At 41.6% G+C, this 72,089-nt stretch overlaps 1 protein-coding gene across 3 annotated transcripts; it reads right to left on the reverse strand.

Moving 5' to 3' along the window:
- Positions 1 to 929: 929 nt before the first annotated feature.
- Positions 930 to 49,557, reverse strand: CLIC6 (chloride intracellular channel 6). 3 transcript variants are annotated; one of them, XM_074970247.1, is made up of 7 exons: positions 48,282 to 49,557; positions 14,277 to 14,386; positions 13,609 to 13,734; positions 11,616 to 11,722; positions 5,651 to 5,832; positions 3,496 to 3,655; positions 2,772 to 2,910 (listed from the first exon to the last, which is right to left on the reverse strand). In XM_074970247.1, the coding sequence occupies exons 1-6, from the start codon at positions 49,398 to 49,400 to the stop codon at positions 3,524 to 3,526; spliced, it is 1,776 nt and encodes a 591-aa protein (XP_074826348.1). In that variant the 5' UTR covers positions 49,401 to 49,557; the 3' UTR covers positions 2,772 to 2,910; positions 3,496 to 3,523. The 3 variants fall into 3 exon arrangements, with proteins under 3 accessions (XP_074826340.1, XP_074826348.1, XP_074826359.1); XM_074970258.1 differs by having other exon boundaries at positions 2,824 to 2,910; positions 3,516 to 3,655; XM_074970239.1 differs by lacking the exon at positions 3,496 to 3,655 and having other exon boundaries at positions 930 to 2,910.
- Between the last annotated feature and the right edge of the window lie 22,532 nt (positions 49,558 to 72,089).

Below are 72,089 nucleotides of genomic sequence, written 5' to 3' on the forward strand. Positions count from 1 at the left end.
GCAATCCTAATGGGACAGACAGCTAATTAGAGCTGGTCAAGAACTTTCCATTGTTTGACAATTAGGTGAAATTATTTTTGCATTTTTTGTGAAAAGTTGTTATTTTTGACCATCATTATATAATATAAACCTTTTAAAAAATTTTAGTGAATTTTTTTCAGTTTCCTCCACTTTTTGACCATCCCTGCTTATACTATCATCTAACTATATTTCCTGAAATCTTTAAATCCCAGTTGTATTCTGTTGCTTCAATAGCACTATATATGAGGCTGAGGTTGGCCCCAATCCTGCAATTTACTGCACCAAGAGAAATTAATTGTAGGATTGGGGCCATAAAACGCCTCCTCCAGGTGGATGGAGCATGGGAATAACAAAAAACAGATTTCAGTCTTATCCAGGGCCAAAGCCCCTCCATCTCAGCAAAATATACTTCAAAATGATGTACGATTTTAAATATACATTACTTTCTACATATCCAGGGTACGCCCCCTTTGGCTGAAAGGATTGAGACTGCAGGCTCAGGACAGCACAGGGCACAAACTTGAAGGTGGTTTGTGTCTAAATGAGGGCCTCAAGTGACCTCAAGGCAAAAAAAAAAAAAAAAGAAGTAAAGCACGTACAATATTGCTGTACAACAGGCCATATTACATAGTAATGTTGAATTTCATACTGATTAAAGGTGGATAACAGCTGATAGCTACATTTTTTAAGTCAATAAAGACTAACACAGTAAACCACTGTCAGTTGAATCATGGCTGGGTAGCGTAGTTAAAGTCAGTAACAGCAATATGACACACTTCTGAGCAGAATGACTGGGGATTGAGTCCTGAAATTGGGTCTGTGTGTGCACATCCTTGCACCTGGGTGGGTCTGATTGCAGGACAGGGCCTAAAATGTTCTTCCAGTTCTTAAAGACAAATCAAGGTTTTGTTAAATTTCATCTTTCTCTCTCAAAATCCAGGCTAATGATAGACTGCACATAGTCAGGACACTGGCACTGAAATAAACACAGGATATCATTCAATTTACTTATCAATTTGTGTATTTTCTGTTCAAATTTGTAAGGCATGTGAAAAGATTATATAGAATATATATATATGTATGTTGGAAAATATAAAGCAGCAGTTAGTAACATTTGGTGAGTGACTGCTCAGCTATCAACCCCAATATTTAAGCTCTGTACTGCAAAACAGGTTAAGTGTCTGTTTTTTCGAAAGAAAACAAAATAAAATTTCAATATTTAACACTTTAAAAATAACTGTGATACAAGATGTGCATCAGAACTGAGTATTTTTATAATTAAACAGTGCAGACAAAGTATACCTGAAATATACAATCAAGTACAAAGTGTAAGAAAAGTAGATGTCTGCTTGATAGGGAATAGGTTGTCTATTCTAAAATAGAGGGGGGGTTCTTACATAGCTATTATATTAGACACTTAGATATGAAATAGATCAATCTAGTATGCATAGATCTACTGCATCTTTAGATACACATAACCCTATCAAAAATATATTGTGCAAAAGCATCAGAGACTGACTCCCTGGTGACCGTAGGGATAACACAGCTTTGGTAGCTGGGCTGGAGCTCTTGCTCCCAGGCAAGTGCAGGGGCTGTGGTTTGCACAAGTTGTGCTTCTGAGGGCTGTACCAGCAGAAAGCAGCCTCTGGGGCTGTAGCCCATTCATGTTCCATTGACCTCCGATGGTACGTTCCCTGTTCAAAGGGAATGGGGTATTCTCACTGGTTCTGGTTGTACAGCACATTCTGCAGTTCAGTCAGGAACAAGGAAAGGGCTACCTCCTAAATAGCCCTCCTGCCCCCATATTCATTGCTTTCCAATACCAAGTAGAAGTCGAGGAGGGGGCCTCAGTTCAGTAATCAGGGGCAGAGAGGTTTTCCATTTCCTCTCCCAGTGCAGGGGGCAGGACCCCTCTCTTTTCACTTATACCAAGTAACTTTATTGCATAGTCCACAGGTCAGCTGCAATATTTGTTCCTCTCCTCTAGGGCTGGAGGAAGTCCCATGGGTTGTGCAGATCTTAGAGAGACGAGGGCTAGACATATACAGAATAGGGACTTGTGCAGTGTGAAGCAGGGCTTTTGTTGAGCTGATCCACAGCTCCCGGGAATATAGAGTTGTTGCTTTTGAAAGAGGGAGTTGGTTCCACATCAAACCTGATCTTTCTCCTGGATAAACCAGCCTGCTGTGCAGCCAACAGCAATTGTGCGGTCTTCCCAGATTTATGCAGCCCAGAAGGTCACAGATACTTTTGGTTAGCTATATCTTGAGAGAAAAATGTTCCTCTGCCTCTCAGACAGATCTCTAAGTCAACTGTCAGTTTTGACAGGAGTGCTGAAATAAACTGAGAAATTAGGGGCAGTAATAATCACACTAAATGTGTAAGAAGCAGGGAATTTTAGTATCAAAATTCAACATTTTTACCAAGAGTAACCAGCCAAATTGTAATAATTGTGTGCCAATCCCATTACCGTAATTTCAACGAATGTTTGAATTTTGATCTGAAACCTTTAACACAGAATGTGTAATACGTGTGTGTGTGACACACACATAAGCAGACATACATACATATAATTTAAGGGTGAGCTTAATATAACGCAAGAAAAGAAAGAAGAATTGGCCAGTCACAGAACTTAAAATTATGCTGCATAATGTACTCTGTATTTATCTTGGTTTGTTCCCACCCAGCTCTCCGAAGAAATGTAGACTAGAGATATCTTTTAATCCATCACTTCATTCTTTTTGCAACATCCAAATATGCAAACTCAATTTCTCGATCAGCAGGACAAGTATTTGTGAATTCATCTCTCGCATAAGCACTGTTCAAATATCTCCAGATCCCAGTCATTTCAGGTGGAAACTCAAAATTCCTATATTTTTTTGCCACAACCTTAAAAAAATAAAAAATAAAAGAGACTGCTAGAGGCATGAGCTGTGTAAACAAAGTGCACACAATGCTTGTAATCAATAGGTTTCTTCCATTCTTCTGTCTTAGCAATCCATTTTTGACGTTTTAAATTTTAAAAAAAGACAAAGAGGAGAAAGATATCAGATGTGGGGGAGGAGGGTTGGTTAGTTAGAGAGGGACTGTCAAGTAGTTTAAGCTCAAAATGTAGGTTTTGGGATGAAAAGATTTTACAAAACCAAATAACTGAGAGTTTCAATGCTACTTAAGGACTTCAGTTGCCCATTTCCCATACATTTCTACCTACATACCCAAATTCCATAGGTGGATTTGAAAAGCCCACCGAATATGAAGAGAAATCTTTTAATAGATGTTTGGTTGATATTTTAAAGCAAACATCTTATTTGGAACACACACAACTTGTGACACATTCCAGTTTTATACTTACTTACTTACTTCACATACTGAAACTTGAGATAAAAGATATTAGGGGAATATACCCTACCAGAGGTGATCTAAAAACCAAGATGGAAACCAAATTTTGAATAAAACATGCACTTGCATACTCACAAATGATGTGTCAACTGTACCTTCTCCCTCACTGAAAAACTTTGCCTGGTGAGGTAAAAGCGCAACTCCTGCACCTCTGGGTCCTGCTAACTGACATTGCAGTCAACCTGCATGGTCTTAGGCACTGACAGGAAAGGGCACTACAGAGAGAGTTCATTGCCTGTGAGAAGTACCGAAAAACTCACACGTCAAATTTCAGCCCCAAATTTATGAGGGAATAATGAAGGCGTGAAAAACGTTCTGAATCAGTCCATATATGGCAATTGGGTGGGTACAGTCCCCCTCAGGGAAGCGGGCTGACTTAGGAAGGCATGTAAGGCTAAAATGTCATCATGTGTGTGAGAGTTTGGGGAATCTGTCTGTTTTATGGATTTCATTTTGTTTTATGAAGGGGTGTGTAAGCTATTGGGGAGATTTGAGGGATCAGCAATGGTTTTGGACCTAGGGCCATTGGACCTCAGGGTTCCACAGCCCAAGAAGAGGTACTAGGCACATACTCTGTACCCTAGGAGAGGCTGGATGCTGCTCCGACCCAGTAGACTAGGAAGCAGTTGGGATCCAGCAGTGGAGTCCAATAAAGCAGCCTGGGCCTGAATGCACAAAAGGCATTAGTCAGGAGTGAGGGCAAAGGAGGACCTCCCTCGTAACTTTTAGCCCAATGGTTAGGATACTCACTTGGGATAAGGGAGACCCCTGCCTCACCTCAGGGGGAAAAGTGATTTGAACAGGGATCTGCTACCTCTCAGGAGAGTGCTCTAACCATCGGGCTATGAAATATTGTGATGTAGGGTGTCCCTCAATCTCACCTACTGAAGCTGTTGCACAGTGGATAAATAATAAAACTCTCCTTGGACCAGGGGGTGCAGATCCTAGGTCTCCCACATCCTCAGTAAGACTGCTAACCACCAGGCTATAGAGTCATGCTCATGCTTGTACTCTCTGGTCCAAAAGCCTCTTAGAGTGAGAGCGAGTGAGCAAGAGAGCACATGTACCTTTTCAGGCCCCAGAGGTGAGTTAAACAACCAAACACATGTCCTCCCCTGGTTTATGAATCACTCTGGGGCTTAGGCAGAAGCTAGGCATCCAGATGCCCACAGGGAGGCAACAGCGTGCATGCTTAGAGACAGAAACATAGACTTATAGATTTATAGATATTAAGGTCAGAAGGGACCATTATGGTCATCTAGTCTGACCTCCTGCACAATGCAGGCCACAGAATCTCACCCACCCACTCCTGCAATAAACCTCTCACCTATGTCAGAGCTACTGAAGTCCTCAAATTATGGTTTAAAAACTTCAAGGTGCAGAGAATCCTCCAGCAAGTGACCTGTGCCCCACGCTACAGAGGAAGGCGAAAAACCCCTAGGGCCTCTTCCAATCTGCCCTGGAGGAAAATTCCTTCCTGACCCCAAATATGGCGATCAGCTGAACCCTGAGCATGTGGGCAAGATTCACCAACCAGATACCCAGGAAAGAATTCTCTGTAGTAACTCAGCTCTCACCCCATCTAACATCCCATCACAGGCCATTGGGCCTATTTACCATGAAACATAGGTGCCTAAGAAACTTTTACCGCAAAAACCTAGCGTCAAGCAAGTTTAGGCACTTACAGGGTTTCAGCGTGAGTTTTATGATCACACAGTGGTCCCGAAACTGGAACTAAGACACACAAAATAAGGACTTAGGCTCCTAACTCCTTTTGTGCATCCAGGCCCTTGTGCCCAACCACAAGGAGAATCTCAGCGATGGTCATAACAATGTGACTGTAGCCAAGGCAGTAATGCTATCTTGGAATCCATAAGCCTCCACAGCTGCCTAATGTGAGAGGCTGCAGAGCGTCTATCTGCTAGCAGCAGTACTCTTAGCTAAATTATTTATTTTTAGCTAGGCCATCTAACAAGTGTGGAATCCAGACATTAGGAATTACATTGTCAGATAGAAAATGGAACTAGGTCATTATGCTGTTGTTTGGGTACCCCCAAAGGATGTTAGACATGCTAGGCTAAATTTTACTCTGACTCCATTCTCACCCTGGGTTGAGATAGCATTTGTGTGTCTGTTTCAGTAAAGATGTGTCAATTTTTATGTCATTTTTAAATGCACTTGTGCATCAGTGTTGCCAGTCTTTGCACATCATGAAAGAGAAAATCCAAACCTTAATGATGTGGAGCTTGGGTAAGAGGTTGCAGTCTGCTAAGGTGAGTTCATCTCCATCCAGGAATTTTCTGCTGGAAACAGTGATGTCTTCAGTGCTATAGGCATCAATTTCATCAGGCAAGGGGGTATTTAAATAGTTATCCAGCCTCCTTAGAGCCTTAAGTAAGGATTTTTCCAAATCTACATTCAGAAAAATAGACATTAGAGAAAAGTGAACTGAGTTCTCTCTAAAAGTAGAAGAAACCCAGGAGATCAGATATTTCCAAACACTAAGCCCACTCACACTGAGGTTCTCCCATGCCAACCCCAGTGCATAGGAAAAACTCTGTCATATTCCAAAAGCTGCCCCTTGTCCTAATTCAAATCCCTCCTGAGAACTACCTGTGCTATGATGGTTTATAAAACATTTCCATCTGACATCAGTTAGTTAAGCAACAGGTGAGCTGTGATTTCTGTTCTTTTTCTAATCTGTTCAGTTTATTACCACCCCATTCTCTGAAACCATCCATACTGTTTATCTGTTTCCGCCATTAATTGAATCCTATCTGAAATGTAGGCCTAGTCTAGACCATAAAAGGTTTGCCAGTATAGCTATACTGGTATAGTCAATAGTCACACTGACAAACCATCCTACTGTAGATGCAGCTCCTGTTGGCATGACAGAAGAGTGCTTTTGCTGGTATAGTTCACACTGGTTCCTCAAGCAAAATAAGCTGCATCAGTAAAAGCACTTTTATGCTGGTTTAACTGTATCTACACTAGGGATTTAAAAATCACCTCCCCCATAACCAGTAATACTCTAGAGGCAAATGTTTTAAGTGTGTACCTGTCCATAGAGCTCTCTAGGATATAATGTTTGTTAAGTATAGCTGCCGTATCTATACGATCTCTGTCACTGTGGGGCTCTGATCCTTTACTGGGCTTGCTAAATGCTAATGTAATAAGGGAATAACAAAAGTGCTAGTGAGGTCAATTGGTACAGAATTGCCAAAATCAGGTTTGGTGTAGCTAAACTTAATGGATTTACATTAAAGATGAATTTGGTTCTGTGATTCCTGCTGATGTTTATTTACCTTTACCCCCATTTAAAAAGGTGTATTTATAAAAAAAACAAAAAACAAACAAACAACCCCAACACACCCTTCAAACCCCCTGAAACATACTTTAACATAAAAGTACATCACTTCAAAGGATTAGATTAGTGCAATTTAAAAAACAAAGTTTGCCCTTTTCTTTCTTAGAGTGGTGGATGGGGGTGGAGAATGTCTGTCTGCAAATCAAAGAAAAACTGTTCTCTTTTTTCTTTCTTTAGAAGAATGGTAAAACCAATTGAGTTGAAATGGTTTACAAAATATCCTTTTTGACACATTTATGCCAAATTTCAGCATTAAGGGTAGGGCTGATTGAGAATATTCAATCAAAACAGTTTTTGACAGAAAATTGGGTTTGCAACTAACAATTTTTTTTTGTGAAAAGTGTTTTCTTTCTGTGAAAAGGTTTGATTTTTCATCGAAAAACCGAACACCTGAAAATCTAAATATGTCAGCCAAAACCAAAGATTTTGATTTGGAAATTCTGCCATGGTGCCTCATGAAAGCTGTAATTTAGGGTATGTCTACACTGCAATTAAAAACCCATGGCTGACCCATGCCAGCTGACTCAGGTTTGTGGGACTGGGGCAAATGGGCTGTTTAATTGCTGTGTGCATGTTTGGGCTTGGGCTGCAGCTCTCAGACCCTTCAGCTCGGGCTCCAACTGGAGCCCAAATGTCTACATCACAATTAAACAGCTCCTTCGCCTGAGCCCCACGAGCCCAAATCAGCTGGCATGGACCAGTCATGGCATGGGTTTTTAATTGCAGTGCCGACATACCTTTAGTTGACTCATGTTTCCATTCTCCTCTATGAGCCGGGCTACCCAGACAGACTACATCTCCAATAACAGAATATGGGCAAGAGTTCCCCTTAATTCCCTTCTCTCTCCCAGGGGAAGACCACAGCGCATCAAGGGAAATGTAGTTTGACCAGGGAGCCCAGCCTCTAGAGGAGCAAGGGGCCATGAAGCACCTGAAATACAAATCTTATGAAGCACTAGGGCAGCATTTCCAAAAACTGTACTCTTTCAGTTTTTGGCCCAATTATTTTGGTATTTGAATTTTTGCTAAAGATCACAATTTTCCCGTCGGGGGGAAAAAAATACTTTTCAACCAGCTCTAAAGAAGGGTGAAAATTCCCTAAGTGCAGACAGACAGGTACAAGTACGAAGCATTCCACACCACTCAAGCCCCCATGTCAGCATACCGGGACATTAAGGATAGAGATGGTTATACTGGAAGGTGTTAATGGCTGACATCAAGTGGATCTTTGACCCACAGACAATCACAGGCCTAGATAAAGCTAAAGGGGTATGCTAAGCACCTTTATTTCAGGCAGAGCAACTAAGCCCCTTTATGCAGTTATACAGCTGAAAACAACAGAAGCCACAATCCAAGGCAATGGGACACATGGTAAGGCCTGACCAGAAGCTAAGACTTGTGCTTTTAGGGGTTCTATGATTTCAAATGCAGGGTCTTGGGGATTGGTTGTAGCTCTGTGTATGTCAGAGGCAGAAATGCCTGGAGAAAGCTAGGGGACAGTGAGAAAAGCAGTTGTGAGCATGGCCCTGAAAAGGAGCAAAAACAGAACCCTTTGGGGCGTACAACTGACTATAGAGACAGACTTGGAAACTGTGAGCAAGGAAACTGCCTGATGTTGGTTGTTTCTATTGTGTTCAAGGAAACAGGACTCTGTACATTCTTTGTAAATAAACAGAATTGCACCAAAGAAATGCCTGCTTTGTATCACCCATTTTTCCTCCTAACAGAAACAATCCAGCAAGGCCCTGAATATTGGAGAACAGCTCAGAGCAACAGAGAGATGGTAGCAGGCACTTTCACACTGTGTGTGCCCCGGATGATGGGTGGTGGGCTCCTCACCACCTGGCAGAAGAAGGGAGGTGTTGAGGGAAGGTTCAGACATTGGACCCTTGCTTATACGAATGCAGTGGCTGGATAAACAGGAGGTATGAATTATGGATGTGGCAGTGTAGCCCCTCAGCAATGCTGGTAGGTTGAGAAAGGTGAATTCCAACCCTTGCATGGTTTCCTACTTAAAGCTTATTGATTTCAGTTTTGTGAAGGGAGAGGGGAGGGGATTTCACCCACAGTGAATGTAGATGGCTGGTCCAGAGAGTGAGGAATTTCTGTCAAATTCTCATCTACCTCTAGGCCAGGAAACATGATGACCATTTGTAGAATTATGGTAATAATCTTGGAAAAAAATTTAATTATTTGATTTAAAAAACTGCACTGGAATGAAAATTCCCACATTTTGGAGCTAGTCAAATTGTTTCAGAGAAATCCTAGAAAAGTCATTACTACACAAAAAGTACTATTCCAAATTAATTCTCTTAGCTATTTCAATTTCACTGTCAAAAAAATTAGACTATATTATACTTATATATAACAAGGAGTCTGGTGGCACCTTAAAGACTAACAGATTTATTTGAGCATAAGCTTTCGTGGGTAAAAACCCCACTTCTTCAGATGCATGGAGTGAAAATTACAGATGTAGACATAAATATACTGGTACACGAAGAGAAGAGCACTCTTACAGCAGGATTATCTAGCTATTTGGACTCTCTCCTCAGACCCTCTGCTTCGAGACACCACCGACTTTCTGAGGAAACTACAATGCATTGGTGATCTTCCTGAAAACACCATCCTGGCCACCATGGATGTAGAAGCTCTTTATACCAATATTCCACATGAGGATGGACTACAAGCTGTCAGGAACAGTACCCCTGATGAGGCCATGGCACACCTGGTGGATGAGCTTTGTGACTTTGTCCTCACCCACAACCATTTCAGATTTGGGGATGACTTATACCTTCAAGTCAGTGGCACTGCTATGGGTACCCGCATGGCTCCACAGTATGCCAACATTTTTATGGCTGACTTAGAACAACGCTTCCTCAGCTCTCATTCCCTAGCGCTCCTCCTCTATTTGCGCTACATTGATGACATTTTCATCATATGGACCCACGGGAAGGAGGCCCTTGAAGAATTCCATCTGGATTTCAACAGTTTTCACCTCACCATCCACCTCAGCCTGGACCAGTCCACACAAGAGATCCACTTCCTGGACACTACAGTGCAAATAAGTGATGGTCACATAAACACCACCCTATACCGGAAACCTACTGACCGCTATACTTACCTACATGCCTCCAGCTTCCATCCAGGACACATCACACGATCCATTGTCTACAGCCAAGCCCTAAGATACAACCGATTTGCTCCAATCCCTCAGCCAGAGACAAACACCTACAAGATCTTTATCAAGCATTCTTAAAACTACAATGCCCACCTGGGGAAGTGAGGAAACAGATTGATAGAGCAAGACGGTTACCCAGAAATCGCCTACTACAGGACAGGCCTAACAAGGAAAATAACAGAACACCACTGGCCATCACGTACAGCCCCCAGCTAAAACCTCTGCAGCACATTATCCACGATCTACAACCTATCCTGGAAAACAATCCCTCACTCTCCCAGATCTTGGGAGACAGGCCAGTCCTTGCTTACAGACAGGCCCCGAATCTGAAGCAAATACTCAGCAGCAACTACACACCACACCACAGAAACACTAACCCAGGAACCAATCCCTGTAGCAAACCTCGTTTCCTACTCAATCCCCATATCTACTCTGGCGACACCATCAGAGGACCAAACCACATCAGCCACACCATCAGAGGCTCATTCACCTGGAAGTCTACTAATGTTATATATGCCATCATGTGGCAGCAATGCCCCTCTGCCATGTACATTGGCCAAACCGGATAGTCCCTACGTAAAAGAATAAATGGACACAAATCGGACATCAGGAATGGTAACATACAAAAGCCAGTAGGAGAACACTTCAATCTTTCTGGACATTCTATAACAGATTTGAAAGTAGCCATACTTGAACAAAAACACTTCAGAAACAGACTTCAAAGAGAAACAGCAGAACTAAAATTCATTTGCAAATTTAACACCATGAACTTGGCCTTGAATAGGGACTGGGAGTGGCTGGCTCATTACAAAAGCAGCTTTGCCTCTCCTGGAATTGACACTTCCTCATCTATTATTGAGAGTGGACTATATCCACCCTGATCGAATTGGCCCTGTCAACACTTGCTCTCCACTTGTGAGGTAACTCCCTTCTCTTCATGTGCCAGTATATTTATGTCTGCATCTGTAACTTTCACTCCATGCATCTGAAGAAGTGGGGTTTTTACCCACAAAAGCTTATGCTCAAATAAATCTGTTAGTCTTTAAGGTGCCACTGGACTCCTTGTTGTTTTTGTGGATACAAACGAACACGGCTACCCCCTGATACTTGATACTTATATATACTTACTTAGTATGTTCATTTCATTAAATTTATACCACTTCTTTTAAAGTTGAAGAAAAAAGCATTTGCTTTTTTGTATTCCATTCATAGGTCTGATCCTGCAAATTCTTAGGCACATGCCTAGCTTTCTGAACATGTGTAGTTTTATTTAAGTCAGTGGAACTACTCACCTTCAGCAAGTTAAGCATTTGCACGATCAGGGCCTTAAATACTATTCAGCCAAGCCACTGCGGTATGGTGAAGTTTGTTGACAAAAACAACAAGCTACTAATTCTTCCTTTCACCATAGTGCATATGTGTTGGCCTTTCTCTTGAACAGATTACCCTCCTCAGGATCTGCAGCTTTCCAAAGCTTTCATGTCCTGGAAAGCCATAGACAGCTTTTGCTTAGAATGAGTCCTTAGTGCAAATACAGATAGGTTTTGTTACTCTAGATTGAAAGTTTGTGCAAAACTTTATGCTGTAATTATGTAACTTCAACTCATTCCAGTTATCAACAATAATGATGTAGAGACTGCCGGTTCTTACTTTCATTAGCATCTTTTCTTGTGTTCTTTATGAAAGCAGAGAATTTTGCAAACACATCATTTCCTGCAGAATTAGATTCGGGGTGCTTTGGCCCAAGTTTGGGGTACCTGAGGAATTAAAAATACAAGGATGTCATATAACTAGCAGGTTCTTTTCTGACATTCAGCTACTCCTGTATTATATGAACAGCAGTTTATTCCACCCCATTGCGAACAAAGTATGGCTAAGTATTTTTCATAGGAAACATTCCTAAAATGGAAACCACTTAGACCATACAAAATAAATACTGTGTCAAATGTTTTTCAATTACTCCTAGTATCCAGAAGTTTAATTCTACTTCTTGCCATAATTACTCATCAACTTTCATCGTTTTACAATTTGAAGAAAATGAGGGAAATCTCAAAGCACAAATATAGAGAAATAGTAGGTTACTATAATGGTATGGAGGTCCTTGCATGAGCCCTCTGCACTAGAGTGAATTTCACTCTTTGAGAATTACTGTAGTGACATCATCAGTATTCCCAACTTCAAGAGATCAAAAATGGTGAGTCAGACCCTCAAAAATCATGAGATTTTTATTTTTTTTTAAGGATAATATTGTGGTGGTTTAGGTCAGAATCTTGATTTTTTGAACTCCCCCTTGCTCTTTGCAAGGGTATGTGCATGTGACAATTAGCGTTGCCCACTCTCCCACATGTACTGGAGACGGTGATTTTGGCCCCTGCTGCAGAAGCTCTCACCTCCATATCTGTCCATCTCCTGCCCAACAATTAATCCTGTCACCCAATCTCCCATCAGTTCTGTCCCCACCCAACCCCCCTCAATTCAGCTCCCCTCAGTTCAGTCCCCCAAACCCCATCATCAGCCCATCAGTTCAGTCCTCATTGACCACCACTACACTCAGTTCGCTCTCCCAGCATTTACCGCATCTGCTCAGAACCTACCATCAATATACCCACACATACAATCAGCTTCCCCCTACACACACACTTCAACCCCCCTGCAGGCCATATTTCAGCCCTACCAGCCTTACCTCTGCTCCTCTTAAGGTTCTTCTCCTTCCCCATGCCTAAGGTGGGCTGCAGTGGGGTCCCCTCTCCTATTTCCCAATCCGGCAGCAGGAGCCAGGCTTAATTTTACTTGGAAATTGCATCTCTCACTATCAATTCGCGAGAGTTGGCATGTCTGCATCATAACAAACTTGCGGGATATAATCAGTTGATTAGTGCCATAAAGGACAGCTCCTATTGACTTAAATCAGCACTGGAGTCTTTTAATTGATTTCAGTAGGTGTTGGCTCAGACCCTTTATTAACTCTAGGGAGTTGCTATTTTTGCCATCTCTTTGAAAAGGAAATTTTGATACTGAAATTGCAGACAGTTATTGCATGTTACACAAAGCAAATTAGTAGTTAATCTCCATTGCATGGATGGTAAAACTTAATAATTTCTGATGACTTGCCCTTAACTAACAGCACATGCAGAGAGCCAGATCCTTGGCTGGTGTAAACCAGCATAGCTCCATTGAAATCAATGGACCTGTGCTAATTAACACCAGCTGAGGATTTGGCCCAGAGGAAATACTGCTGGAAGAGCAAATTTAAATAGAGATTTTTTTAACACTGAAAATGTTTCTTTAATTTACAATAATTGTATCAAAACCTGTGAGGTGCTGAACACTGTCAATTTCCATTTATTTCAGTCATTGGGAGTCTAGCAATCAGCATCTAACACTCACGAGCTCACAGGAACAACGCCATTATGCTAGGTCTCACTACTGCTTCCATTGGAGTCAACCGCAACGCTCATTGAGTTCAATCGGAGCAGAATCAGTATTTCTAAATCTAATACATTTCATACATATTTTTTAAGGCAAGAAAGTAACCAAGGACCTGATCCTGCTGTCACTGAAACCAGTGGGAATTTTGTCAGGGAGTGCAGTGAAGGCAGTTTGAAGGACTAAAAGCAAAACATGACACGCAAGAGCACAGTACCTTGGTGGTGTTAATTTTTCTTCTAGGAACTCCTCGATCTTATTGACATCAGTTTTCACTTCACCATCAAAAGTCATAAAGGGAGGGTTTGTCCCTGGGGCTAGATTCTGTAAGTCTGCAGGTTTTCTAAAAGGGTACAAACACCTTGGGTAAGTAGCTATGTGAGAGACATGTAGTAGAAGTAGTAATCTGTTCCACTTTTGCAGTAGTATACTGGTATTATTTAAAGCAAATAAAATAGTTTAAATTATCCTTGCAATTACTGGGTAGCCTTGGACAAATGACTTCCCCTTTTCTATCTCAGCTTACCTCTCTGTAAAGGTAAGACATAATCTTCTGCCTCATAGAGATGTTGTGAGCATTCATTAGTATTAATTAATTAATATCTGTTCCATGCATTGACCATATAGAACCTGAGTCTCCTCTCACTTACACCTATTTTACACCATGTTAACCCCATCAATTTCAGTGGAATTATTACTGTTTTACATCAGTTTAAATCAGATAATAATCAGGCCTATAAAGAGTTATGAAAATACCAATTAGCTGTATAAATAATGTCTATCAGTCTGCATGTGTATTTCAAAGTTACCACAAGCAATACATTCTTTAAAAGAATCATTTTGGTAATTTTCTTCTGAAAATGAAAATATATACTGTAATCTTACCTTTTCAAGTCTACAGTTGTTACATTAAATATCACACCTTTTAGCCACAGAATCATAAAGAGACGCTGAGAAAATGGGCAATTTCCAATGCTTTCCCCATCACTACCAGCCTACAATGAAAAACAATAAAATATGCTTTTAGCAAAACTATTTTTATAATGGCAAAGTCAGTCAGCTGTCTGCTGTTTAAAGGATATGGACAAAATTGAGATCTGGTGAAAGCAGGTGCAACTCACTGTAATAATTCATAATGAAATAGTTTTATACAATGTTTCTTTATATACTCCTCCAAACACTTGTAATGTCTCCTTAGAAATGGATGTTCTAAAATGGTTTGTTTAGTGTATAACTAATGTTTTTATAAACTAGTGAACAAAATTCAAATCATAGCATTACTTTAAAAGAAAGATTCCATATTAACATAAATCTCTCTAAATAATTATATGTATTCTTAACATGTTTATACCAGTTATGACTTCTGGAAACACCAGTACGAAAAGATGTAGCAAAATATATTACATCATAAATTGAGATGTGGTGCCAAGAGCAGTTAGGAGACTAAATCAAATAAATCTCTTGTGCGTCCTGTGCTTGCAATGCTCATCACAATTGTCAGAGTAGTGCAGGCGCCATGCTTCTGTCAGAGATGGTGGACAGCGAGAAGGGTCGTGCAGGTTCGTGGGATTTTTCTTTTTTTAAAACGGCATGAAAATTGTGGGATAGAAATGACAGTATGGGAGGGAGAAAGTTGCATGCTGCGAAGTTGACCATTTGCTCCCAGTCAGCTCTGTGTGATTTGTTTCTGCCTCACCGTGCATTGCAAAAACTTCCCAAAGATAGAGTACTGGATGGTGGCGAGTTGCACCTACTCATGGTCCACTGCACTGTGAATCAACACAAGTGCTCCTGGTGAGTATGAGCAGTGCCGATGAAAGAAGCAAAGTATGTAGGTGCACAAGCAATATACTAACTGTGGTGGCTTTATTCCAATGTAATTTGTGGTGGCAAAAGTTTGTAGTGTAGCTATGCCCTCTGTCTTTCCTTATACCAGTGTACCCCTTTCAGGAGTCTGATTTGTCTTGTGTGTCCTCAAGTTTCACTTCACTTAAAAACTACTTGCTTTCAAAAATCAGACATAAAAATACAAAAGTGTCACAGCCCACTATTATTGAAAACCTGTTTACTTTCTCATTTTACCATATACTGTACTTATAAAATAAATCAATTGGAATATAAATATTGTACTCACATTTCAGAGTATATAAACAAGCTATTGTCTGTATGAAATTTTAGTTTGTACAGACTTTGCTAGTGCTTTTTATGTAACCTGTTGTAAAACTAGGCAAATATCTAGATGAGCTGATGTACCCCCTAGAAGACCTCTCCGTACCCCCAGGGTTACATGTACCCCTGGTTAAGAACCACTGCTTTATACAGCTTTGGCCTTTGATCTTCAGATTCCGGAAACAAATAATCTTCAGGGCAGAGCTTCAAAAGGCTAGTTTTTTGCATAACTAGAGCAGGTTACATTTGTATTTCCCTCCCGCTAGAGATTCCCTCTTAACTCCGTCATTCTTGTCTGGCCCATTGTTCAGTATAGTTCTTTGAAGCTTATAACACTTTCCAAGGTTTACACTGGCCACATCTCCTCCCTAGAAAAGTTACGTACAATCTCACAATAATACATAAACTTTGCATTTTTAATACAATAGACTCCATGCCTGTCACATGAGGGTTTTACAAAAACAAGATAGGAGTTACTGGCACACCTAACTTCTTGACTTCATTATGCTCCATTGCTAGGATGCATCAACAGTAATAAAGGCTATGATTATCAAGCTGATAAACACCACCATAATATCACAGAGAATTTTGTTTGGAAGCATTAGTTAAATCAGATATAAATATTGTAGTACAAAGTTATACATCAGCCTAAGCTCTTGTTTTCAAGTTCTGGCTGAAGAAGGGTGCTATTGTATAACAGAGCTGGGGACGCCTATCTGCCCACCCAGGCTGCTTTTAATTTCACCAGCTTAAGTGAGCAGTCTGCCACGACTTACCAAAGTAAGGACAAAACACAGGCGCCAGCTTCCTCATTTCCGCAGGGGTGCTTGACCCTTCTCTGAACCCTAGGCCCTACCTCCACTCCACCCCTTCCCCGAAGGCCCCACCTTGCCTCGCCTGTTCCCACCCCCACTCTGCCTCTTCCCACCCCATTCCATCCCCTCCCCTGAGTGCCCTGCCCTCACTCCTTCCCCTCCCCACCTCACCTCCTGCATGCCACTGAACAGCTGATCCGTCGTGGGCAGGAGGTGCTGGGAGGGAGAGGGAGGAGCTGTTTGGCAGGGCTACCGGTGGGTGGAGCACCCACGGAGTCAGCGCCTAAGGGACAAAACACTATTTCCTATAAAAAACTGATGGGACTGGCTCTGAAAACAGGGATATGCCTGTCTTTAGGGACACATGTTTACCCTATTTATTTATAAAAAAAAGATAGTACAGAGGGAGGTGTGAGAATGGTGAACAAGTCAGTTAATTTTTATTTTATTTTGGGATGGTGGACACCACACCCGTCCCTGCTACTAAATAATGATCAGTGATGGCATTTCAAAATGAAATGAAAATGAATGTGGAATTCTAGAGTTTTACGAATAGTGCGGAAAAGTAAGGTACAAAGGCATTTAAACTCATCAAAAGCAGCTGTATATTTATGACAAGGGAATTTGATTTATACAGAATAAAAAATAATTAAAAATAATCTCAAATGATAGTAAATTGTTGCACCTTGAGGAAACAAGGGGCATCTCCCCTGAAAAGCAAAACATATATCCATTCTTTCCAAATAAACTGACATTCACACTGTATTCACTAGGGCTTTGATAGCAAAAGAAATCCCCTTGTCAGGCTTACTGTTGCATTCAGAGAACTTTACAGATCGTTAAGTGATCAACAGTCACAATAGAATGAACTTCTTTTCATGATCCTGTACCAATTTCCCTTGACATAAAAGTTAGAAGCTTGGGTCCCTCTAACTTTTGCTACTGAAGCTGAGGGAACATAGACAGCCAGGCTGTCAATTTGTTTTGTCTCCCATCACCTTGGTAACAGTAAATTTCAGGGACTCAGAAGAGCAGCTTCCATCCTGTTCTTCTGTGTAACTTTCCATAAGGTGGAGTCAGGGATCCAGATGAAGACAGACACGTTACCATGACAAATGCAGAAGCGAAGTAGACAATGAGTCCATCAATTTGTTATTAAACTGGAATGACAAATAGTCTACCAACAACCTAGTTATCTGTTTGCTTAGGAATCGGCAGCTTTTGGAACTGCTACAGAAGCACCAGGATGGCTTATTTATAAGTGCAATGTTTTAATGATTGAGAAAGTTTTATGTTCTGGGGGCATCAGCTTGATTTAGGGGAATAATACTGGTTTTCCCATTTGTCCATTTTGCAATAGATTATGAATACAATAACGAATAGCTGACCTCTTTCCTTTTTCTCCTATACATCTATCAAGTTGCTGGTAACCACCAGTGAGAGATGAACTTAAAATAATGGGGAAATGGCTAAAATGAATGACAAAACATTGCCAAAGAATTATACAACAAGCTTGAAATGTCTTGGAAATAATGTAAATATTTTTTTTCAATAATTTTAGGGCCCAGTCCTGTATGCTGTTGGGCTTTTTGTTTCCCACTGAAGTCCAACAGTTTGCAGGTTTTGTCCCTTTCCATATTATGCAAGATGAACACCAGGGTTTATTAGCAGCATGATATTAGTCTATATATTTTCAGTAACCAACTATAAATTTTCTAGTGAATGTAGCTTACTGTGTTTGTCCAGTGGTGCTGCCTCCTGTGGTTACAAAAAAAGCATTTTGATTTAAAACTAAAAATAAATTAAATTGTTTCCCAATGCCTCTCCATTTCCTTCTGGGACACAAGTTTTATAACAAGTTAAAAAGCTCCCAAGCTAAAAAGTTTTGTGGGAGTTCCTTGGCAAAACACTGGCATCACATCAATGCACTCCTCCTGACCCAAAAGCTTGGGCATACAGGCTGTGCAACAGGGGTGTCATTTGCTATGGGGGAGAGGGGGCAGTTGCCTTATGCCCCCAGACTTTGATTTTGCCCCTCCCACTAACTTTTCATAGCTCATTGCCAGCTGGTGATGTGGTATCTCCCTCAGGTCTCTGGGGGCCACTGTGGGGCAGGCTGGGCCAGGGCTCCTTATCAGTGCATTGTCAGCACCACTCTCTCTCCCCACTGGTGGACAGGATGCAGTGGTGGTGCCCTGGGCTTGAGCTCAGCATGGAGCAGGTCAGGCCCCAATCTCTGTCCTGTGCCAGCCATCGGTGACACACACACACCTCAGCCCATCTTCCTCTCAATGTCCGGAATAGGACCAGGATGCCACCTTCGTGTCCCACCCCCCTCCAAGATGGGACCAGCCCATCAATCCCCCAAGAGCAGCCATGAAGTGAGAATGCTGACCAAACTTTCCCCGTCTCTCCTAATTTTTTCTGAAACGATGGCCCTGTAATGTAACATGTCCTGAAGGTCCACAAACTCTGGCTATGCAAGCCCAAGACAGGGAAGTGAGTTCTAGAGCTGAGGGCCCCAAACTGAGAATATTCTGCCAACAGCCATCTCCTGCCTACACCGGGGAGCTACTCACTAGATGTCCCAACTGATCTCATCTACTGCAAGGAGAGAGGCAGTCTCTCATGTAGTCATACCCAAACCATTGTCTCTTCCTATTACTGGGGAGGACTGCCATGTAGACAGCACCAAATTTAAAGGCCTGAAAGACTGGTAGCCGCAGGGAGCCCCAACTTCATGGAACCGGGAGCAGACCAGCTGTCATGGGCCTTCAGGGGCTCTGCATCAGCCACCTCTGATACAATTATGGATGCCAGTAGCTTGCCTCCAATTTTGCAGGGTCAGCCTCTAACAACAGCAAAGTCGGAGGCAGGAGACAGCAAATCTTGAAAGCCATCAGCAGCACAAGAAGCTACTGACCTACAGGTGGAACACAGGAACTGAGGCAGATGGCCCTAGGTTGTCTAAGTTCTTTCCTGTCATTTTAACAGTCTATGAATATGATGCAGACTTAACATCCTTTGAAACCTGAACTTCATTTTTTGTGCTTCAATGTTCTATTTGAGGATGGCAGTAAAGTGTTAATGGAAAACCTTGTGAAGATTCCACTTCCATTTTCCTACTGTAGCAGGGCAGCTACCCCACTCCTAGGGGAAAAGACTGCTTGGGGAGGCAGCCACAGCCGGATAGAAGGGCTAAGGGAGGAGCTGGGTCAGTCTCACTCCAGCCTTGGATTGAGAAGGACCTAGCTGCCTGGGAGCACAGGGTACCTGAAGCACAGCAGTGCTGGGGAAGGGCAAGAGGAGCTGGGGAACTCCATCCTGGCAACTCCCTAGGCGGAGGCCTTGTTAAAGGCCTAAGGAGGTACTGGGGCTGCAAAGGTGCAGCCTGGGGATAGGCAGAGGCAGCTGGTCCAACCCCCTTGCCAATGATGAGTGGCCATTACAGACTGCAGTCTGCCCCAGGGAAAAGGAGCTAGATGATGACTAGCAGTAGCCACTGAGGTAAGATGGGCATAGGGGGAGGGGGTTCCCCTGGGCGGGGAGACCCAGAGCATGGGGGCACTCCTGTGGGGCAGCACCCCAAGGCAAGGGGCACTGGAGTCCAGGAGAGACACAGGGGTGTGAGGCAGGAGAGACACTGGCCAGCAGGAGGCGCTCCGAGGCTGAGGAGCTAATTCCCAAGGCAACCAGCAGGAGGCGCCGTGGCGGTGAGTGCTCAATCTGCTACACCTACATGTATTGGGAAATATTATGCTGTACTCTCACAATAGGTTCCTAGGGAGCTTAGAAAAACCTATGATAGATATCTGAAATCTCCAAGATGCCATAGCAACTGGTGACTTCTTATTATAAGGGTAGGATGGAGATGATCAAGCAGAAACCTTGATTTTGAATCTTTTTTCATCTTTAGTGTAAAGGTGCTGTGTTGGAGTGTCTGCCCCAGACTGGCTTGTAAGGTGTTAATGGAGCCCTAGAGAGGCTACGCAGAAAGCAGCTAATAGGAGAGGGGCTGTGAGGAGGAGTCAATGGGGGTTGGGCAGACCCATATAAGAAGGGCTGCAGGGCAGAGCAGCTTCAGTAGCTGCCTGGAGCTTGAGGAGGGAAAATCAGGCCCCTAGCAGGAGGCAGGAGTGCCAGCACCTGGACAGAGGAGTGCTACAAGCAGGGACGGGGGAAGCTAGAGAGAGCTCTTGCTAAGACTGGCAGGTTGAAGCCCTGAGGTAAGGGCGAAGAATGTGCTGGGGTCGTGGGGAAGTAGCCCAAGGAAATGAATTGAGGCAGTGGCTGGGCTGAGGGACTGTGGAAGTGGGGTGCACAGAGTGCACCACAGCCAGTGGGTTGTGTCCTGAAGAGGACACCATGATCCTTGGAGTGACGTGGGACCTGGAGCAGACATGACTGGGGCAAGACATCAGCAGATGAGGGCGCACTGGCGAGCAGAGCTAATCCCCAGGACAGCCAACAGGAAGCACAGCAGTGGTGAGTGAACCCTGTTACCAGTGCATTTCTATGTTATAAGCAGAAAACTCAACAGAAGATACCATACAAACATATAATTTCTAATAATGATAAAATCATAATCTTCAGATTGTAAATATGAATTTTAAATTCTTTCTCCAGCTAAACTTTGCCAATATACCTTCTAATATATACCAATCTTTAGACACTGGAACAAATTAGTACAAATATCATTACATTCAAAGTGCAACAAAAACATTCACATTTTAGTGAATCAGAGATGCCAGGCAGGCCTGATTCTCCACTGCCTTGCACCTTACATAGTCATACACACCAGTGCAAAGAGCGTGAAAAATGCAACCAAATCAAATATCACTAGCTTTCCCTCAGTGGCCTGAATTTGTTATCTTCAGCATTCCCTGTTCCTATCCACCCTGACATGAGACTCAAGGATATGTCTACACTGGAGGTGTAATTTCCAGTTTAGGAAGACGTACATGTGCTAGCTTTGATTGAGCATATATGCTAAAAATAGAAGTGTAGCCATGGCAACGCAAGCAGCCAGAGGGGCTAGCCACCCCAAACGTGAGCACATCTGAGACCCTAAGTATGTATTCAGGTCGCTAGCCCCTCCTGCCATTAGTGCCTCCGTGGGTCCCCTTTTATTTTTTAGCATGCTAGCTTGATCAGAGTTAGCTTAGTTATGACTGCCTGAGCTGGTAATTACACCCCTAGCCCCAGTGCAGGCATACCCACAGAACCGCAAACACCTGGGGCCCCTGTGTAACAATGCAGAATGCTACCACTAGACATTGTACCCCCGTCTTCAAAGAAGAGTGAGACACAAATGAAGACCCCTGGCATAGGGGAGCTGAGTGGCAATGCAGAGAAATAAAATTCTGGTATAGTGCCCTGCTAAAGATGTTAGTATGGCACACCAGCTCATGTGCCTCACTTTCTCCTCATTTCATTTTCAATCAGCTTAATTCACAGTACCAGTGTCAGACTATAAACCCCTGCCAAGGCTCTGTACAGTCCAGACTCCAACCCTCTGATGATAAAGTTGTTAAAATGGGCCCCTGCCGTCAAATTTCAATCTATGTGCAATACTGGTTCCAGGGCAGCTTGCCCTGAATCTGGTAGCAGGAACTTTTGTACACATGCATCCTCATTCTAGCTTGCCACAGTGCTAGGACAGCCTAACAGCCAGAATCAAAAGCTAGTTTTAATTATTCTAATTAAGGTCAACACACTACCTGATCCTTTTCCTCCCCATCCCCCCGCCAACCCAACATCCACACACACACACACACATACACACACAGCTTCCAGAGCAACCAAAGCACAAAAAGATTACATGTCATCACCCTCACTAAAATGCTAATGCAATGTTGTCTAAGCTGCCCCCAAAGACAAAAATCCCATCATACATAATATCACAGCTAACAGAATTGTACATCTTAGTATACTGTACAGTATCTTATTCTAACATGTTTTTGGTATATCTGCACAGCCTAATAGTGTTTACAAGGTCACTTTCACAAGTTAGAAATAAAATGGGTTAACAAATACCACAGTAAAATAAAACCTCCATCATTCATTTAATCAGTCCATCAGATATTTTGGCTATTAAGGAAATCCTTAATTATGACACTAAGGTTTAGTAAATAGAGGATTAAAATTGTCAGGGGTAAAATAATTATGTGATAATCACAAATTGTATAACTCCTGGAGCTGAGATTTTAAGAAAAGCACCAAATATCAGACCTGTAATAAAATAAAATCAAGAGACCTGCCAACGCATCATGCTCCTCAACTCACCTTGTAAAATGGTATATCCTACATTCACCTCTGTGCAGGTCTACGCAAGGCCCATGTGTCACCTAAGCCCTATTTTGAGGCCCTAAGTGGTATATAGTCATCTGCAGGCCCTCTGCAAAGGACTGAATTCATCCACAGTGCCTGTACACTTCTTATTAACCATGTTTTTTAAAAAATATGTATGTCTCCCTGTGGCTTAAGCAATCCAGCTTTGACTGAACCATGTCATCCTGATGTGAGGAAGGATTTTTCTGTATAGTAAGTGCTGCTTCTTTTGGAGACTAAGGCTCTTTCCCTGTGTCCCACTGCAGGAACCTGATGCAGTGGTAAGAGAATCAAGTATGGCCCACGTGCCTGACTCACTAATGCTGTGAGACACGTAGTGTAGCTATGGAATTTTGCAGCCTGCAAGTAGAAATCCCTGTAATTTTCTCTGCGGTGCTGATCAGTTGTCTACTACTGCAAGCTCTGCTTGGTGTGTGTACAGAACTTCATTTTACTTTCTCACTGTCCTCTAAAGGAGTGAATGGGTTTCCCCATTTTGCTATCACTGTGACTTAGAGCTGATTAGGAAAGGGCGAAAAATTGCAACATTTTCTTTCTTTCTTTCTTTTCTTTTGGTGTGCATAGAAAATAGTTCATAGAAATTTTCCAAGCAGCTATAATTTTAATATCCATGTAAATATAGATAGAATGCCAGGTGGTATTGCAAGTTGCCTTCTACCTGTGAATCACTGTGATTGATGTAACACAAGCCCAATATCTTTGTTTTGTCCATGAGGGTGAGCTAATTCATCAGGCTAAGTCAAAAGCTGTTTTTTGTGTTATTCTGCTACTTAAATAAATGATTCCAGCTACTATCCTGAACAAATGGCATTCACGTTTTAATTATGATGGGTCACGGGGTAAGTATGTCTTTCCTAGTCATGTCAGGGCTTAATGAGTTCATTAATCAAACATTTATGAAGGCTGTGTCTTCAGACAAGGAAAATATTAAAGCCCACATAAAAGTTTTCATTAAGTCCCCTTTTATGCAATGATCTGTATACTGTGACAGTGTCATTTGATTATTGCTATTTGTAATCACAAGCCATTGCTTAATGGCATTATTAATTTATGCTCTACTATTTTCATCAATTTTTTACTGTTCTTCTCTCCCATTGTTTGCTTTGTGTATGGGACCAGCACAAAGGTCCAAAGTGGAGGGAAATGTTCCATGCACCATTCTTTCCTCTTCTATTTAAGCTTACAGGGCTGGGTGTAATCCTGTTTTAAACTTTCAACATGCTAACAAAGGGGCTCCTACTAGGCAGTGTGGCCTACTGAATAGGACACTGGAGGGGGTCTCAGGAAACTTCAGTTCAAGTCCTGGCTCTGACATGGGTTTGCTAGGTGAGCTAGGGCAAGTCATGTCCATCCCAGTGCCTCAGTTTCCCCATCTGTAAAATGGAGATTTTCATAGTGCACTCCTTTGTGAAGGATTTGAGATCTGCAGATGAAAAGTTTTATATAAGAGTTAAGTAGTAGTATTTTTATTGTGTTACATTGTATATATGGTTATGATCTAATAGTTAAAGCTCCACGTATTCTGCAGTTGCATGACCACAGAAATTGCTGCAACTAAAATTCCATAATAGCTGCTATCAGAACCACTCGATGTTCAGTCACTCATAACTTCCTGAAACTTTCACGTATTGAGCTAAAATTTTCCATGCCTCTAGCAAATGCCTGAGGGTGAAATTTTGTATTTCCTGTGTTTTTTGGTTTGAAGTTTGAACTAGGGCTGTCAAACAATTTTTAAAAATCACAATTAATCCCTAAATTAAAAGAAGTCAGGATTAGTCGCAGTTTTAATGGAACTGTTAAACACTAATAGAATACTAATTTAAATTTATTATAAATATTTTGGATGTTCTTCTATATTTTCAAATATATTGATTTCAATTACAACACAGAATACAAAGTGTACAGTGCTCACTTTATATTATTTTTATTACAAATATTTGCACTGTAAAAAGATTTTTAAAAATCTACAAGTTGAAGCATGAAAGAGCATATGAATGTTTGGCATCTCTGGCACGTAAATACCTTGCAACGCCAGCTACAAAAGTGCCATGCAAATGATTGTTCTCGCTGTCAGGTGACATTGTAAATAAGAGGCAGGTAGCATTATCTCCCATTGATATAAACAAATTTGTTTGTCTTAATGATCAGCTGAAGAAGTAGGATTGAGTGGACTTGTACGCTCTAAACTTTTTGACATTGTTTTGTTTTTGAGTGCAGTTATGTGAAAAAAATTCTACACTTGTAGATTGCGTTTTCACAATAAAGAGATTGCCTTACAGTACTTGTATGAGGTGAACTGAAAAATATTATTTCTTTTATCATTTTGCAGTGCAAATATTTGTAATAAAAATAATATAAAGTGAGCCGTGTACATTTTGTATTCTGTGTTGTAATTGAAATCAATATATTGGAAAATGTAAAAAAAAACCCCACAAATATTTATAATTTAAATTGGCATTCTATTGCTTAATCGTGCAATTCAAACTGTGATTAATTGCAACTATTTTTAAAAAATCTAGTTAATCTGTTTTGCTTTAATTGCTTGAGTTAACTGCAATTAATTGACATCCCTAGTTTGACCAAAAATGGTTTGGCTTTTGAGTGTGGGGGAAATACATTTTTCCCCCTATTCTCAAATAGTTCTTAATAGCGTTAAAGTAAGGAGGAACACCAGGCAGCACAACTTCCCTTCCTTCACTGAAGAGCACAGAGGCCCTTCCCCTTCCTCCCTCTGGGATGAGGGAGTTTAGTTCTCTGCCTCCCACTAGCAGTGGCTGATTAAATGAGGCTGCAGGAGGAAGAAGAATCTGAAGTGGGAGCAGGAAGAGCTGGTGCCTGGCTGGGGAGTTCATCCAGGAGGTGGAGCAGAACTGTCACCTGATGGGAGAAAAAGAACTGTCCAAGTTGGGAGTGCCCTAGCTGGATCTGTCCCCCTGCTTCTTAGCTCAGACATTGACTGCAATTTTTCTGGAAGTGCTTTGTTTTAAACTCCAAATGTTAAACAACTTTTTATGTAATCTTCCTTACTGATACCAAAGTGACAATACTCTTTTTCATATAGGGCTTCTATAAATGCTTCCACACTTTCTCCAGTTCTTAGCACCCTTTGGTAAAAGCATGACCATCTATGTGTTACGTTCCCTTTGAAAAGAAATTCTCTTCAAACTTCTTAACAATGATATCCCAGTTATTCTTATCTCCTTATCACCACCAAAGGTAAATGACTAATAGATGATCTTCTGCTTCACTTGTTGCATAAGGGCACATTTTCACTAGCAACATTAAAGCACTGCCATGGCAGTGGCTTGTGTAGTCGCGGCAGAGCGCTGGAAGAGAGCTCTCCCAGTGCTCTAAAAAAACCCACCTCCACAAGGGGAGTAGCTACCAGCATTGGGAGCGCGGCTCCCAGCGCTGGTGCACTGTCTACACTCACACTTTACAGCACTGAAACTTGCAGTGCTCATAGGTGTTTTTTTCACACCCCTAAGCGAGAAAGTTGCAGGTTGTAAAGTGCCAGTGTAGACAAGCCCTAAGTTAACACAATGGCCAATACTTTGCTGCTCTCTGCATTTAATCTTCTTTGTGGTTCTGGTGAAGTGTCCCATTCATTAGGCCTGTCTGTTGGCTTCTCATCATGAGTCTTTTGAAAGGCTGAAAGTATTTTCTGGTCCTTACTTATGCTGGTTCAAACTGAATTGGTTTCTGACAGTGTCACTTTTTCTGTGATTCTTTACTTTTGTAATGTAACTTTGTCCTTATTCTGAGCAAAGACTTTTATTAGAATAAGAAACAGTATTATCCCTAAAGATATGTTGTTTGCTTCACTGTACAGTTTCTGCTTAGAGTCTTTCCCAGCCCGTTCCTGCCTAGCTTAGTACTACAGAGATAAAGAAACACTAATGATAATTATCAGAGAAAGAAAGAAATAATTCAATCACAATCTCTACTATTACACCTGGCACAAAAATTCTCTTTTTGCTCTGGTAAGAGTCCTATATGCACTTGAGTTATATTATGAGCTCCTAGACTGCTGAGAGATTTTACAATAACTGGTAATTTACACTACCATCTGTCTAAATAAATATATATTGTGATGGGGCAAGGCCAAATAGCTATAGAAAAGTAGTGGGACATAGATATATTAGCTCTAGGCTAAACAAATCCCTGGTACCAGGACAAGTTAAATGGCAGCAGCTTCAGGTCAATTAAGACACCTGAGGCCAATTAAGAACTTTCCTGAAGGCAGGGCGAATGCTAGGTTGATTAGGACACCTGAAGCCAATCAGGGGCTGGCTGAAACTAGTTAAAAGCCTCCCAGGAGCTGTGGGAGGAAGTTGTGCTGTTGGAGAGACTGAGCAGTACACACCATATCAGGCACAAGGAAGGAGGCCCTCAGGTAAGGGTGAAGTGGGGGCTGCTGTGGGGAAGTAGCCCAGGGAATTGTACGTGTCCTGTTTCTAAAAGGTCAGCTGCCATAGCTGATACTATTAGGGTCCCTGGGCTGGAGCCCAGAGTAGAGGGTGGGCCTGGGCTCCCCCTTTTGCCCGCTCCCTGATTAATCACTGAGACTGGGAGACAACAGAGACTGTGCAAGGGAGGATAGCTTCTCCTCACCTCCCTTGCTGGCTTATGATGAAAATGGCTCAGTAGACTGTGACCCTTGTCTCTAGAGAGAGAAGGGTTACATGGAGGATCACAGTGAGCCTGTGAGGCTAGTGAAGTCCGCCAGGAAACGCGGGACCCACGGAGACAAGGACAGAGCTTTGTCACTATATATATATATATATATATATATATATATATATATATCAACAATAATTCTAAGTTTAAATTTTTATTTCTATCCAAAATTTTGTTGTTCTCTGGTATAAATTATTGTAACAGACATTGAACAATATGTAAAATATAATTAGCCCTGAGTTTACAAAACCTTATCAATATTTGTAGATGTTTGATACAGTACTATTTATGCAGGTAGTGATAGAATTGTACCATTCCAAAATGCAAAATTTACCATATTCCAATGGTACTAATATATGAAAATATAGCTAGAAATCATTTTGGTTCACTTGACTGTAAATATAATGCATATTAGTAGCATGTAATACATTGTGGTGATCAGAAAGGCATCATATAGGCTTGTTGTTTGTGTAATAACATATTCAGACTAAAGCTTTTGTGAGGCAGAGGCAAACAACCTAATTTTTTCTGTATGTAAAACACTTTCATTTGGGGGCTTAGGGCATAAGTGCTTTGTAAATTTTGCCAAACTGTTTTGATGCCACCTAGTGGTTTTATAATGAACATCTTTACTTCCTTGCATGCAGTGTTGCTGTAGCTGTGAAAGTCCTAGGCTGTTAGAGGGACAAGGTGGGGGAGGTAATATCTTTTATTGGACCAACTTCTATTGGTGAGAGAGACAAGCTTTCGAGTTACACAGAGCTCTTCCTCAGGTCACCCACCTTGTTATATTTACTTCCATTCATATGATATCCTGTACAATGGTAACCTTCAATATTAACAGGTTTTATCTGTCATTTGGGAGCAAAGTCCCAATGCAGATTCTTTTCCTTTTTTATTGATGTTGGCCTTGAATTCCATATATAAGAGCTAATACTGATCTTAATCTGTAGAAATTTTAAATTCATCATAAAACTTTTGAGCTAAAGAAGTAAAAAAACATCCTGCTGTAGGTTAAAAATATTTCGTTGAAATAGCTAGGAGTAAAATTGTTTGGGCTTCTTAGCTATCAAAAATTATTTTAAACAGCCATATATCTTCATCTACTTGATTAACATCAAACTTGTTTAATACAGATGTGTGCAGCTTCTATTTATCTGATGAATTACAAAATGTAAAATATGACTGGCAGTTCATGAAACCTTTGCGCATTGTGGTCTGCCAGCGTGGACCCCTGACTCATGCTCTGACGTGTGGGCACAGGGATCCACACTAGCAGATTCCAAGGCAGGATAGAGGCCTTGCTAGGGTTGGATTCACATTTAGGGAAAAGAAGGCATAGAATAAGAATAAACAAACAAAACCAAAAAACTATGCCCTCAACTATTTTTGCTCCTGTATAATATTGAAAGGGGGGTATGAAAGGCTTTGCTGGTGGAGTTGTGTAAGGCTCACAAAATGTATACTGTTTCCTCTCACAACTTGGTTGAAGGGACAAGGTGTTGAATTCAACTTTAACAAGATAGCCTTTGTCCCAAATGTTAACTAGCAACTGAAGTTAAATAGGTGTTAACAAAACAAAATTATAAACTGTCTGACTAAAAATCTCTTCCCCTCTAATTGTTATCATTATTGACACTTGGGATGTGGTCATTTCATTAGCTGTCCAGTCATCCAGGCTAGTCAGAATCTAAATGTCTAACGTTCAAAAAAAGGGGCAAAAAAAAAAAAAAAGAACTTTTGAAAGAATCTTCTAGCGTCTCTTTACAGAAGGTCACAAGCTCACTTTCTTCCTTTATAGGGTCACTTTTAAAGATTTTGCTTACTGCTAAAGAGGGAACTCTTCTTTACCTTCACTGAATCAAATGCAATAAGAAGCAAATCTTGCCAAATGTGTGGGGGGTGGGGCGGAGGAAGGAGGAATCTTTAAGCCTAAAATAAGCACAAGTAATATCAACCAAATAATTTTTTTCAGTTATACTCACCAAGATATATAGCTTTGTATTGCAAATGTTTCTATAACCATTAATGATTATAGTGTTGCTAGTATGAAGGTATAATTCCCAATGAAGTTATTAAGAAGCCTTCATTACTATTTCTTTTCTAGAAATAAGAGGCCTACAGCTGCTCGTATTTACTTAAATGGGAGCTGGATTTGGGACCATCGTTCACTTTTGATGTTAAATATTTAACACCTACCCAGTGCTCCAGCACCTACCCAATCTGTCTACAAACAGTCTATCCTATTCTGATCTGGATTACATAAAGCAAACCAATAAATAATTACTCCATGAAATACAAAGAGACCAGACAGTGTACATAAAAATCAAAAATGAATAACAGTATAGAACTCGTCTATTTACTACTAAAACATGTGCGGCTCTCAAATATACACCTCCCACCCCATTACAAACGAAAGATTTGTCCAGAGAAACAACAAAAATGAAACATAAACAAATAAGTTGTGAACATAGTAACCTTGGGGCCAATACTGTTATCAGTGATGCCAGGGGAGATTTACCAGTGTCTTTAATCAGAGCAGGGGCCCTAAATATTGTCATACAAATAGGATATTTTCATCTAAAATTGAAGCTCACAGCAGGGCTATGAAAATAACTGCAGGCAGTTTTTAAAAGATTTAATCCTGCGATAGAATCAGATTATTTTACAGGTTGAAAAGGAATGTGATTTACTAAATTACTTTTCTTGGGCATGTTGGCGGTCCTACATTGTGTATGAGTAATGATATCATGCTAGCTATGGTACTGTTATATGAGCTAGGTGAAATGTTATGGGTTGAATTAAACCCCCATTGAGATTGATAGGTGTGAACTCACCCTTTAATTAGCATAACTGTAAGCATAAGCCCCCACCTAAGACAAGAGGTGTGTGACCCACCTATCAGCTGTGGCTGAGTATTATTTTGGGTGGGGGAGAAAGAGACCACACAAACTGAGAAGAGGCAAGAGCAGAGAAGGAAAGCAGTACAAAAGCCAAGCAGGAGCCTGTAAGCACAGTGTGTCTGGAAAAAGCTAGGGGGAGTGATTGGGGGTCTGGTGTTGGCTAAAAGACTTGGGGGGCTGTAAATGAAGGAAATTGCTCCTTTTGTTCTCTATTCCTTCTACATTCAGATACCAGGACTTTTGTAAATTTTTTATAAATAAACAAGATTGCATCAAAGAAATACCAGGCTTCAACAATTTCTGCTTCCAGCTGAAACCACCTCAGGGCCCCAAACTTTGACTGGCTGCTCAGGTCAAAAAGGGTCAACATTGTGACCTACTATGTACTGAACATGCAGAACTAGTATTGGAGTCATGTTGGGTCCTACAGCAATTCAAGAAGAAACCCCCAGTATCTCGCATGATGGGAGGTCAAACTAATGTAAAGTGGGTTTAATTTTTTAATTTTAAGTTTAATTTTAGGGGGGAAGGGATAGCTCAGTGGTTTGAGCATTGGCCTGCTAAACCCAGGGTTGTGAGTTCAATCCTTGAGGAGGCCATTTAGGGATCAGGGCAAAAATTGGGGATTGGCCCTGCTTTGAGCAGGGGGTTGGACTAGATGATCTCCTGAGGTCCCTTCCAACCCTGATTCTATGATTCTATCGGTGCCTTCTACTTCTGGTAGCTGAAATCCAACATTGTACATGATGCAAAAGTAATCAGTACGTAGTCATCTGCTGCTTCTCTGACCGAGAAATAATTAGTAATTTATATAAATCAGTAACTTAAGCCCAGTTCAGCCCTGGGAGATCTTTCTGCTGAGGGCTCCCATTACATGCAGATTTCTCTTACGCTATGTTGGGGAAGAGGGGCAATCAGCTGCCTCTGTGGCAGTGCTAGCCCTTCTCAGGAACCTACAGGGTCAAGATTCATTGTGGGAATGAATCCGTCTCCATCATTCTCCCACCACTCTTAAGGAGATTACACAAAAAACGGTCATGCAGCCTAGGTGTGAAGTACATTTTTTGCTGTCTCCCTCCTTTTAATGGAGGTCTGTGGGAAGGAACAGCCAGATGAAACTAGGCAGAACACCTCCAGTGAAGCCAGTCTGCCAGAGGGTAGTGGGGAGAATGGAAGTGCAAGAGCCAGCATGAATGTACCGCCCATTCTGCAAGGGGAAGAACAGCCACTTGAGAGAAATTCCATGCTCTGCAGAGATTTCCTCCCCCAAGTCTTGTTCCTGAGGATTGTTCTGTTGTCCTGAGCTTGTAAACTGTTCAGTGTGTTTTCTATGGTCTGGTAGGTGCTGACTGTAATAGTAAAGTAATCAGTAATATGTAACTGATTACCCCTTGGATCTAGTAATCAGAAGTTTGTAATATATTACTCTTTTTCTCAAAGCAGCTTTAACAATCCTGTCTGCAAATAAAGTATCTTTCTCCCATTAGTAATTTACATGACAATTCCATAATTCTTTTATGGACAACTCCTGAATTAAACAATTATGATTGCTTTTACAAAGATGATTTTTAGACTGTATTTAGAAAATCTGCAAGGAATGTGCATGGAATATTTTAAATAACCTTCTATTAATTTGCCAGTAAGTTAATAAAGGCTGAAGCCCTCAAGTACACCTCAGTGCTGATTAAACAAATATTGCCAAACTTGCAAGTATAGTTTAATTACAAAAAGACTTTGTCCATCATGTTAATGGTGCTGCTTGTAGGTCCTGGCAAACCAGCATTTCTTTTAATGACTGTTTTCAACATATTTTACAATGGGTTCCATAAGTGTTTAAGCACAGTGGTTAAGACTTTTTCAAAGCAGTGTAGGTGATTTAGCCATTCATTCAACCCAGATTTTAAATCAAGACTAAATTTATTAAAAAGACGTGTTCTAGTTCCACCAGGAATTATTTTGGGGAAGTACTATGGCCTGTGTGAAACAGGCGGTCACACTAGATGATCATAATGGTTCCTTCTGGCCTTGGATTCTATGAATCATTCAGAACGGAAGCCGTTTCATTTTAGTGGAAAAAATGTGGCTAAATTCCTTACACAGCTTACAATACAATCTGCTTGGTCATAGGCTGACGGGAGGCTCATTCACAGAGGCAGGTTTAACATAAGAGTGGTAGCAGCAGCAAGTCGTCTTCTCCCCAGCTTGGTAAGCACTGCTTCCTCTCAGCTGCTGAGATGGGAGCCCCTCCCCTTTCAATCTACTTTTAACCACTACAAAAATAAACCTACTGGAAAAGAAAGTTGTGTTCTTTTTAAGACCCACACTATGTTGCTTTGTTTAACTCTTCTCTTCACCTGGCTGTATTCTTAGATTTAAAAACCTACACAAATATAGGCAATGACAGCCAAAGAAACTGAATGCTCTGAAACTGCACATGGCTAGCTATCTGTGGTTCTGTGAACATTTGGAAATGCTGTACCCATTTATAGATCACTGGATTAAAGGGTCTGATATTTTTACTCCACATGGTTCAAAACCTGAATGTCCCTTCACTTTGAATGCTAGTGAGAGACTGAGTTTTGTCTGTTTGTGTTAAAATAACGATAACCAGGTCACAAGTGCACAAGCAACAAACCAAATGCTATTAGCTATTTATCCTGTTACAAGAATAATGGTTTAAATACCTCAATGCTATTTCTAATCCGTATTTAATAACATGGCAAAATACCAGCTGAACATTTTACATCAAGACAAACTTGTATCCTTGTTAAATTCTTACAGGGAATTATTGCAACAAAAGAGCATTATATTCTGGAACACATTATAGGTCTGGGAAAAACAGATTAACTGGGATTTTAGTGACACATCCTGTTTAACATGATATTTAACATGTTGTATAGCCACATTATTTAATCTACATGCAAAACCTACATTTATAAAATATCTATAATATGCCTTGTAAGAAAACAAAAAGCATTTAATAAGCTACGGAGTGGAAAAAGATGGAGGGGGTGGTGAGGTGGACAAGAAAGCAATCTTGCAATGATAATCCTAATTCCTATACTTGGGCCAAGTAGGGAAAATGAAAGAAGAGGCTGGTTGTTTTTGAATTGGGGGGGTGTTTCATTTATTTTCTACTCAAAACAAATATTCATGCAGAATGTTACAAATAAAGGACTCTGTTGGCTTCAGAGGGACCTGGCTCAGAACCTCCCACAAAGCATTGGTAATAGCTGGGTATATTACCCAGTGAAATATTGGTAATGAAAAATATCAGCCCCAGAAGCAAAATGATAGTGGGGATCTGGTGGAAGTGATCTTTTTCCTCTCCTTTCCACCGGAGGCTCCCAGTGCAGGGTATGCTCTCCCCTCTTCTTCCCCCCCCCCCCACCCCTATTGAAATACTTTGTAATCTGTGGGAATCAATTATTGCTAAATAAACAATATTGTTAAGTAAAAACATGCTCTAGAAATCCTGCTACAGACTAACCAACCTCAAGTGTTCAAAAAATCAGGATTCAAGCCCCAAAACATTGTAAGTTTGGTTTAAATATATATTAATGACAAATTTGGGGGGAAAGGTGTATTTGCCTGCTGGTTTTTAAATCTTTTGGGTTCATTCAACAAACGTTTTTAAACTTTTGTATATAACCATAAGGGCTAGGAACCTTATTTACGTAATGAAATCTCAGATTCTCATGCAATTGCTCCACTCCAGGGGCTGGAGGTTCAAGAAAAAACACCCGATATTGCAGAACTTGGAAACACTGCAAACCCCTCACACCTTCAGTCTACAACATTGTATAAAGTAGCCTGTAGTCTGGCTCGTGTGAAACCAAATTGTATTACAACTTGATTTGGGGTTAAAAGTGTTTGAAAATAGTTCCAGACATGATTATATGTCCTAATGTGAACAGGGTCTAAAGTAAAGAAAGTGGCAGGATTCTTTTTATTTCACGTTTCTGAGAAACCAAGTCCCATGTAAATAATGATGTACATTTAAGATATTCTATTCTGCTGTTGTTGAACTCATTAAACGATTATAGTCCTGATCCACTTTCAGCCCAGATGAAAAATAGAGTATTGTTATATTCTGAAATTTCTGTTTATGAATGGAAACAGAACCAGAGAGGGAAACATCACAACCACAGCACTGTCAGTCTGCCAGTGCCAATACTACCCTTTCTGAGGAAAAAGAAATAAGTAATCGCACCCCCCCCCCATCCCCCAGTCATTAAGCTAATGATCTAAAACTGTTCTGTGTCTCTAAGGGCATGGCTACACTTGCAGATGTAGAGTGCTTTGAGTTAAACCAGACTTCTTAGAGCGCAGTAGGGAAAAGTGCTGCAATCTCTCCACAATGACAGCTTCAAGCGCATTGGCATGGCCACTTTTGCAGCACTTGCAGTGGCATTGGGAGCAGTGCATTATGGGCAGCATGCAAGTGGCTGCAACGTGCATTTCAAATGGGGGAGGGAGGTGGAAAGTGATAGGGAGTGTGTTGTGTGTATGGGGGGGGGAAGAGTGGGTTTTTGGGGGGCTGAGAGCATGTCAGCATGCTATCTTGTAAGGTCAGACAGCAGCAGACCCCACCACCACCTCTCTCTCTCACACACAGCATTCCACAGTAATGGTTACTTTTTCTCAGAGCAGATAAGCAGCTGACTGTCAGAAACAGAGCTTTGAAAGGGCATATCCGCATTCCTGTAGTGATTCAAAAACAATGACAAGAGTGGCCACTTGACTTACGGGGATTATGGGACGTTTCGGAGGCTGATCAGAGCGCAGCAATGCAACACCTCGTTCATGCTGATGCCCAGGCATTGTAGCCAAAGCCGCAGCAAATGTTATTCCACTCACCGAGGTGGAGTCCCAGGAGCGCTCTAGCTGCGGAGTCAGAGAGCTCTACGTGCCTTGCCAGTGTGGACAGGTAGTGACCTAGGGCTCCCGGGGCTGGTTTAATGCACTCTAACTCGCAAGTGTAGCCAAGTCCTAAGGTTTTGTAAAAGAAGAACTGGAAGGGGCAAAACTCCTCCCTGTATGATCTGAGCAACAATTTCCTTCCCACACATGCCCCGGCTCACTTAATATATAATCATGGAAAGCGGTGTTTATTTCTGAGTAAGGCCCTCTCCAGGAAACCTTGGGCTTTCTGTGTCACACATTACTGCATATCATGCGTCACACGTTGTCAACGACCATTGAAAGCCTCAAACTATTCATTCATATAAAATGCTATATAAATTTAAATGTATTATCATAAGCAGGTTTTAAACAACTAATTAAAATGACATGCACTGTGTAAACCATCGACATTTTGTTTACAAAACTAGAGAAACTTAGTTTGGAAAACTAAAAAAAGTTTGCTTAAATGCCAAAAAAGAGTTTGAAATTACTGAAAAATCAATTGGTATGTAATCATTCAACTTCTTCAGTCTTTTATCAGTAAATAAACATAGCAAATGGAAATGCAAACAACTCCTTATCACATGACGTTTTATCAGTTAGCAGCAAAAAAAAATCCTATAAACTTCATATGCCATTTAATTATGCTCCTTATAATAACCTGTGTTCTAACCAAGGGATATGTGATTCTTTTCTTCAGAAAAACTGGCATTAGAGACCACCTGGGGTTACATTGTATTTTAGTCCAAGGAATCAAAATATGCAGAAAACTATGAGGACACTAACAGTGATAGAAAGTCAGAAAGGTCCAGAATCCTCAAAGATATTTAGGCTTCTACCTCCCATTGATTTGGACACCTAAATACCTTTGAGGATCAAGACCTAAATCTCTACTTGTTTCAGTTGCCCATCTGTAAAATGGGGATAACAATATTTGTATGTATTAAGATGGTACTCGTTGGAGTGAGGACTGTCTCTTGGAGTGCACAGTACAATAGAGCCCTGATCTCAGATGGACTTCAGTTCTATTGTCCTATTAATAATAATAATCAATGCAAGGCTGCATACCCTCTGTATGTCCTCACAATCACTAGAAAGACCTTTTTTTTTTAAACTTTTAAAAATAGGGCCGTGTGTATGAGTCTGTGACAGGTTTGGTCACAGACACCTGCTTGGGACTGTCACCTTACATGCTGAGATTACCTCTGAACCCGTTTTCCCTGCCAGCTTGGGACTCCAGAACCCTGCCTTGTTGAGCCAGACACACTAGCATGCTACAACACTGATCCAGGTCTGGTCCACACACACCAAAGCTGCAGGCTTAACTGAAAATTGCTCAGCAGGTTACCTGCCTCCAGCACCCAGACACGCAGTTCCCAATGGGATCCAAACCCAAAATAATCCATTTTACTCTATATAAAGCTTATACAGGGTGAACGCCTAAATTGTCCCCCCTCTATAACACTGATAGAGAGAGATGCACAGCTGTTTGCTCCCCCAGGTATTAATCACTTACTCTGGGTTAATTAATAAACAAAAGTGATTTTATTCAGTATAAAAAGTAGGATTAATGTGGTTTCAAGTAATAACAGACAGAACAAAGTAAGTCACCAAGCAAAAACACGCAAGTCTAAGCCTAATACATTAAGAAACTGATTGCAGGTAATATCTCACCCTCAGAGATGTTCCAATAAGCTTCTTTCACAGACTAGACTCCTTCCTAGTCTGGGCCCAATCCTTTCCCCCGTATAGCCCTTGTTAGTTCCAGCAGACATCTTAGGTGGAAAGCAGGGGTGTTCTCATGACTGCCACCCCCCCTTCTTCTGCTCCACCCCCTTTCATAGCTTTGGTCCAAGGCGGGAATCCTTTGTCTCTCTGGATCCCCACTCCACCTTCTAAATGGAAAAGCACCAGATTTAACAATGGATTCCAGTATCCTATGACATGGTCACATGTCCTGTGAGACCCCAGCCTTCATTCTTTGAGAGGTGGCCCACACACACCAAGGAAGGTTTGCAAGTAAACAGACCATTTACAACCAATTGCCCTAGTCAATGGGAGCCATCAAGCTTTCAATCCACCATTAATGGCCCACACTTTGCATGAATTACAGTAGGACCTCAGAGTTATATTTCATATTCCTAGTTTCAGATACAAGAATGATACATTCATACAAACAGGATGAACACACTCAGGAAATTATAAGCTTTGTAATGATACCTTACAAGAGACCTTTTGCATAAAGCATATTCCAGTTACATGATATTCACATTTATAAGCATATTTCCATAAAACATTATGGAGTGCAACGTCAGAGGCCATGAGAGAGAACTGTAAAAAAACAAACAATCACAGAACCATAAAAAAATGGAGACAAAAAATGAAGCACAGCTACTGTGCATGCTATGACTCTAAGCAATGCCACACACACCATGCATGTGAGACACTTGTAAAGCAAGATAACATTGTGTGACATTCTGTAATAACCATAAGGCTATCTAACTTTTCCCCCAGTAATAGAATAGTGATGCTGTAGATCGGAATGCCAGCAGAAGTTGCGTGAACTGGTATTTTCTTTCTTTCTACGCAAATAAAAAATGGATCCTCTTCTCCCTGCCCTAAACTACAAAAACATATAAAATTAAACAACTAGCAGAATGCAAAGCTCTGAGCACAGCCCTACAGCTGTTTTCTGTAGCCACAGGACATTAGGGAGGGCTGCTGTTACCCAGATGCATTTACAAAACCAAGGCTAGTCCCTGCCAAACTCAGGGCATTGGCAGCAACGAGATAAGGAGAACTCTTTTCTTTGCCCTTGGGAGTTTTGTCTGTAAAGAGTGTAGAGTCACACCCAGAGTGAGGTTAATAGACCTTCTTACCTAGAAGAATGCTCACATGAGGAGCAAAGATTGTAGGATTGAGCCCCTAGGGACTTCATCCTGCATTCCTTGAACATTTAAAACTACCACTAGTATCAGTTACAAGGAACATAGGATCAAGCCCTAGACACTGATTCAGACCCTGACTCTGTTCATCAAAGTGTTTCAGGCCTATGTGACTAAAGCACGTGCTTAAAGTAAAACACACACTAATTCGATAAGTGAAAGCAATAAATGTTTAAGAACATAATTGTGAGGACATAAAATGTTTAGGTTTTGATTTTTAATACTTTCTGACTAAAATAATTCTAGACCAAGAAGAAGTCATTTGCAATGACATTACAGAGGACAGATGCTGGAGAATGACACAGTATTATGTGCATAAACTACTCTTGGGGCCTTTACAGACTTCAGCCAAATAAACAAAATGTATACATCTTATCATTTGCAATCCTCACATTACAGGGCAGAAAGGGAACTCAAGATGTTTGGAGGGATTGTGGGGGAAAAAAAAATTGACACGGGGTGGATTCAGCTTTACATATGTGACCACATTATGATACCTCTATAATTTTGTGGTTGTGTCTTTTAATTTGTCTATTTTTGGAGCAGGGTTTGGGTTGTATGTTGTCAGAATTGGCATTAGTATACCTCAACAAAGCACTAAATTGCTGCATAATGTGTAAGCATGCCTTCAAGATCAAAGTTGCAAAATGAGGAATTTCAGTGTATAGCTTTTAAAGCTATTTTTCAGTGAACAGGTTCAGGGAGTAAATTTATCTGTATAATTTTAAGTTCTAAAAAACAGCTCAGAATTGCCCCCCCAAAAAAGTGGGGGAGAGCAATTGTAATCATAAGTAAAGCTGAACCTCTGCCCGTGCTTTTAGAATTAATAAACTGTTTTTTGCTGCCATTGAAACAAAGGATTTCAGTTTCATATCTCCTTAAAACATGTGTAACTTTTGTTTGCCAAATTTATGTTGATCCTTTTCTCTAAAAATGTACCACTTTAATAAACTAAAAAAGACCTCAAAATAAGTAGTCAACTCTATAAGCATCTGCAACCAGTGCATAGAGTACACACAATAACCTGAAGAGTTATGAAAGGAATTCATAATGCCAGCTCCTCTTAAGCTGTATTATGGTATCCTAAATTGCCATACTCCATCCAACAAAATAGCTGAGAAAAGGCAAATGCTTGTGGGAGGTTGGCCAGTTTCCTGCTTTGTGAGAGTCTTGGGAACAAAACAGAATCCCTGGCTAATGTGTTTAACTACTGCACACAATTGTCTCTGCAAACTCAGCACTTCAAAATACATACAAGATTTGAAACTGCAATACAAATATTTTATAAATGGCTATTTGACAGGAATTGCCTGGTTGTGCTGGACAGCCCCAGGTGGCCAGTTTGAATGAAAGCACGATTTGGTTTTGTTCTGGTTTCATTAAAATAAGCTAGTTGATGGATAGTTGCCCTTTCCTCACCCATTCCCTAATGTAAGGTTGAGCTGTGCTTATGCTCTGCCTGGGGCAATGATTCTCTTTTCTGGCTACGTCCTTTTTAAGTTAGACTGGCTGCTATGATATGAATTATGGGGCGTGATTGGAAGACCCTACAATTAAGGTTACGTTTTAGTCACAGATATTTTTAGTAAAAGTCCTGGACAGGTCACAGGCAATAAACAAAACTTCATGGCCCGTGACTTGTCTAGGACTTTTACTAAAAATACCTGTGACTAAAACTTGGGTGGGGGGTTCAGGGGGGAGGGCAGACCAGGGGGCACCGCGGGCGCTGGTGTGGTGACCTGGGACCCCACTGGTGCTGGTGGGGAGGGTTGATAAGGCTGGCAGGGCTCCCCACCCGGCTCCGCGTCCTTGAAGCTCCTAGGCAGCAGAGGGGCACAGGCTGCCGGGAACTTCAGCCAATAAGAGCTGCGGGGGTGGGGCCTGCAGGTGCGGGCAGGGTGGAGCTCTTCCCACCCCCCTCCAGCCCCTCCACTGCCTAGGCGCTGCAGGGCCATGCCAGTGGGAGCCCCCCACCCGAAGGTAAGCAGCCCCCTGCCCCTAGCCCCCTCCTACACACCCAAACTGCTGCTCCTAGCTCAGGGGCTGCCCGTGCCTTACAGCACCAGGAAGAGAGGAAGTACAGAACCAAATAAAGGCATCTTGTCCTGGAGGTTTGGTGATTTTAATTTAATAGGTAGAGAACAGGTAGGATGCAAGAGAAGGAGGGATGGGCTATATTCATTAAGGAGAGCATGTAGAATGAGTGTGGAAAGAAGAGGGAAGTTGGAACTTTAGGGAGTAGGGTTGCCAGGCATCTGGTTTTTGACCGGAACACCTGGTCAAACAGGGACCGTGGCAACTCCGTTAAAAGTCCAGTCAGCGGTGCAGCGGGGGCCCGGGGATAAGGCAGGCTCCCTACTTGCCCTGGCTCTACGCCGCTCCTGGAAGCGGTTGCCAGGTTCCTGCGGCGCTTATGCACTGGGGCAGCCAGGGACTGGGAGGCTCGGTGCACTATCCCCAGTGCCGGCTCCACAGCTCCCATTTGCCAGGAACAGCAACCAATGGGAGCTGTGGGGATGCGGCAGCACCTGCAGGCGCAAAGACAGCACACACCATGCAGAGCCACCTGGTCGCCCATGTGCCTAGAAACCGCAGGGACTTGGCAGCTGCATCCTCAGAGCTGCGGTAAGCGCTGCTGGGACGCTGCACCTCCTCCCACACCCCAATCCCCTACCCCTCATCCCTGGCCCCACCCCAAAACCCACACCCCCAGCCAGAACCCTCACCCCACCCCCTGCACCCCAACCCATTGTAACAGCCTGGAGCCCCCTCCTGCACCCCAAACAGCTCATTCCCAGCCCCACCCCAGAGCCTGCACCCCCAGCCCAGAGTCCTGACCCCCTCCTGCACCCCAACCCCCTGCCCCAGCCTGGTGAATATGAGTATGGGGAAGAGCGAGTGACAGAGGGAGAAGGGATGGAATAAGCGGGGCCTCAGAGAAGGGGCAGGGCAAGGGGGCAGGGCAGGGTGTTTGGTTTTCTGTGATTAGAAAGTTGGCAACCCTACTCCTGCTCTCTAACACTCTCCCAGACCCCACATGGCCACCTGCACCCCAAACTCCCTCCCCTCTTGCACCCAAACTCCCTCCCACACCACAACCCCCTACCCCAGCCCTGAGCCCCAACCCGCACTCCAAACCCCTTGGCCCCAGCCCAGATTCCCTCCTGTACCCCAAACCCCTCATCCCCAGCCCCACCCCAGAGCCCACACCCCCAGCCAGAGCCCGCACCCCTCCCACATCCAACCCCCTACCCCAGCCCTGAGCCTCCTCCCACACTCCAAACCCCTTGGTCCCAGTCTGGAGCCCCCTCCTGCACCCAAACCCCCTCCCCCAGCCCAGAGCCCCCTCCCGCATCCTGAACCCCTCATTTCTGGCCCCACTTCAGAGCCCATACCCCCAGCCGGAGCCCTCACCACAGCTCTGCCCCAGTGCAGTGAAAGCGAGTGAGGGTGGGGGAGAGCGAGCGACAGAGGTAGGAAGGCTGGAGTGTGTGGGGATGTGGGGCCTCAGAGAACGAGCGGGGCAGGGGTGGGACCTCAGAGAAAGGGCAGGAAAGGGACGGGGCAAGGGTGTTCCATTTTGTGCAATTAGAAAGTTGGTAACCCTATTAGGGAGGAGGTTGAGGAAAAGAACCAGGGACCTTTTCCACTATTGTCTAAATCTAATCAAATGTTCCTCTACTCACTCCACAATGTCATGTCCTGGCTTTGCATTTAACAAATCCAGTCACCTTAGGCAAATCTCAAATGATTTGCTTTGCTCTGGATCAGCAATGCAAGCTTATCTGAACTTTCCCAAAAACTTTTAGTTTGCAAAGTGGGCTGGAAGCTTCACAATAAGAGGCCTTTTGTGAGATTCCCTGTATTTCATATATTAACAAGAACAGAAATCCATAAAAAACAGGGCAATGTAACCCCACATACTTGCATATGTATTTATACCCTTTAAAGGTGATCTAAATTCTGGTCCCCGATAACAATGTGTCTGTATTATAAAGATTAACAGTGATTTTTTTTCTTTTTTTACATATATTTGTTTGGGTAACAGAAGTCAGTTGCTCTCCTCATAAATCATACTCAATCAAATTGATTTTCACCAGTATATAACCCCATGGATGAGCAAAAATCCAAATCTGAAGTATAAATCTTTCCTCTGTGATTTTCCTGGAAATCTGCATGTCAAACGTCAGATACAGAGTGAAGTACATCAGATGGGAATACAGGCTGTGATTTTTTTTTTCCAATGGAATTTGAGCACCTAATTCCTACGGGCTCCTTTGAAAATCACAGCCACAGTACTTAAAGAAAGATATCAAGTCCAAATAATTTAATTTTAGGATAGTCTTTTTTTCTTAATACATAGGCTAGACCACAGTTCCATAACTGGATCCTATAAACATTTCATGGAAAGTAAAGGTGTGACATTGCACTCCATATGATTTTATGAAAATATGCTAATGAGTGTGAATACAATGTAACTGGAATATGCTTCATGCAAAAGGTCTCTTGTAAGGTATATTACAAAGCTTATAATCTACTGAGTGTGCTCATCCTATTTGTATAAATGTATCATTCTTGTATCTGAAACTAGAAATATGAAATATAACTCTGAGGTCCTATTGTAATTATGCAAAGTGTGGGCCATTAATGGTGGTTTGGAATCTTGATGGCTCCCATCAACTAGGACAATTGACTGTAGATGGCTCTGTTTATTTGCAAGCCTTCCTGTGAGACAGGCTCGGAAGAATGAAGGCTTGGGTTCTCACAGGACATGTGACCATGTCACCTGGTATTGGAATCCATCTTAAACCAGGGGCTTTTCCATTTACGAGGAGGGGTGGGGACCCAGAGAGACAAAAGATTTCCGCCTTGTGCCAAAGCTATATAAGGGGGTGGAACAGAACAAAGGGGGCTGCAGTCATGAGAAACCCCCTAGCTACCACCTGAGCTGGAACAAGGACTGTATCAGGGGAAAGGATTGGGCCCAGACTAGGAAGACATCCAGCCTGTGAAAGAAACTTATTGAAACATCTCTGAGGGTGATATTTTATCTGTATTCAGCTTCTTACTGTATTAGGCTTAGACTTGCGTGTTTTATTTTATTTTGCTTGGTAATTTACTTTGTTCTGTCTGTTACTACTTGGAACCACTTAAATCCTACTTTTTGTATTTAATAAAATCACTTTTTACTTATTAATTAACCCAGAGTAAGTATTAATACCGGGGGGGGGGGGGGACACAAACAGCTGTGCATATCTCTCTATCAGTGTTATAGAGGACGAACAATTTGAGTTTACTCTGTATAAGCTTTATACAGGGGTAAAACTGATTTATTTGGGGTTTGGACCCCATTGGGAGCTGGGTATCTGAGTGCTGGAGACAGGAGTACTTCTTAAGCTCTTTTCAGTTAAGCCTGCAGCTTGTAAGGGGACATGGTTCAGACTTGGATCTGTGTTTGCAGCGGGCAAGCGTGTCTGGCTCTAACAAGGCAAGGTACTGAAGTCCCAAGATGGCAGGGAAAATGTGTTCAGAGGTAGTCTAGGCACATCAGGTGGCAGTCCCAAAGGGGTTTCTGTGATCCAACCCATCACAAAAGGTTCCTCCTCTTCTGTATTATAAAGCATGCATCAGGTGAAATATCTGTAAGCATGGTGCAGTAGCTGGTTTTTTCCTACTCTTTCTTTCAGTGGCCAAAATGTGTCTGCCTTGTTTACTTTCTTGTGTATCAGAATTCCTGATAATTCAGCAAAATTCTAAGACTATAGGGCCAGATCCTTGGAATCAGCTATTTGGTGCACAACACTTCTCAGGAAAGGTGCAATGAAGGCTGGAAATCAATGGAGTTACTTCAGATTACACAAATGTAACTGAGATCAAAACCTCACCCATTGGAAGGATGAATGAAATGAATCACCCCATGAATAAGAGACCAAAAAGGTTACAAAGATTGGATGAAATCTGTTATTTTAATCTTAGCCTTTTGAAGAGCTCTTAAGATACACCATTTATTGTTAACCAGAATCTGAGCAAGAACAAATTTGATGGAAGATCTCATACTGAAATGAGTAGTCCAGCTGTTTGAGTTCTGCACTTACAGCCAAATTACTAGACCCTCTGATCTTCAGAATCACTGAAATCTGTAGTTAAAACTATGAGGTTTAATTTTGATCTTAAAAAGAAAAGGAGTACTTGTGGCACCTTAGAGACTAACCAATTTATTTGAGCATAAGCTTTCGTGAGCTACAGCTCACTTCATCGTATGCATCCGATGAAGTGAGCTGTAGCTCACGAAAGCTTATGCTCAGATAAATTGGTTAGTCTCTAAGGTGCCACAAGTACTCCTTTTCTTTTTGCGAATACAGACTAACACGGCTGTTACTCTGAAACCTGTCAATTTTGATCTTACCTGGAATATCTTAAAGGTGACCTGCAAGTATGTTTTTAAATGAACCAGGTGTAGAATTATGTCCTGAATATCCTAAATAGTAAGTTTAAAAGCAGTATTCAATTCCTAGGCAATTTTAAACTTACCAGAGAAGATCTGCAAAGGAATATCTGGTGGTTAGATGCCCACATCCCACAGAAAGTCAATGGGAGTTAAGTGCATCACAGCCATTTGTGCCTTTGAAAATCTCCTTCACCCTTCTTTATGATTGTTTTATGGCCCCTGAAGTCACAGATCCCTGGTTCCCATGAGTGATCTCCCAGTATGCCTGAGGATGGTGACAGTAGAGCCACCAAGGAATCCAGCTGAAGCATGAAGGTGCCCTAGAATGAAATAGGTAGCTGTTTTTACTACACTGGGCAGGTTGGCAACTTAATGTTTAAATATTATGAGGTGTCTGTTGGGAGATAATGGTGCTGGTAATTCAGGAATTCAGAAAAATAGGTAACAATGGTAACTTTTTAATACTTTATGTAAAGATATGCTTCAAACTAATGTTTTCAGGTCTGCAACAGACTTCCTGTGTATCCCTGTATTATTGTACCTGTATTTTTAAATATCTTGAGCCCACTCTGAGCCACGGTGGGGACCCACCTTCTCTTTCCCATCCCTTCCCAGTGGGCAGGAGGAGTACAGAGAGACAGTGCAGCTCCTCACAGTAGTAGAGAGAAAGAGGCATGATTCCTTCCAGGAGTAGAAAAGAGCGGGGCTCCCTGTACTCTCGAATGCTGTGAGTGGTTTGGTGAAGGGGGAGATGCTGGGCTCCCAATACAGTACTGCTCTAGGATGCCAGGCTGAGAGGCGGAAAAACAAGAGACCAGTCTTAGCTAATAAATTTAGTCCTTTACCAAGTAGGTGTACAGTAAAATGTTCGGATCTGGTTATATCCTGTCAGTGAAGTCATTAGAATGACGAATGCATTATTTTCAAAGCATTCTTAAATTACTAATGTTAAATCAGTCATGAAAATGTTCCTCCTTCCTTTTAGAAGTTCACAAATATTTCAATTAACTATGCTTAAACCTTATATTTTTGGATTATAAGCAAATTCACATTCTTATCCTTATTATGTCCGGCTCTCCAATTCTGATCCCTCAGATATTCTACAAGGACTGGAATCATGCTCCAAGTGTGGTTTGCCTTTGCAAAGTGACTTTATGAAAGTGACAACATGGGATTCTGCATTTATGATGTCTCAATGATAATCCGTATCAAATACTATCCGTTTTTGACATACAAAAATGTGTTTTTCTGACCGGCAGCCCTTCAATCTCTGCTTGGGATTTGAAAATCAGAAATTGTTCTCATTTATACTGATGAAACCTCTGCCACATTATGACCTTAATTACACCTGTGCGATCCTGTGCGATCCTGCTCCATTTGTGGATGGATCTATGATCATAATACAAAACAAAAAGGAAGTTGCATAAGTGGCCCTACAAATGGTAGTTAACAGTTTACTCGACCTATGAGCAAAAAAAGAATGGAGTTCTCTCTGCCAGATCTGAGTTGGCCCTGCAGGGCTGACAGCAGTAAATATGTAACTGTCATTAAAGAAAGCACAAACGACTGAATATGCACAGGGTGCAGATCTACTGAGTAAGAAGGTAACATTTTTTCACAGTCGCTGTTCAGAGTAAAATTGTACTACACAAGTTCTGCTGTATAGATTTCTACTTTGTCCCAGAAATATTAATTTCAACTCTAGCCTCCGCATTCAGCTAATGGAGATCAATATGGTAGAGATAAGTTATTTCCAGTAACTTTATATCACAGCCAAGCTTGTATTTTAAGAAAAAGCTGTGGGGGGGAGGGGGAACACATAAAAATAGAGAACATTTATCTTTTCAGTATGGCACTATACAGTACATTGGATATTCAAAACTCAATAGCACTTGTAAAAATAGGGTTTTTCCCCTGTTTTTGTTTGCTGTTTGTTATAGACCTAGCTTTATGTATGCAGTCCTAAGCTTCAAGAAAGGGGGAGAAATCAAGGCATAAATTGCTTGGTCTTCTGGATTCATTGCCAAACGGGAGGGGGTGATCAGACAGTGAGTTTTTTCTTCTGACTTCATTCTTGTGCTGGTGGATGAGACTGGGTCAACCCATGAATGAGTTGTACATTCTGCTTGGGAAATATTACTTCCAGTAAGTTAAGACCCAAAGTGGCCCCTTGTTTTCTTTGTTTATAAGACTAGCCCTGACTTGGTCAAACTGTTCCATACTGCTCACTGTTGTGCCTGCTAAATGTGGTTGTTGCCCTCCAACAGTGGAGGACCTGGTTTTCATGGTGCTGACCCAAGGGTCTACCCATGCTGGTCTGACTTCAGGATCAAGGCTATACTTTGTAAAACTGAGCAAGTAGGCAGAAATTAATTTCAGGTAACATGTCATAAATGTTACAGGTTTTTTTTTATTTTGCCTGGGTTTTTTTTCTAACCTAGATTTCACCTGCTTGAATTATAGGTATTCTGAACTTATGTAAATTGTGTATCTTTAACTGACATACTAACACATTACACAGCAGCATGGGTTGGTTGTTTTCAAAAAAAAAAATTCTGAATCCAGAATTGCCACATTTGTCTACATTTATTATCTGAAATTAATTTCAATTCTCTGTATCTGTCAAACACTTCCTGATCTTTTAGCATAAAACATGCTATATAAATGTGACATCATATTATCAATGCTCTTAAAAAGGAATTTTCTATTTTCTTCCAAGTAAGTCCCTATAATGTCACACCTTATGTATTTTTCTCTAGGGGTAACTGTGGTGTATCTTCTGTCTCCTCCTCCTTTGGAGATTTTAAACTCTCCAAGGACCTTTAACAAGTATTTCTCTACTTCACAAAATGTTGCGAGAATGAATTATCACATTCATGTACTTCATGTGCTCAGATACTACGATAATTAGCACCACAGAGAAGCCCATGAACAATCCAGAGTGATACCTAGATTCTCATACACGTTTCATTTAAACATATGGAGATATATAGACAAAAAAGGCAAAACACGTCAAAATAGTTGTCGGTGAAAGGCCTTACTGCCAGTTTTGCACTTTTCCTTTTCTTGTTGGTGTTATTATTAATTATTGTAACTATTAGAATGATAAAACCACGATTTTCAGCACAACGGAGAGTGGAAAACTTTGCACCGTGACTATATTTAACCAGGAAGGAATGAAAAGTCAAAGGAAATTTATCTCGGGATTAAATAATAACCAAACCATTTTAACAAAACTGGATTTGCGTCTGGCAGATTTAAATGACACTAGTAACAGCAAATGCACAAGCAAAGGCTCTCTCCCGTATAGCTGCGCTCTGTAAGGAATATGGGGCTGGGGGGGGGGGGCGACTAGATGGAGCTCCCTCAAACTACTCCACGTTATTGTAACGCTGAGCTGCACACTGTCACCTTTTTTTGGTAAAACTGCATACACATATGGTTGGACAGAGGAGTCACTGCATACATTTAGGCTGTGTCACAGGGCGATCGCTTTATCTAGATCTCCCCCAACCACCCGTGATTATAGGAAACTGCTAACACCAGCCCATGACCGGCAATCATGATCTACACAACAAATCTTCCCCAAGCTTGAGGATCGCCGGCAGGGAGCCGGCTACTGGTCTAAGGGAAGAGCAAGGGTACAAGCGGATTGACTGATCAGGCAGTTTTACCTTGACGAAGAGGGAAATGTCATGCTCTTGCGCCTCTTCCCCGGGTTCACCAGGTGTGCTCGCCTCATCCTCCTCTTCTTCTTCTTCTTCCTCTCCCTCTCCCCTGGCCTGCATGCCGTTCAGGTTCATGGCTTCCTCGCCTCTCTCCGCTCCCGCAGGCTCCTCGGGGTCTCCGGCTGCAGGCGGCTCTGTCAGGTGGTTGCTCAGTTCATCCTCACCTGGGGAGCCCTCTGGGCTTTCTCCCGTAGCAGCGTCCTCTGTGCTTGCGTATTCTGCCGCTGGTGGTATTTCCTCGGTGGCATGGCCTGCGGCGTCTCCTGCCGCGGGGGGTTCTTCGCTTGTCGCAGTGCCTTCGGGATTTGCTCCCGCTGGTGCAGTGCTTCCCAGACTTTGTCCTGCCCCAGTTTCGTCCTCCCCTTCCTCGGGCTTTGCTTCTGCCGTTGCATCTGCTTTGCCGTCCTCTTCCTCTCTCTCCTCCTCCTCTTCGCGCTCTTCTCCTTCGGGGGCTCCTTCCCCCCCTGCCACCTCCCCAGGCTCTTCTTCCTCTCTCACGTCCTCCCCAGGGTCTCCTTCTCCTTCAGGGTCTTCTTCCTCCTCGGCAGCCTCTGCAGGATCTTCTGCCTGGGGCGGTTCTGTCCCGGGGGCAACCCGTTCTGCGCCTCCCCCTTCCGCGGGGCTCGGCCCCGGGCTCTCTCCTCCGGGGCTCTCCTCCGCGGGGGGCTCTGCAGGTCCTTCGCCCTCCCCGCTTCCCCCTGCGTCTCCTTCGCCCCTTTCCGCCGCGCGCTCCCCAGCTGGGCTGTGCGCCGGGGCAGGCTCCTGCCGCTGCCCCTCGGGGCTCCCTGCTCCTGCCTCCTCTTCCCCCGCTCCTCCCTCCCGCGGGCTCCCCTCGCCGCCCCCTTCCCCGGGCGCCTCCCGGTCCTTCCCTTCAGCTGCTCTTTCTGCTGCATCCTCCTCCGGCCGGGGCCCGGGGGGCTTCTCCGCCGCCGCCACCCCTTCCTCGCTCCCTCCCTCCTCCGGCTCTTGGGAGCGCTCTGGCCCGAGCGGCTCCGGGCTCTGCGCCCCGCTGAGCCCCACCGCGGAGCGGGGCTCTTCTGCGGGAGAAGGGGGGCTGCTCTCCATGGCAAGGGGCCGGAGCGCGGGTCCTGCGAGAGGCGCCGCCGCCGGGGACTCCTGCCGCTTGGCTATGGCGACTCCTCGCTGCACCCGCGGGGATTAGCGACTGGCCCGAGCCCAGGGCCAGCAGCACCTGCTCGGCGCCCCAGAGCGCCACGGGGCCGTCTGCGCATGCTCCCTAGCGGCGGCTGCCCTAGCTCGACCCTAAGTCGCCCTCGGAACCGGCTCCCCGAGCCAGGCGGGGACAGCGCCGGGGGCAGAGATGGCAACGGGGAGGGGAGGGGGGGGGGCAAAACCAGGGGGCGACATAGGTGCTGGAACTATCGGTGCTGGGGGGGGGGGGTTGCCGCAGCCGCACCCGCACCCCCCTGGCTTTCCATTATAGACCAGCTTCGCAGTTCGGTGGAATGGCTCTCAGCACCCCCACTGTACAAAAAGAAAAGGAGGACTTGCGGCACCTTAGAGACTAACCAATTTATTTGAGCATGAGCTTTCCTGAGCTACAGCTCACTTCATCGGATGCATACACAAATTGTCCCAGCCACCCTGCGGGGCGAGGGAAAAGGGAGACACGATAGAGAAGATTGGGGGGGAGGGAGGAACGGGGGATGCAGGTGCAGAAATGGGGGCTGGGAGTAGGGTGACCAGATGTCCCGATTTTGGGGTCTTTTTCTTATATAGGCTCCTATTACCCCCAATCCCCCTCCCGATTTCTCACAAATCTGAGAAATCAAGGGTGGCAAAAATCAAGGGTGGCAAGGGTGACAAATCAAGGGTGTCTGGTCACCCTTGCTGGGAGTAGTTGGGCTTGCGGTCCTCCTTAGCCATTTTATCTCTGCACTGAGCTGTGGCAGCTAAGCTATTAGCTAGCCGCCCCCCCCCCCAAGACTCAGCACTTTCTGTTGTGGGGTTTTTGGGGTGAAAAAGGATTCCCGGCCAATGCCGTGCTGGGACTCACAGGGCTACAACAACACTGCTTGGGGGGAGGGAGCGGAGGAGCCAGTAGCCCCTCTGCATGCAGAGCACAGGCAGGAAACTGGTGGGGACCTGCTGCTGGCACAAAACAGACTGTTTCTCTAGGACCAAACCCCTTGATTTTTTTTCTCACCGGCGGGTCAGAGCTCTCAGTGGGCAACACGTGCTCGCTAGAGCAGCCAACACACTTAGGGATCGATCCTTCACGAGGATCTTGGCCGCAGTCAAATCTGCGCAGCGTGAATTGCTCTGCTCCCAATTCCGCACCTAAATACTCTCGGGTTCAGCGCAGCAGGCCCCGTCGGTGCTCTGGCGCTGCCTCCCCGGCAAGCACCCAACCGGGGACGGAAATCCGCTCGCTGTGCTCTCCTATGGCTGCTCGAGCTGCATTTGCTTCTCCGGTTCCCGCTCTGGTTTCCCCTTGCCAAGTTTTAATAACACGCCCTTTGCTGCCCTTCAGATATCCTGCCCTTGCCTGACTACAAGTCTTTGGGACGTATCCTGCCCACAAGTCCTTGAAGCAACCTTCATACCTTTATTGTGCTTTGGGCAGGATGTAACCTTTTGGGGGGCCTGTTATTGACGAACGTAAGAAAGTAGCCCAAACTGTAACTGTATCCCAAAATGCTTCGCGGAGTTCAATAATAAAACGATTGGGCTACATTATAAACAATAGCCAAGGCAGAGAGAAATGAAGAAGAAGAAAGCTAATTCTACAGATGAGATTTGGAAAGAAATGGAAAGCTAATGCTGCAGAGACAGAAGAAGGCTGTTTCAAAAGGCAGGAGGCGATATTGGGAGTGGGGGGAGATTAAGGAATTTCTACTTGAGAAAGAGGTTTGTGAGAGAGACTACTACAAGTCCAGGGAGGGTTTCAAAATTAAGGAGAGAAATCTTGGACTGGATTCTGGTCTGCACGGGGAGTCATGGGAGTTGGAGGATAAAGATGATGGAATTGTGCCCTTCTTTGTATGGGTGAGAAAACTCCATTCTGCACAGGCTGGAGTCTGGGAAGCTGGGTTTTAGGGAGGCCCTATAGAAGGAAAGAAATTGTTCAGAGTGGGAGAGAGGATATAAAACATGAGTAAAGGTTTCTGCATAGATAGTGGGGAACGCAGATAACGTTGCAAAGGTGGCGACAGGCAGACTTGCAGGCATAGGTGATGTGGGAAAAGAGGGTACAGAGGAAAGAACGGCACCAAGGTTACTGTGATTGATAGCTAAATTGGGATATCTGATTTTTCATTTTGATTACATTTCTGAACTCCTGTATGGGAACTAAACTCAAGGCTCTGGATAATATGGCCAAGAATAAGAAGGTGGATAGCAGAAAGTACAGAACTGAACGTCATGGGCTAAGGATTGTGGTGCAGAAGTGGAACCGCTATCATAGCCAGTGTGGTTTGATGGCTAGAGGGAACCAGAGTTGCCTGCATAGCTATGTACATGGTCCAGCAGTGTTCCACAGTGCCACAGGCTGCAGTGAGAACAAGGAGAATGACTTCATTTGCATAAATCCAAGTTTATCAGACGTACCAGTATCCATTCAAATTGTTATCTATTTGGCAACGTGCATCAAATTCTCAAAATTCTTGTGCCAAAAAATAACCACTTGATTACCGAGAAGCAGAAGAGCGCACAATGCCGCAGGTCCTGCGCAAAAAAATATTTAAAAAAAGACAGCGAAAGAACACTTACATAATTTCAATTGTTACCTCGAAGCTGAAGTATATTCCCAAACAGTTTGTGGGCTGCGCTAAAATTTTTTTTCCTGAAGCAAACCTACTTTTATATTAATATTAACCTTGCATAAAGCAGTTCAAGTATTTATACCAATTTGCATGCAGTCATAAGAATGAGCATTGCATCATGCTGTGAAAAACACTAGCCTTGCAATGCTTACTCTAAGTAGCATTCAGATATTATCTAGCTATATATTACAATAATACTCTGTAAGCGTTGTGAGTTTACAGACTGAGTTGAAATGGGTACAAAAATATAATAAGGCGGGATTACCAGTAACTTTAAATTATGATAGGGATACGAAGATTCAGGGTGCATAAATTCGGTTATATAGCACTGATTTAGGGTATCTCAGCAGTTTTTTGCTTGTTTGTTTGTTTTTTGTTGGGGGCGGGTTGTTTGTTTTTTGTACTTCTCTTACTCATGGAATAATTTAAACGTTTTACAAAGTTTTTAGCTGTTTTTGTTATAAAGATAACCTTCCAATTAATGTGAATTGATGTGAACATTTGTTTGTAGATGGTCTGAAATTAGGGATTTCGGAGAATTGTGACCAAAGAGAGGTGTGACCAGAGAAGTCTAGTGATGACAATTTAAATGCCAACATTAACTATTTCATGGCTGGTCAGTTTATCAGAAACATCCTCTCATCTTCTTATATGCACGGCTGGATTCATTAGGAAGAAAGTTCTCCAGGAATGAGATGCCAGATTTTAAAGATGAGAGTTTAAAAATAAGAGTAACAGTGTTTCGGGGGTAGGGGGAGGAGAAATTCTTAGCATAGGACTCTGGGAGAGATGGGAAGAGAGAAGAACTGGAGTCTGGAGAGATAATAAGATCTGGGAAAGTGGAAGATCTGGAGGAATAAATCACAGGATGAAGTGAAAGCTCAACTCTATTTAAAACTATTCAGTAATGATGCAAATAAATTACCATATAACTTATTAGTAGTTTCCATGTGTTTATAGTAAGTTTAATGGTGAACAAAAAAAAATATAATGGTGGGATAAAGAATAGCTTTGCTCTCTTAGTTTCTCATGTCACTAGCATCCTTTGATAAATGTATAGCCTCTTAATTCATAGTCATTTGTGAGTATTTCCATAGCTCCATTTGTCTTACCTCTGGTTAACTTAAGATTGGTCAGGTCCCCCAGTCACAATGCACACCATACATTGCTCCCCTAATTATTTTGCAAAAGTTTCAGGTGTTACATGGAGTGCAGCTGAAGACAATAGTGAAGGTAGGCCACCAGCCTTAGCCATCATGTTGTCTGATCTGCTTGGATTCAGGTTAGATGGCAAAGTGGCTAAAAGGATGACAATTAGTCTACCGTGGTGCTCCCACCAGAGCTACAAATTGTGATGCAGCAATCAATGGTACAGTAATGGTGGGAAATTTGTAGACAACTGCTAGTGTACACACAGCCATTGAAGTAAACAGATTGACTTCACTGAAAGCACTAATGAGGCCCCACTTGTTTAAATATATAATTAAACATAGAAGAAATTATCTTGCCAAAATAGGGTCCCCTTCACATGTTAGCACCACTATTTCTCCTATTTCATAACACACAAGGAGAAACAAGCTGTTGAGGTAGCTGCCCACTGATAGTATCCTTTTTCCCTTTTTGCTCATAGGCACATACACATATACAAAACAATTACTTATTTTCATATATCACAGTGAAACCCAGTTGTTTCTATTACCATCCATATCTTCCCTTGCACGTTTTGTCAGTTTATTATTCTAAAAACCAGTTTACTTTCCCTTTTAAAATTTAAACTTGAAAAATATATCAAACAATTTGAACTCTGAATTTTCCTAAAGGTTTATTTTCTTTTCTAGTCTATTTCTCTGAATCTGGGATCTTCCCCTGTCTCTGGTACTTCTTTACTGGCTCGCTATCAGGGAGGGAAGGGGGTGAGACAGAATTTGCTTAGGCACCTCTGGAGATTTTCTTCTGGTTCTTCGACCTTGCTTTTCACTTTCATGGACCACTCCGATGTCCTTTCAGATGTCTTGTTTGCCTTTCAGCCTGACTGTGTATTCCTTCAACTTCAGCACAGCACTTCTCAGCTTCTGTCTGACTCCAAAAATCCACTGTGTTCAGCAATGGTCACTTAGTAGTTCCTGAATGGTCCCTTTGCTTCTGAAAGTGGGTATTGCATGCTTTGTGCTTTTCTTAAGTGATGATTCCTTACCAGTATCCCTGACAATTCAGTTTCAATCAGCATGGTTCTCTAGTTTTGTGTGGCAATAGGCACCATAGCATCCTGTTAGCTCCTACTCGTTTGTTCTAAGTGCTTATAGGAGGCTTCTTCTTTCAAACTGTCCTCTGGATAGCAAATCTTCACTTGTCCAATTGTCTATTTTAGTCTTAATTTCAGTTTGTCTTCAGATTGCCATTCCAACATGGTAGCATGGAAGATCAGATCTGCACCCAATCAAGCCCTTTGTTTATAATGGATTTAGAATGGAGATGAATTTTGGCTAATGGGCCCAAATTCAATAATGATATAAGTTATGCGCCAAGTGTAAATCAGCCAAAGATAGGTGAGTTGGAAGTAGGTTAGTAGTAGAATTTACACCATTTTAGTCATGAGTGGGTGACTGAAAAAGGATAATTTACACCAGTTTGGTATTCTGGGATGGTGAGTGTGTGGCAAATTATATCTTTGCTTAGGTGGGTGTAACTCCCATTGTTTTCAATGGAAGATGAACCCACATTCTTCAAGCTGATTTTGGTCTACTACGTGAAAAATAATTGGCTCTGGCCAATGCTCATTCATTGTAGATCAGTTTTAATTTCTATATTACCCATACTTCTGTATCTTTCTGAAGGCTGGTCTGTGGGTCTCAAGCAATCACTGGCTTTCAAGGTTAGCAAAAAAACTTCCAAAGATTAACACTGTTTGCTTATAAATGTTAGGCAATTTTACATACAACAATAGATTAGCTATTTAAATACTTGTGAGAGTGAGACAAAGGCAAAGTGGAAAAAGACTACAAGCTGACATTGGAAAGCTGTTAATTATTATCTTTGTACCATGGGGAAGAGCATAGGTACCGTATAACATTTAATAAAATTGGCAATTTTATGGAGAAATGAATAAATAACTTGTGACAAATCCCATTGTATTCTCCTTAATTATAATCCAATAAATGTTTCTAACCATTACATAGCTAAGGTTTGGCAATGATATTTTCAGACATCTAGTGAACAGTATTCTTCGAGTGCAAAGAAAATAAATTTTTGGATGGGTTTTTGGACAAGTTAAGTGTTGAATCAAGATCTTTTGTGGATCCAAGGTAGATACATTAACAATGTGGTTTGTGCATTTTTTGTTTGTTTGTTTTTTCAAACTGATTTAAGTACTTTTCCTCCATTCTTTCTATACTGAAATCAAGTAATCTATTCTTAAAATGCACATATATTTTTTCAATGAAAAAATATTTTGATAGTTTTTATATTAGCTCTTCCTAGTATCTACAAGTGAAAGGACTCTAAATGGAGGGTTGATGTGATATATATGTACCTACCATATATATGGTGACAGTCACGTGATAAATTGCAGACCCATATGTTAAATATTATTTGACTGCCAAGTTGGAAGAGCAGGATGGGCAACATTTAATCCTGGACCAGTGAGAGATGTGAAGACTAGTATCTGTCAACACATCACAGCTGGAACTGGAGCTTTATAACATTAGAAAGCCAGCAATCCTCCTTTTCCAAAAGGATAAGGTTTTTGGGTTTAGCCCTATTAAACCTTGAAATATCAGTCTTCAAATTTGCCCCATGCTTATATATGGAGAAGGTACCTTTGTACAGGTATATGGAATATGTTAGTGAGAATTATTTTCTACCACAGAGGTCTCCTGGGAGTAAGGAAGGCTGACATAATTGCCAGATCTTCAGCTGTTATAAGTTGGTTTTGGTCCATTGAAGTACAAGGAACTATAGGCATTTACATCATCCAAGGACCTGGTACCAGATTCCACATGAGGAGAGATGAATCAAACTGAGACTTTTCAGCTTGGAAAAGAGATGACTAAGAAGGGATAAGATAAAGATCTATAAAATCATGACTGATGTGGAGAAAGTAAATAAGGAAGTGTTATTTACTCATAACACAAGAACTAGGGGTCACCAAATGAAATTAATAGGCAGCAGATTTCAGACAAACAGAAGGAAATATTTCTTCACACAACACACAGTTAACCTGTGGAACTCTTTGCCAGAGGATGTTGTGAAGGCCAAGACTATAACAGGGTTAAAAAAAATAGATAAGTTCATGGAGGGTAGGTCCATCAATGGCTATTAGCCAAGATGGGCGGGGATGATGTCCTTAGCCCCTATTTGACAGAAGCTGGGAATGGATCACTTGATGATTGCCTGTTCTGTTCATTGGTCTGACCCAGTATGGCTGTTCTTATGTTCTCACGAGTAAAAATTTTGTAAACTTTCTAAAGCATTCACAAAATAGATTTTCTGTAAAAGATGTGGTTTAGATGGGGAAAAACATGATGATGGTATGGTACACTATAAAGCAATGTGGTACAGATGGTGTGTTAAACTGCTCACTCACGATGTAACCATTCACAAATAATGCAGGCTTCCCTAACTTATGCCGATGTAGTCTGTATATCATACTCCACTATAATGTATTCTTTCTTACATTCATCTATGATAAGTGATCTAATATGTATAAGGAGGGAAGGGGCATGGCTTCCTTATTAAGGTTGAAATCAGGGTTTCACTACAAGCCTTAATTTAGCACTCACATCTCTCTAATGTTTTCCCTTTTCTCCTCCTCTGTGCCCACAAACTCATACACGCATAGATCTTAAAACACACTGGTACACAGTACAGATTATTAGACACATTATTTTTCAATTAAAGTTTTTTGCAATGTTTGTTATAGTTTCACAGATTCATAGATACTAAGGTCAGAAGGGACCAATATAATCATCTAGTCTGACCTCCTGCGCAACGCAGGCCACAGAATCTCACCCACCCACTCCTGCGAAAAACCTCTCACCTATATCTGAGCTATTGAAGTCCTCAAATCGTGGTTTAAAGACTTCAAGGAGCAGAGAATCCTCCAGCAAGTGACCTGTGCCCCAAGCTACAGAGGAAGGCGAAAAACCTCCAGGGTCTCTTCCAACCTGCCCTGGAGGAAAATTCCTTCCCGCCCCCAAATATGGCGATCAGCTAAACCCTGAGCATATGGGCAAGATTCACCAGCCAGATACTACAGAAAATTCTTTCCTGGATAACTCAGATCCCACCCCATCTAACATCCCATCACAGGCCATTAGGCCTATTTACCATGAATATTTAAAGATCAATTAATTACCAATTAATTAAGTTATTGACTGGCTCACTGTAAGTGGCATGCTGTGTGCCACAGGCTAGCGGGTGCCTGAGAGGATCAGGCACCGAGTCTTTCTGTGACTGGCTCCGTTAAGAAAAATGAGCCAACCCAGATCCACCTGTGAGTAGTTAATTACCTAGGTGGCTGGGTGCCAGTTAATTAGTTAAGGAACGCCTAGGCCTAATAAAGACGTATGAGGGTTCAGTCAGAAAGCCAGAATAGAGGAGACTCCTAAGGAGGAAGACCCCTCAGGGGAGCTAGTTAGGAAGCTACTCCCAGGAGTGCCTCCCTGGAGAGTATAGGCTCTCAGACAGAGGAACAAGCCTGGGGAGAAAATGTTCCCACGTAAGGGACTGGTGCTACCCAAGAGAACGAAGTGAGTTTGGGACCTCCTCGGGAACTAGTAGAGACTTGCTTGGCAAAGAACAATGAACTGTCAGGAGAAAAATAGCATTTAGCTGAATGCCCAGCAGAGGTACAAGCTCCAGGCAGGGAATTCAACCATGGATAGAGGAGCAAGACTTAAGACCGATTAACCCAGAGGAGGAGAGAGTTTTTAGTAGAGTAGTTGACTGAAGTTTTTATGTATGTTTTTATTATAGAAATGAAACCCTCTGAAGAGGGTGCACTGTAAATACTAGCAAGGCCTGCTTGGACTTGCTTATATTCGGAGTGAGGAGAAACTGAGGCAAGGGCTCACCTGTGGTATCCTGCCTGACCACAGGGAGCATGCTGGGGTAATCTCCATGCCTACACTGTGTAAGGATTTCAGATCAGTCCTCTATTCTTTCCTACCCCATAGATCCTAGATGCTTCCATTCTCTTCCCTGATCCCGCATTTATCTTTCCCACACTCCCTACCACTTCTACTTTCCTTTTCTGTATTTCACTTTCCCTCTGGCTTCCCATCTCTCTTCCTTCTTCCCCTTTTCCAGCCTCTTTCTGTCTTCTACTTGGCCCTAGCATCTTTTTTGTCTCATCCCCCACAAACTCGTTCCCTATGTCTCATGCTTTTCCTACCCCATGGGTCCTCTAATCTCTTGACCTCCTAATCATGGTCCGGAGTGCCTTTTTCTTTCCTCCTTGGAACCCTTATTTATATTTCACTGCCTCCTCAGCGTTTTTCTCCACTGGTCCTTTCCCCATCTTCTCCTTTCATGTCACTGAAGGGCTTTTTCAGTAGCTATTGCTATGTCTTGTTTTTTTTTTTTTTTTTTTTACCCTTCCCAACTCCATGACTCATTACTTACATATACCTCTAAATGCAAGCAAATGACGGAAGCAGAAGGCATGGGAGCTGGGAGGTAGCTATGAGTCAACCAATCAGCCCAGTAGAGGGCCCCCAAGTTCCTTGGCGTCAGATTTGGAGATGGATCTGATTTTAATAGACCAAATCAATTAAATCCGGCACTTTACATCGAGCATAGAATGACAAACTGTGTTTACTGAAAGACTTAGCCCTATATCTTAATGGCTTGAAGATTACTCTGCTCCCACTGCAGACTCAGTTTTTGTACTGCTATGTAACCTTCACACATTTCATGCTCCATCTGTCACTAAAACTTGCCCCTACAACCCTAAAGAAGGATTTTTCTAATAGATATTGCCCTTATGATTCAGCCATCTTGGGCTTAGAGAAGATTATTGCATCCTTATGTTCATTTTGAAAATAAATTAATACAGCAGTTAATACATAGCCAAAAGTATGGGCTGAAATCCTAATGAAAGACCTAACGAGAGATACTTTCAAGATCCCTTTACAATGTGTTGTAGAATGCATATTATATCCCTACAGAGATCTGTCAGACCACACCAATTTGCTCTTGGAGTGAGATACAATATTTAATCTCAAAACCCTATTCAGATTTCTTTTGCTCATGGTTCAGGAGGGAAGGCTTTGTGATAAGGGATACAAAATGGGAAGTCAGGAAGCCCAGACCCTACTCTTTCTCTGCAGGATAATAGTAACTTTCATAAAAGAATTACTTATATTCTTTGGGGGTAAAAATAGGACCCCAGGATTTTATTCTCAGCTCTGCCATGGACTTCCTTTGTGATCTTGGAAAATTCACTTACGCTGTCTATGCCTCAGTTTCTTCAACTGCGAAAGGAGGATGACATTCATATTTGTGAAGGTAAATTAATTGATTGTAAAGCACTGAAGATTCTTGTATGGAAAGCACTCCAACTGCTAAGTGTTGCCATTCTGTCTAGATTACACCTCAGATTTTTTCCTTTAACCAGTTTATGGTTTATAGTGAATAAACTGGGAGAGCCTGGAATTAGGAATAAAAATGGAGAGCCTGGAATTTATATTAAATTATATGACCAAACTGAGGCTCTGCTGTGAAGGATATTATAGTGTTGTCAGTAAAAATGATGGTTCTGTGGCCTAAGCATCATGGAAATAACTAAAACCACTGTTCAAATGCTGCAGCATTAATTTAACCCTACATTTGATCAAAGTATTGAATAACTGCATTCATTTGACTAGTGAGAAGTCATGGGGGAGGTGATCTTTTGTGTGATATCTGAAAAACCAATATCTGTTCCGTTCTGCCTAAAAACAAAAAGGTTTCAGAGTAACAGCCGTGTTAGTCTGTATTCGCAAAAAGAAAAGGAGTACTTGTGGCACCTTAGAGACTAACCAATTTATTTGAGCATGAGCTTTCGTGAGCTACAGCTCACTTCATCGGATGCAACATCTGATGTTGCATCCGATGAAGTGAGCTGTAGCTCACGAAAGCTCATGCTCAAATAAATTGGTTAGTCTCTAAGGTGCCACAAGTACTCCTTTTCTTTTTTTAAAAACAAAAAATCACCCTTAGAACCTTGCTCCTAAAATAACTTTATCTACACGGGGCGGGGGGGGGGGGAAATCAATCTAAGTTACGTAACTTCAGCTACGTGAATAACGTAGCTAAGTTGACGTACTTAGATCTACTCACCGCAGTGTCTTCACTGCAGTGAGTCGACAGCTGACACTCCCCCATCGACTCTGCCTGAGCCTCTTGCTCTGATGGAGTACTGGAGTCGAAGGGAGAGCACTCAGCAGTCGATTTATCGAGTCTAGACTAGACGCGATAAATCGACCCCCCCCCCCCCCACTGGATCGATCGCTGCCCCTCGATCCTGTGGGTAACGTAAACAAGCCCTTACTGACTTAGATTATAACTTTCCTTCCTCTCACTATTGTGTAGCAGCCTGCATGCTCCTTGTCCACCTGACTTCTGCTTTCTACTGCAGAGATGTCTACAATTCACTGATGAAGCTACGTAGTCACAGGCCAAAACTTTCTAACTTAAATACAGCAAATTAGACACCTATTGGGTTCTGAGAGGTGCTGAGCATCTGCACTGAATTCACTGGGAGTTGTGGATGCCCAGTATCTCTGAAAATCAGGCAATATTTGGTTAGGTTCCTCAGTGTCAATTTAAGTGATTAACTTACTTAAAGATCTGTGTGAAAATGTTGACCTTAGTTTGTGAAACACTGTGGCCCATAGCACTGAGTAGTACCTAATCCCACAGGTAGGCTCACTGAAGTCAACACAAGTTACTTATGTTGAATAGTACTCTATGACAGTGGTTCTCAACCAGGGGTACGGAGAGGTGTTCCAGGGGGTACAGCAACTCATCTAGATATTTGCCTAGTTTTACAACAGGCTACACAAAAAGCACTGGCAAAGTCAGTACAAACTAAAATTCCATACAGACAATGAGTTGTTTATGCTGCTCTATATACTATACACTGAAATGTAAATACAATATTTACATTCTAATTGATTTATTTTATATTTATATGGTAAAAAGTAGAAACTAAGCAATTTTTCAGTAATAGTGTACTGTGAAAGTTTTGTATTTTTATTAGGGCTGTTGATTAATCGCAGTTAATTCACGTGATTAACTCAAATTAATTGTAATTAAAAAAATTAATCGCACTGTTAAACAAGAGAATACCAATTGCAATTTATTAAATATTTTGGATGTTTTTCTACATTTTCGTATAGTATTCTGTGTTGTAATTGAAATTAAAGTGTATATTATTTTTATTACAATATTTGCACTGTAAAAGATAAACAAAAGAAATAGTATTTTTCAATTCACCCCATACACGTACTGCAGTGCAATCTCTTTGTCGTGAAAGTGCAACTTACAAATGTAGGGTTGGGGTTTTTTTGGTTAAATAACTACACTCAAAAACAAAACAATGTAAAACTTCAGAGCCTACAAGTCCACTCAGTCCTACTTCTTGTTCAACCAATTGCTAAGACAAACAAGTTTGTTCACATTTACAGGAAATAATGCTGACCTATTCTTATTTACAACGTCACTAGAAAGTGAGAACAGGTATTTGCATGGCACTTTTGTAGCCGGCATTGCAAGGTATTTACATGCCAGAGATGCTAAACATTCGTATGCCCCTTCATGCTTCGGCCACCATTGCAGAGGACATGCTTCCATGCTGCTGACACTTTTTTTAAAAAAAAGAATGCATTAATTAAATTTGTGACAGAACTCCTTTAGGGAGAATTGTATGTCTCCTGCTCTGTTTTACGTGCATTTTGCCATATATTTCATGTTATAGCTGTCTCAGACGATGACCCAGCACATGTTCATTTTAAGAACACTTTCACTGCAGATTCAACAAAACACAAGGTGCCAATGTGAGATTTCTAAAGATAGCTACAGTACTCGACCCAAGTTTTAAAAATCTGAAGTGCCTTCCAAAATCTGAGAGGGATGAGGTGTGGGGCATGCTTTCAGAAGTCTTAAAAAAGCAACACTCCAAAGTGGAAACTACAGAACCTGAACCACCAAAAAAGAAAATCAACCTTCTGCTGGTGGCATCTGACTCAGATAATGAAAATGAAATGTCAGTCCGCACTGCTTTGGATTGTTATGGATCAGAACCCGTCATCAGCATGGACGCATGTCCCCTGGACAGGTAGTTGAAGCATGAAGGGGCATATGAATCTTTAGCACATCTGGCACGTAAATATCTTGCAACGCTGGCTACAACAGTGCCATGAGAATGCCTGTTCTCACTTTCAGGTGACATTGTAAACCAGAAGTGAGCAGCATTATCGCCTGCAAATGTAAACAAACTTGTTTGAGTGATTTGCTGAACAAGGAATAGGACTGAGTGGACTTTCAGGCTCCAAAATTTTACATTGTTTTATTTTTGAATGCATTTTTTTGTACATAATTCTACATTCATGATAAAGAGATTGCACTACAGTACTTGTATTAGTGAATTGAAAAATATTATTGTTTTTTACAGTGCAAACACTTGTAATCAAAAATAAATATAAAGTGAGCACTGTACACTTTGTATTCTATGTTGTAACTGAAATCAATATATCTGAAAATGTAGACAACATATCCCAAAAATATTTAAATACATGGTATTCAATTATTGTTTAACAGTGCGATTAATCGTGATTAATTTTTTTAATTGGTTGACCGTCCTAATTTTTACATATGATTTTGTAAGCAAATCATTTTTAAGTGAGGTGAAACTTGGGGGCATGCAAGACAAATCAGACTCCTGAAAGGGGTACAGTAATCTGGAAAGGTTGAGAGCCACTGCTCTACACCTCAGGCATATCACAATCTAACCCTTTTGGATGAAAAGTGCTATATACACAAAGTATTATTACACTTATATTTAATCCATGTCTCCCCTTCTCCCATCCACGTTACGGTATTGCTGGTAGGGAAAAGAGTCCCATTAAATAGCTTTAGAGGACTCTAACTTTTACTTTACCACCGAGTAAGTAAATTTAGATTTGCCACTCTTTTGCTGATTCTTTAAATACTTGACTAAAATTGAATGTGGTATTCTATCGTCTTGTATTTCATAGTATTCATTTCAGCCAAACAAAATTAAAACAGATACCTCATTTTTCATAGAGGAGGTAACAAGGAAAAAAGGATGCCATCTGTGTTTAGTGTTCTCAGCTCCCCAGCATTAAGCTGATTAGGGGCAATCAGCTCCCTTCACAGCTGCTTAGAGGCAGTCTGCTGTGGAAGAGCTAGCTATGTGCAACACCAGAAGAAACATTTGTGTAAACAGAGGTTGGAGGCAGACTGATGCTAACAGGAAGAAAAAGCAGCGTGTTGGGTAATTTATTTGAGACAACCAGGTTTTGTATCCTTTATTTTTACTTTGGTTTTAATTTTCCTTGCTTACTGGTACAGCTTTAATAAAGCAGTACAGTGTCCTAGGTGCATGCAGATAGATCTTGTACATGGAAATCCTTTCCGCATTACTTCAAAAAATTAAAATAGACAAACCTCAACAAAAGATAGTATAAGGGACCTCTAACAAGCTGGTGGTTGTCAAGGATGGGATGGAAATCTAGATCTCAAGTTCCCTCCATCTCAACTGACAAAGTGGAAAGAAATAGATGCATTTCCTTTCCAGATGCCAGAAGTCCCACCTACCTCACAAGCTCTCGATACCTCCTGCTCACCAACGAAACATATACAACAGAGTTTTGTTTTCAATACAAAATTCTGCAGCACACTGAAAAATTGGAAATAGAATACATTGAAAAACAGTCTAAAACCTCTACTGTTTAACGTAAAAGTAAACTAACAAAATCTCCACTAGAACTGTACTGTTTCTCTTGTCCCACATTATACTTAATAAAATAATGGTTTTGAATGTGCTTCAGGGATTCCAATGTAATGCAAAGCCTGAGTATTGTCATCGTAGCCATTCCTGCCTCATCTCACCTCCTCCGCTATGCAAATAATGCCAGCCTCAATATTCCCTTCTGCCACCACATCCACATCCCTTCTGAAAAGTCAGTTATCCTGTCTTGCACACAAGAAATGAGGGGAAGGATGGGTACCAAACAAATCCTTCTCCTCCCTGGCTGTGTAGACCCTGGAGGTCCATGGCTTCACAACTTGCCCCCACTCATCCATTTCAGTGAAGAGTGTATTGTTCCTATTGATGGTAATTTGCATTAAAAATCCTCCACAAATAATAGCAACATTATTTAAACAAGCCTCATGATTTGTACATGAGCTCAATAGGACTATTCACATGCTTAAGGTTAAGCAAGTACCTTGTTCTGAGGTCCAGAAGGAGGTGAGAAGCAGGCCAGTGGGAAGTTTTTAGATGAAGATAAAAGGGGGAAAACAGAGATAATGTTATGGTAGGGCTCTACAGAAGACCCACGAGATCAGGAGGAGGAGGAGGTAGATGAGGTATTTCTAGAACAAATAACAGAAATATTCAACACACGAGACATGGTAGTAATGGGCGAGCTTACGTATCCAGATGTCTGTTGGAAAAGTAGTATGGCAAAACACAATGTCCACTAAGTTCTTGCAATGTATGGGGGACAACTTCTTGTTTCAGAAGGTAGAGGAAGGGTGATAGCCATTTTAGACTTTTGGCACCTTAGAAACTAACCAATTTATTTGAGCATGAGCTGTAGCTCACGAAAGCTCATGCTCAAATAAATTGGTTAGTCTCTAAGGTGCCACAAGTACTCCTTTTCTTTTTGCGAATACAGACTAACACGGCTGTTACTCTGAAACCTGTCATTTTAGACTTTGTTCTGACTAATAGGAATTGGTTGTGAACCTGAAGGTTGAAAGCAATTTGGGTGAAAGTGATCATGAAATGATTAGAGTTCATTATGATTCTAATGGAAGAAAGGAGTCGGAGCAGTAGAATAAGGACAATGGACTTCAAAAAACAAACTTCAACAAACTCAGAGAACTGTTAGGTAAGGTCTAAGGGAAAAGAGTCAGGAGAGCTGGCAGTTTCTCAGAGGCAATGTTAAAGGTACAAAAGCAAACTATCCCAATGCAAAGGAAAGAGAGGAAAAATAGCAAGAGGCCAATATGGTTCCATCAGGAGCTCTTGAATGATCTGAAAATCAAAAAGGAATCCTATGAAAAATGGAAACAGGGACAAATTGCAAAAGGTGAGTACAAAAGAATAGCACAAGCATGTGGGGACAATCAGCAAGGCTAAGGCACAAAATAAGTCACCTAGCAAGAGGCATAAAAAAGCAATAAGAAGAGGTTCTGTAAATACATTAGGAGAAGAGAAAGGTGAATAAAACTGCAGGTCGTCTACTTGGCAAAGGAGGAGAGGTAGTAACAGAAAACATCGAGAAGGCTGAGGTGTTTCATGCCAAGCTTGCTTTAGTCTTCACAAAAAAGGTAAATTGCAATCAGATACTTTGATTGTGTTAACAACAAAGATGAAGGAACACAGCCCAAAACAGGGAAAGAAAAGGTTAATGAATATTTAGATACGTTAGAAGTATGCAAGTCAGTGGGACCTGATGAAATTCATGTTAGGGTGCATAAGGAATTAGATGATGTAATCTCAGAACTGTTAGTGATTATCTTTGAGAATTCATGGAGGACAGGTGAGGTCCATGAGGACTGGAGAAGGGCAAACATAGTACCTTGTATTTTAAAGGTCATTTTAAAAAAAAGATCCCAGGGAACTCTAGACCAATATACCTTCTTTTGATACCTGGAAAGAGAACAAATTATTAAATGGTAAATTTGTAAGCACCTAAAGAATAAGGGGGTGATGAGGAATATCTAGCATGGCTCTGGCAAGAACAAATCATGCCAAACCAGCCTAATTTCCTTCTTTGACAGGATTATTGGTCTAGTGGATGGGGGAAGCAGTAGATAAAAATATATCACTTGATTTTTTATTTTTTTTTAGTAAGGCTTTTAACACACTATCACTGAGCTTCTCATAAGAAAACTAAGGAAATGTAGTCTAGAGTAAATGAATATAAAGTGGGTGAAAAACTGGTTGAAAGGCTGTACTCAATGAGTAGCTATCAGTAGTTTGTCAAACTGTAGGGTTGTATCTAGTGGGATCCCACAGGAGTCTGTTACTAGTCAATATTTTCATTAATGATTTGGATAATGGAATAGAGAATATGCTTATAAAATTTGCACATGACACCAAGCTGGGAGGGATTGCAAACACTTTAGAGTATAGAATTAGAATTCAAAATAATGACAAATTAGAGAATTGGTCTGAAATCAATGCAAGCAAATGAAAGTATTACATTACAGAAAGACTCTGGGAGTAGTAGTGGATTACAATTTGAATGGGACTCAACATTGTCATGCAGTTGCAAAAAGACTAATATAATTCTGGGGTATATTAACAGGAGTGCCATATGTAAGACATGGGATGTAACTGGCCCACTCTATTTAGCAACGTGACTGGTGAGGTCTCAGCTGGAGGGCTGTGTCTGGGTGCCACACTTTAGGAAAGATGTGGAAAAATTAGAGAGACTCCAGAGGAGAGCAACAAAAATGATAAAGTTTAGAAAACCTAATCTATCTTTGGGGGTTTTATTAAAGGACATTTTCGTTTTAAGAAAAGAAGACTGGGGGTGGGAGACAGAACCTTTTATAACAGACTTCAAATATTTTAAGGGCTAAATAAAAAGGATGGTATGCTCTCCATGTCCACTGAGGGCAGGGCAAGAAGTAAAGGGTTTAATCTGCAGCAGGCGTTGGCAACCTTTCAGAAGTGGTGTGCCGAGTCTTCATTTATTCACTCTAATTTAAGGTTTTGCGGGCCAGTAATACATTTTAACGTTTTTAAAAGGTCTCTTTCTATAAGTCTATAATATATAACTAAACTATTGTTGTATGTAAAGTAAATAAGGTTTTTAAAATGTTTAAGAAACTTCATTTAAAATTAAATTAAAATGCAGAGCCCCCCGGACCGGTGGCCAGGACCCGGGCAGTGTGAGTGCCACTGAAAATCAGGTCATGTGCCGCCTTTGGCACGTGTGCCATAGATTGCCTACCCCTGATCTGCAGCAAGGGAGATCTTAGCTTAAATATAAGAATTTTTTTTCTAACTATAAGGCAGTTAGACTTTGGAATAGGTTTCCAAGGGAGGCTGTGGAATCCCTATCACTGGAGGTTTTCAAGAAATGTTGGACAAACACCTGTCAGGGATAGTCTAGGTTTACTTGGTCCTACCTTAGTGCAAGCGGCTGAACTAGATGACCTCTCAAAGTCCCTTCCAGCCCTACATTTCTATGATTCTATACATCTTTGCAGGATTAGGCCTTACTAAGTAACTGTATGATCTTAATATTGCCACCTTTCTGTTTCTTCTCTCCTCCTGTCCTCTTTTTCTGTTTGAGTCTTGCCTCTTGTGTCACTCATGTTAAATTTAGAGCTTGATTTTTTTTCCAAAAGCACTGAGCAATCACAACTCCACTTGAAGTCAATCTGTAGAATGTAAACTATTTGGGGCAGGGAATATGCCATTACTTGTTTTGCAGTGTCTAGCACAGTTCTGGGTTCTCAAAAAATTTAATCAATGTACAGTAGAATTTTGTACCTATTTTTAACTATGTAAATATTTCCCTCCTTATATTAGCTGGCACTTACAACCATACATGTTTGCCCTAACACCCTAACTAGATGTATTAGACTATTCTAATATTCTAATACTAAACTTGGAAACAACTGGAGCTTGATTTTTAAAAAGACAAGATACTTTCCCACCCAATAATGCTGGTGCTTTTTCTGACTCTCCCTTGTCACATTAGTCCTATTGACTTATATCAATAAAATTCTGGCTTACTCTAGTTCCAGTTTCTCATCTTACTGCTGCCTCAGTTTCTTGCAACAATTGCTTAAAACTTCTACTGCTCAGCATCCCCATCACTGTTCATTTATACCATTGTTTGTTTATGGTTACCTCCAAAGCTAAGATTTATGTTCTAAATTTTAGCTTAGCTCTTACAAGCGTTTATCCCTTGCAGAACTGGGTTCCTCTCTGTTCCTTTCAATTTAATTTGGCTTCTGATGGAATGCTCACACCTCAATCTCACCATTAGTGTAAAAAAAATCATGCTTTTTAATGTAAAGTTATGCTATAACATCAAGTATAAAATATTACAAAAAAATTAAATGATCAGATTGGAGAGATAGTAAGTTTCTAAATACTTGAATTACATGGATTATATAGAAATAAGGTGCACATACAATGAGATGTATATTAAATATTGGTCTTATAATGAGTATATGGTAACTAAGAAATGAATTACTGAATATCATACATAAAATAAAAATAATTAAAAAGTTGAATAGATCACTTGTAATTCTCAATATAAATGTGTTAAAGTTGTTGAAAGTTAGCAAAAGTTCTACTTAGGTGAATGCTATTTGATGCGCTTATTGCTAAAATCATAGAAATAACTTTTAAAATCTTAATTTTAAAACTTCCATGATTCTGCTCATCTGACATTGATGTAGAATTCCCATGAAATCCATACAGCTGACTCTTGTTAGGTTTCATTTTTTTTCCAATTCAATTCAGTGGGACTTTATTGGCACGACAAGTTACACAAATGAAGCTGAACTGTAAGAAAAAGGCAGACCCTTTAGTTGTCTGTCAGAGACAGGTATGACACTCCCAGATACACATTGTGTTTGGGATTCAATCCTCTAATTGTCATTAATGTCCAAACCAGTGGCAGGTTACTATGTAGCATGATGCCATCTATTTTTCCCCACAGGATAAGGCAGATGAGAATCCAACTTTAGCCTTTCTTTTAACAGCTTTTAACCTGATCTTTGCCATTATCGTCTTATTTTATTATGCCTTTTCAAAGGCGTTTACCGATTCAATTTATTTGCTCAATAACATGTTGTAAAGGTGTGCTATAAAGTCAAAGAGCAACCAGAAATCATCTTATTGATTGCTCCTGAAATCAGTGGCTTGTTTACTTCTACATCAACTTTGCCTTTCTCTTCCTAATTTAGAAATTAACTTGCCAGTAGCATATTTTGAAAGTCAGGAGGTGTACATGCTAACCTGGTATGTTTGTGTAATGCAGAGATATTGACATGTCACTACTAAATCTGTTATGGGATACAAAGCTGTCAGTGACATTGGTGGCTTCATGGTGCTATTCACAATACAGACTAATACTGGAAGACATTCCATGCCGAGATCAGCTTCCAATCTAATTAAAGATAAGTTGCAACAAGTGTGCATAACAAACAATAGGAGGGAATTGAGGATGAGGGTAACAGTAACACGATCAGTTACATTGGCTAGCAATACAACTTGATGGTTCTGAATCAGTTACTTAAACTTTGTATTTTAATTTCTCTTTTTGAAGACTCCTTAACCACTTGTGCTCCCTTAATGTTCTCCTTCTTCCCAGCCTTGAAAGAATCATAGAATCATAGAATATCAGGGTTGGAAGGGACCTCAGGAGGTCATCTAGTCCAACCCCCTGCTCAAAGCAGGACCAATCCCCAACTAAATCATCCCAGCAAGGGCTTTGTCAAGCCTGACCTTAAAAACTTCTCAGGAAGGAGATTCCACCACCTCCCTAGGTAACGCACTCCAGTGTTTCACCACCCTCCTCCAGTGTTTCACCACCTTCCTAAATAAAGGGATAAAGGGACTCTGGGCTTGCTACCTATTACTCCATTGAATTTGTATATTTCTGCCTTGTCCCCCATGCAGATGACTTCCGCTATACCTAATATTACTAGTCCCTTTGAAAAAATATTTCAGCAATTCCCACTTTCCCTCAGATGATACAGTCCCTTCCAAAAGAAAAGCCACCCACTCCATGTGGAGCTGGGAGCATACCAAGTATCCAGAGTTGTTCCTGACTTGGGGGCAGGAATAGGTCCTTGTAAGTGCTAGATGTAAGAGGGAAGAAAGTCTATTGATCATGGATTGTGTGCTGTATTGTCACTGCTGTCCACAGGTATGATGGTGCTGGGCCCTGCCCATTACCTAACTTCCTCAGACCAGGTACCCCTCTTTTTCCATGCTTTGCCCACCCAATGGTAACTCTTCCAGTGCCACGGAGATCTCACAAAAGCCTGGAAATGCTCACATCACTGAAGCACCTGCACCTATATAGGCACTGCTAGGAGGGGAGAGAGTTGGGCTCATATATAGAAAATTATTTTTCTGTGGGGGTACAACTGGCTTCCATTAGAGCTGTCTGTGCTTTAATCTGGCTCTGAACCCCAATGAGGCAGAATCAACCATGAGAAGTCAGATAGGGGGCTAAATCACTGTCACAGAAAGCTGACACCAGGGAGACAAATGGGAATTGGCATTAGACCTTTTGATATAACAAAACAATGCAAACCCTGAACTCTTCTGCATTACACATGTGGCATATCTTTAGCTGAATAATAATCTGATGACTGAGATATGAATTTGGTGTTTTGGTTGGATGACATTTGAATCCCATTCCTGAAGTAAATGAACTGATTAGTTGCAGAAAGGGGGTAGTGTGCTGGTTTACTCTAAGTTTAAAATCTTGATATTAAAATAGGGATAATGACAGACTCATTGCACATAGATAACATGTTATACAGCACCATGTACCTGTGTACATTCACAGGGTCCCATGATCTGATTTCACAAAAAATTCACTGAATACACTTAATGGGAAGTAAGAAGCATAGGTATATTGGGTTTGATTGTTTTGCACATGTTGGCATAGCTTGTCAGTCTGCATTTGAGAGGCAAGAACTTTTTGTTTTGTCTTTTTTTTAAATAAAACCAAATCTTACAAAAGATTTCCATTGCTTTTTTCATCAGCCACTAGGTGGTGGTGTTTGCTATTCATACTGTACTTAAAACAGAAAAAAATTGTAAGTCACTTGTTACTGAATGTGATGGTATATCATTTTATGATAGAAAGTTTGCTTCTCACCCTAAAGGAACCTGTACCATTGATCATCTTATTTTCTCTTTGACGTATCTTCTTCTAGAGATGCACAAAACCCCTGAACTTTGTTGCTCAGAGGTCTATCTCTATTTTCCCCTCTGTTTTACCAGATTCTCTCAGCCCACCCATATGTTGGTGTTCATTGCATATTTAACAATAAAGAGGAAGAATGGTCTTGTGATTAAAAGCATGGAACTGGGATTCAGGTGATTTGGGTTCAATTTTCAATTCTGCTGCAGACTTTCAATATGATGTAGGGGCAAGTCACTTAATCTCTGCCTCAGTGCCCTATTTGTAAAATAGGGATAATGCTTCCTTTTTGTCTTTTTTATTTAGACTGTAAGTTTCTGCCCCACAGACCTCTCTCTTACCATGTATTTGTACAGTGCCTAGCACCAGGAGGCCCTGATCTCAGCTAGACGTAGGTAGTACTGTAATAGAAAAACAATAAATAATATGGCTATTTTGTAGGAATCTGGAATTTTAGTTACAATTACCAAACAGTCTTCTCTATTGCACTCCTCATTGTTCTGAGTGTCCACTAAGTATCTTGTAATATAATACATAATAAGCAAGATGACAGGATTCATGCTCCAGTTTTTACATGATAAATGTACAAATGTTAAGAATACATGATTTCAGTCTAAGTATTTTGAAGCTGAACTGCTCAATCACTCTTTACTAGTGAAAGGAATAAACATTCTTATTGAAGAAAATGCCCTGTTCACTTGTATAAAAGGTAATTATTATTTGAATTAAATTATGATATTACAGTTACAGAAGAGGCATTTTTAGATTTAAGAAATATGTTTGCCCGGCTAAATCTCAAATCAGATTCCATTGTTCTTTGC

Source organism: Natator depressus, chromosome 1, assembly GCF_965152275.1.
Source record: "Natator depressus isolate rNatDep1 chromosome 1, rNatDep2.hap1, whole genome shotgun sequence".
In the NCBI taxonomy this organism is placed as follows: Eukaryota; Metazoa; Chordata; order Testudines; family Cheloniidae; genus Natator; species Natator depressus.

Excerpts from the sequence above, each read along its gene's own strand:
- CLIC6 (XM_074970239.1), bottom strand. The coding sequence starts at position 49,400 with ATGGAGAGCAGCCCCCCTTCTCCCGCAGAAGAGCCCCGCTCCGCGGTG. Across the intron at positions 14,387-48,281 it reads ACATTTCCCTCTTCGTCAAG|GCTGGTAGTGATGGGGAAAG; the intron begins GTAAAACTGCCT and ends TTTTCATTGTAG. Across the intron at positions 5,833-11,615 it reads AAGAAAAGATGCTAATGAAA|ATTTGGAAAAATCCTTACTT; the intron begins GTAAGAACCGGC and ends TTCTGAATGTAG.